This window comes from Oryctolagus cuniculus, chromosome 1 (assembly GCF_051225735.1).
Source record: "Oryctolagus cuniculus isolate XC-2025 breed Fujian yellow rabbit chromosome 1, ASM5122573v1, whole genome shotgun sequence".
Lineage (NCBI taxonomy): Eukaryota > Metazoa > Chordata > Mammalia > Lagomorpha > Leporidae > Oryctolagus > Oryctolagus cuniculus.
In genome coordinates, this window is record NC_142867.1 from 13,676,220 (window position 1) to 13,748,308 (window position 72,089).

General features: G+C 39.5%; 4 protein-coding genes and 2 pseudogenes across 4 annotated transcripts in view; 5 read left to right on the plus strand and 1 right to left on the minus strand.

Moving 5' to 3' along the window:
* Positions 1 to 1,350: 1,350 nt before the first annotated feature.
* Positions 1,351 to 7,423, minus strand: LOC100344040 (olfactory receptor 5B12). Its single transcript, XM_008271576.5, has one exon. The coding sequence runs from the start codon at positions 2,293 to 2,295 to the stop codon at positions 1,351 to 1,353; it is 945 nt and encodes a 314-aa protein (XP_008269798.3). The 5' UTR covers positions 2,296 to 7,423.
* Positions 7,424 to 19,749: 12,326 nt separating this feature from the next.
* LOC100343785 (olfactory receptor 5B2-like) lies at positions 19,750 to 21,360 on the plus strand. The gene has a single exon (XM_008273269.4). It carries the CDS (start codon positions 19,763 to 19,765, stop codon positions 20,708 to 20,710), a length of 948 nt encoding a protein of 315 aa, XP_008271491.3. The 5' UTR covers positions 19,750 to 19,762; the 3' UTR covers positions 20,711 to 21,360.
* A 4,759-nt stretch (positions 21,361 to 26,119) lies between these two features.
* On the plus strand, positions 26,120 to 27,073 carry LOC103352009 (olfactory receptor 5B2-like). The gene has a single exon (XM_008273266.4). The coding sequence runs from the start codon at positions 26,129 to 26,131 to the stop codon at positions 27,071 to 27,073; it is 945 nt and encodes a 314-aa protein (XP_008271488.3). The 5' UTR covers positions 26,120 to 26,128.
* Positions 27,074 to 41,100: 14,027 nt separating this feature from the next.
* Positions 41,101 to 42,041, plus strand: LOC100343538 (olfactory receptor 5B3-like; annotated as a pseudogene).
* Positions 42,042 to 46,730: 4,689 nt separating this feature from the next.
* Positions 46,731 to 63,002, plus strand: LOC100343278 (nuclear receptor corepressor 1 pseudogene; annotated as a pseudogene).
* An 8,877-nt stretch (positions 63,003 to 71,879) lies between these two features.
* LOC100342608 (olfactory receptor 5B17-like) overlaps positions 71,880 to 72,089 on the plus strand; it is a 963-nt gene continuing 753 nt past the window's right edge. The window contains exon 1 of the mRNA XM_008273262.4: positions 71,880 to 72,089. This exon is cut by the window's right edge and continues 753 nt beyond it. Within this exon, the coding sequence (XP_008271484.2) occupies positions 71,889 to 72,089 (201 nt within the window). The 5' untranslated portion in view covers positions 71,880 to 71,888.

The following is a 72,089-nucleotide window of genomic DNA, read 5'->3' on the forward strand; positions in this document are numbered from 1 at the left end:
CCCAGTGGAAAGAACGGGTCATCAAAGAAGGAGGTACCTTTCTCTGAAGGGAGGAGAGAACTTCAACTTTGACTATGACCTTGTCTAAATAAGATCGAAGTCAGCGAACTCAAAAGGCTTCCATAGCCTTGGAAACTCATGACTAGAGCCTAGGGAGATTTCTGACACCATAAACAAGAGTGTCAAATTGTTAAGTCAACAACAGGAGTCACTGTGTGCTCACTCTTTATGTGGGATCTCTGTCCGTAATGTGTTGTCCAATGTGAATTAATGCTATAACTATTATCAAACAGTATTTTACACTTTATGTTCTGTGTGGGTGCAAACTGTTGAAATCTTTACTTAATATATACTAAACTGATCTTCTGTGTATAATGATAATTGAAAATGAATCTTGACGTGAATGGAATGGGAGAGGGAGCGGGAGATGGGAGGGTTGCGGGTGGGAGAGAAGATATGGGGGGGAGAAGCCAATGTAATCCATAAACTGTACTTTGAAAAATTATATTTACTAAATAAAGTTAAAAAAGAATGTATATATACCTACATATACTATTTCTATTAAATGGCAACTTGTTTGTATTGAGTATGTTCTTACTCACTAAGATAGTTGTTTTAAATTCTGCTATAACAATGTATATATCCTGTGATGTCTTGAAGTAGGTGTGAATTGCAGGGTTTGTCATGACTGATGTATGTATTCATAGTGCTTATATATATAGGTGAGTGTACATGTACATGTGGGAGACTGAGTATGTTTTTTAAGAAGGATTTTAGCCGGCGCCATGGCTCAACAGGCTAATCCTTCGCCTAGCGGCGCTGGCACACCAGCTTCTAGTCCCAGTCGGGGCACTGGATTCTGTCCCGGTTGCCCCTCTTCCAGGCCAGCTCTCTGCTGTGGCCTGGGAGTGCAGTGGAGGATGGCCCAAGTGCTTGGGCCCTGCACCCCATGGGAGACCAGGAGAAGCACCTGGCTCTTGCCTTCGGATCAGCGCGGTGCGCCGGCTGCAGCGCGCTGTCCGCGGCAGTCATTGGAGGGTGAACCAACGGCAAAAGGAAGACCTTTCTCTCTGTCTCTCTCTCTCTGTCTCTCTCTCTCTCACTGTCCACTCTGTCTGTCAAAAAGAAAAAAAAAATAAGGATTTTAAAATAAAAATTTCCTGCTAATGGGTGATTCTTCCTAATTTATTATTCCTTGGTTTCATATTTTTTAAGAATTTTATTTTATAGACTTCATAAATAGCTCGGTAAATTCCTGCAAAGTAGTAGCAATTTGTAAGCTAGATAAGTAAGTATTTTCACTGTGTATTTACAACACAAATACAAATGTCTCACTGTATATTTATATAATTAATACATTAATCCTAAAGAAGATTTTGCCTTCCCCACAGATTTCTTAAATGCATTTTTGACCTCTTTGTTCCTCAGACTGTAGACCAGTGGATTCAGCATGGGAATCACCATAGTATAGAACACAGATGCCATTTTGTCAGTGCCCATGGAGTGGCTGGAGCTGGGCTGTAGGTACATGAAGATGACCGTCCCGTAGAAGATGGAGACTGCAGTGAGGTGGGACGCACAGGTGGAAAAGGCCTTCTGACGTCCTTCAGAGGAGTGCATCCTCAGGATGGTGATAAATATAAATAGATAGGAGATCAAGATGACCAGGATAGAAAAGAGGGCATTGAAACCCACCACAAAAAATATAACCATCTCACTGATGTGGCTGTCTGAACATGAGAGAGCCAGGAGAGGAGGGGCATCACAGAAAAAGTGATCAACTACATGGGATTGACAGAAGGATAGCCTGAAAATGTTCCCCGTGTGGATAGAGGCATTCAGGAAACCACAGACATAGCAACCTATGGCCAGACAAGCACACACACTTGTTGTCATGGTGGTGGTGTAATGCAGGGGTTTGCACACTGCAGCATGGCGGTCATAGGCCATTGAGGCCAAGAGGAAACTTTCGACAGTGATGAAGCCTGCAAAGAAGAAGAACTGGGTGGCACAAGCATTGTAGGATATGACTTTGTCTCTTAGGAGGAGTCCTGCCATCACCTTGGGAGTGACAGCAGAAGAGTAACCGAAGTCCACCAGGGAGAGGTTACTGAGGAAAAAGTACATGGGCGTGTGGAGACGAGAGTCCAACAGAATTAACTGCATCATCCCTACATTCCCAACCACAGTGATTATGTAGATGAGTAAAAAGACTGTGAAGAGTGGGATCTGCAGTTCTGGGTCATCAGTTAACCCCGCGAGAAGGAAGTCAGTCACCCCTGTACTATTCTCCATGGGGAGTACACGACCCTGCAGCAATGAGAAAACAGAATCAGCATGCTACTCTGTATTTTATTTCAACATTGCAATATTTGTTTTCAAGGATTTATGACCTAAAACATACCACAGCAATAAAATCCTACCACAAAAAATATAATCTAAATTATACGTAGTGTCTCAGATAAACGAATTTGCAAAGATAATACATCTCCAGTCTCCATTGTTGATAACTGAACTAAGGTTTGTGAAAAGTAAGGATATATGAAAGATCATCATATTATTTGCTAACTCAAAAAGGCGAAACTACTTGTTTAAATTAAGTTAAATATTTAATGCAGTCACACATTCAATTGAATAATTGTTATTGAATGGTTACAATGAATAAGACACTGCTGCATGTACTATAAAAAAGGAAAATAGCATTTTTTTAAAAGGAAGATGATATAGAATGAAATGAATAGGGAAAACACAGAAATATTTTGAAAACCTGAGGGTGGGCTAGGTAAGGTTAGAAATGATAGGTTTTAATTTGAAATATAGTGGTCTTGTTTTAGATCAAACAAGACTTTTAATCACATTAAAATAGTGAATCACGGGAGTTTTAGGTTAGAAAAGTACATGTTGGTGTTATAATGATTTATTATGGCATTTTACATTCTATAATGTTTCTTCTGAATAAGACTGGAAAGTATAATGGGATTTGGACATCTAGATGACATAATCTGACTGCTCTTTTCAAAGGATCACTTTGGCCGATTTGTTGATCTTGACAGGAAAAGACTGATTTTGACAAGAAAAGGATGAGAGGTGCTAAACAAATTAGGAGGTCGTTATAATATTTTAGATAAAAGATGCTGGCTTGCACCAATGTGGTAGTGAGATGGATAATGAGATTTTATTCAATTCTATGTATATTTCAAAAGTTGAGCTGACTGGATTTCTTGATGGATTGAATAAGGCCATGAGAAAAGAGAGGAGTCAGTCCATGTGATATACATAGACAATAGTAAGTCCATAAGAATAAACAAGACCACAGAAAGGAAGAGTGTAGACAGGCAATCAACAGAGTAGTGGAATATTATAAGATAAAAAGGTGAGGAAATCTATTGAATGAGTGATGTAGGGAAGCAAATTGCCACCATTAGAGATCGTGCAATGCAGCTTCATCTCCAGGACATAAACAAGTTTTAGCCAGGACAAGTGAGTAGACAAAGGAAACTTTCAAAGGAAAGATTACAAATATATTGTAATGTGTTGACGGCTGACTATGAGATGCAGAGCACACAGAGGGACAGTTTCAGGATTTGGGAAGAAGCTTGGATCAGCAAAGGGTATATACAGAGATATAAGGATACTTCAAAAAGTGCATAGAAATCAAACTAAAACATGTTTATTATGGTACATCATGTTGTTCACATTCATGCATATTTTTTCATAATATGTATTTTCCATGAACTTTGTGAAGACTTCTTGAATTTGGGCTTTATACTATATGGGGTAGATGACAGATAACAGTTTTCAGTCTCATAGTGAATGTTATAGAGATAAATAGAATGATATTGAGATGAATTCTGTGGGTGTCAATGTGAGGATGGAGACTGGGAAAGCAATTAGGCAGGGTCATGATAGAAGCAGGTGGAGTTCTTGACGGATCTCATTCCTGCTCTTGGGACCACTTCCCATTAATTGGAAAACTACTCACTTAAATCAATACCACAGATGCAGATTTCCTCAAACTCCAGGAAAAATGTGATAAGAATAATTGCAAAATTTGTTTACCAACCTTCTTCTCCACATGTGAAATGGTAGTTTTTAATCCAATGTCTTGGAGAAAAAAGAAAATTAAAACTTATTTTAGTTCATTGAAAAGAAATGAAAACTACAAATAAACTTTGAGACATTCTCTTATTCTTTGCCCCATAGATGGGAAACATATTATGATTGGATCACCATATAGTTGGTTCTCAGGATTACAAAAATTCAATCTCCCTGAAAAATAACATCTTCTAATACAAGTCTCATGCAGTGTTTCAAGACTAACACAAATTACGACTCTTCTCCAACTTCTTCCTCTTCAGATACCACCATGCCATTATAATCAATATGATTTGTCACTTTATTGCTCTAAAAACTTTTAAATTTCAACTTAGTTTATGAATCTGTATGTCATGATTAATAATCAACTAAGCTGTAATAGATAAAATGTATTAAGCTTTTTATATGTTCTTGTTATCAAGATAGAGTGTGTTTCTTTATCTCAGTTAATCCTCACACATCACGTAAAATATTATTCCCAACCTGCAGATATGAGAATTGGAGTTTACTCACAATTAGATACATGCTGAAGGCTGAAAAAATAGCAGAGGTGAGAAGATCTGAAGTTGTTACTTTGAATCTAAGTCTTAGAAACTGATTGACTGACTTAGCAAGTGAGTAAATGTTATTAGAAGTCAATGTTGGGGCTGGCGCTGCGGCTCACTAGGCTAATCCTCTGCCTCCAGCGCTGGCACCCTGGGTTCTAGTCCTGGTCAGGGTGCCGGATTCTGTCCTGGTTGCTCCTCTTCCAGTCCAGCTCTCTGCTGTGGCCCAGGAAGGCAGTGGAGGATGGCCCTAGTGCTTTGGCCCTGCACCCGCATGGGAGACCAGGAAAAAGCACCTGGCTCCTGGCTTCGGATCGGCACAGTGCGCTGGCTGCAACACACCGACCATAGCCATTTGGTGGGGTGAACCAATGGAAAAGGAAGACCTTTCTCTCTGTCTCTCTCTCTCTCACTGTCTAACTCAGCCTGGCCAAAAAAAAAAAAAAAAAAAATGTGGATAATTGAAAAGCATGAATTTGGAAGTAAAATATACTTAACAGTTTTTGTGACTTTGAGCCAAATACATATCTTTCTGTACCTCAGTTAAATGACTGCAAATGGATCAGCAAGTGTTTATAATACCCTATCCCCTTCTAAGAAAAATCCTCAAATTGTTAAAAGGAACGCACCTCTTTACTGATACCAACCAATTACTGACACAAAGTGCCAGACTCTGTTCACTCCTTCATTCTCCCAGCAGACACTAAGTCTCTATTGTGCACCAGGTTTTATGCTAACTTCCAGGTTTCCAGCAATGTTTAATACACATTTCTGGGCTGGTGATGTGGCACAGTGTGCTAAGCCACTGCCTGCAACCCCAGATCTCATATCGGAGCACCAGTTCAAGTCTGGAGATCCAGTTCCTGACTAATGCCTAGGAAAGCAGCAGAAGATAATTCAAGTACTTGGACCCTTGCCACACACCTGGGAAATCCAACTGAGGTTCCTGGCTCCTGGTTTCAGACTGATGCTGCCCTGGCCATCTTGGTCATTTGGGGAATGAATCAGTGGATGGAAGATTTCTCTTTCTCTCTCTCTCTCTCTCTCTCTCTCTCTCTCTCTTTCCCTCTCTCTGTGTAACTTCGCCTTCAAAATAAATAAAATAAGTAAATAAATAATAAAATAAATATTTTTTAAGGAAAAAGATGCATTTCTTGAACCCAGGGATGCTTTTTAAACCAGAACAACCTATTAACCAGTGAATAGTTTGTGTTTTTCTCCATTCTCAGGGCGAGTGTTGCTTTCTCATTTGCTAACAACTGTATGGTTAATGGTAATTCATCTTATTTATACTGCAGTATTTCAGTCACTCTGTGTAATAGTTAACAAACTGGGTTTCCACTGCCAGTTATGTCTTTTGTGAAAGAATAATCTGAAGTTGCCTTTAGAGCTCCCCAATCTCATAAATAGTCATGCCTTGTGCAATTTTATACTCCTCCATTTCAGCGCATCTTAAAATGTTTTCCTAAACCTTGTTTATCTATTTTAATGTCCATTTCTTCTCTCTTAAAAATATTAGCATGAGCTTCTAGATTACAATAATATTTTATGTTGATATCTCATTTTATCTGCAAGCCTCCACTTAGTTAAGATGAATCCTTCCTGAAAGAGAGACTAGAGATTAAATAATTCAAATGAACAATTTAATTATACAAATTAACACTTAACAAAGCCAGGACTCAGGACCTTCTTGCAGTTTTTCTCTATGTCACATGACATATTTACATCTTTGGGTAGAAACTACTTAGTGCTTAAACATATGCCTTCTGATCTCATGAAACATATATAAGAAAATATTCAAAAATTTCAAGTCTAATATAATGCAAGGGAGAAAGGGATGCCTTGATGACTTTTCTAGTTACTTTTTCCCCTGAATCTATGTAGACTGTTCACTTGATTGAGAGGCTCACCTTGATTCCCAAGCAATACAAAAGCAAGTCTAACATCCTCATACAGGATCACGTCTCAAATCAGAAATGCAGTCCAAGAAAAGAGAGCATCCCATTTGGAGATTCTCATGCAGTGCTTGGCTAAAAACTTGATAATTTTCCAGAGTCACAAAGAAATAGAATGAAAAAGTGCTATTGGCCTTCAAAATTTGCTAAGATGAGTTCTCATCCTGGATCTGCTGCTCTTTCTTCTTAATCTCTTTGAACTTCAATATCTTCATCCATAAAAGAGAAACATCAGAAAGGCCACCCCAACAGCATCTTCCCCTGAAGGGCTGCTGCCATGATGAGAAAATAAGAGCATCTCTACGGTGCCTTAGACTTTGTGAGTAGTGATCATCATAATCAAAAGCAGTGCCGTTTACTTGTGTTTTCTCCCTTTGGTGTAGGCTGTTAGTAATACGTTGGTTAGGGAAGGAAGCTCTTGTCAGTGCTAGACAACTATACATAATCAGATAATAATGAATAATCGAAGGGGCTCTCGGTCTTGGGCTTCTCTATCTACTATGAGGCCGAGTATAATCATGCAGAGAGTTAAAATGTGAAAAGCAGGAGCCAGGAGGGAGTTATACAGTCGTGGAATGCTCGTGGGACAAATACTCCCTGAGGATTACCACAGCTCATTGTTTCACATAACTAGAAAATAGCTTATTTAAGGTTCTAAGGGGACTCAATTCTGATTATCAAAGGAGGTGATTGGTTTCTTTACATTACATGTATTAATTCACTTTGATAATGTACAAATCAAGCCATTCTTTGAAATCCAGGTTGTACTTTGACACAAAAATTGAGAGATGGAGAATAGGTTCTGTCATTAAACAAGATGAGTGTACCCTAGGAATTAGAGAGTCTTTTAATTCACTGCAAATGTTTGAACCATGAAGAATAATTCAATTGTTGACTGATGCTTTACGGGACTCAGCTGCAGCGCTGAGCTGTGGGAGTACAAACTAATGCAAGACAAGTATTTTCATTGCACTAATGGTGCTTACATCTAATGGAGAAGATATATGGCATAGAATTAAACACACTAAGAAGCCACATAATCACATGCAAAATAAAGTATATATACACTATATATAAAACATGCATATAATTAAACATAGGAAAGTGAGATAGAGGAAAGATTCTACTTCCATGGGAGGTAAGAATATTTTCTCAGGAAAACAACATTTTGATTGGGCCTAAAAATAATGAGGAACCTGAGGGGAATGTTTGTTCTAAGCAAAGTGGTAAGTATGTGGTGAAGTCACCAAGTTTCAAGGAAGTTTCAGAATTGTAAAGAAGCTGGTGTGACTGTGGCACACATAACAAGTTATCTTCCTTAGCAATGTCCTCGGCAGCATCCTTCCAGAACCAAGAAACAAAACAAGAACATTCAACACCAACGCCAGGCTATTCTTAGGAGTACTGGTCTGGCTCACAGGACCAGAAGAAATAGCCACTAGGATTCACAATTAACTTCACATTGGGAACCATTTATACCCACTACCGTAAGAAACTGTCATTATGAGAAAAAAGTTATAATCATTTCTTTTTAAAAAGTCAATTGATTGATTGATTGATTGATTCAAGAGTCAGGGAGGTGAAGGTGAAGAGGAAGTACAGAAAGAGAGAGAGAGAGGAAAGGAGAGGGAGAGGGAGAGGGAAAGGGAGAGAGAGGGAAAGGGAGGAGAGAGAGAGAGAGAGAGAGTTTCCTTCATTGGTTTACTCCCTAGATGCCTACAGTGGCCAAGACTGTGCCGCAGCTGGAACCATGAGCTGGGAATGTATCTCAAGTTTTCCATATGGGTGGCAGTAACTCAGTTACTTGAGACATTACAGCTCCCTCCCAGGGAGCTGGATTTTGAATGTAGTTACTCCATTATGGAACACAGGCATCTTAACCAGCATCTTAACTCCTAGACTAAATGCCCACCCCATAATAATTTCTTTTATCACTATTATGATAATACAAGACGGAATGACAAGGAGAAGCAGAGGCAGAATGATAAGGGAAAAGCGAGAGAGTGAGAAAGAATCTTCCATCTGCCGATTCACTCCCCATATGGCTGCAATGGCTAGGGTTGGGCCAGGCCAAAACCAGTGGCTCAGAACTCCATTTGGACCTCCCACATGTGTGGCAGGGATTCAAGTACTTGGATCATCTTCTGCTGCTTTCCCAGGTGCATTAGCAGGGAACTGGATTGGAAACGAAGTGGCAGGGACTTGAACTAGTACTCAAATATGGGATGCCAGTGTTGCAAGCTGTAGCTTAACCTGCTATACCACAATGCCTGCAACTCTCATAATAATTTCTTAAGGATTATTTAGCATATCCATAAAGAATTACTTCAAGCCTCTGGGTTAAAAAAGCTCAGAATCATGATTATACTCAGAGATATTTGAATAACCTCTACTCTATTGAGGCATGACTGAGTATGAAATCCTACACCCAAGTATTCAGCCTGCTCATTTCTAATTCATTGTTCCACATGACTAATGTCTCTTTGTCTTATCCTGGGAGGAGTATCTGAAGATCTTACTGCTGTTAGTGAATTGAATGAAACCTTTTCTCTAAGTTCACAGTGTTGCCATAATCTGCAGTGTGGCGGTTGTAAGAATATACGGTACAGGGAGGCGTATCTGGATTTAAGTCTACCTATTCTTTTATATATTTATGAGAGGCAGACAGACAGAAACAGCCATCTTCCATCTGATGGTTCACTCAACAAGTACCTGTAACAGCCAGAGCTGGGATAGGCTAAAGTCAGGACCCAGAAGTCAATCGAAGTCTCCCATATAGATTGCAGTGGCCCAAATACTTGAGCCATTGGCTTCTGCCTCCAAGAGTGAGCATTAGCAGGAAACCAGAAGTGGAGCTATGACTCTAACCTAAGCACTCAAATATGGGGTACAAGTGTCTCAAACAGGTCTTAACTGGGGTCCAGGTACCCATAACCCCACATCTGGGTTTAAATGCCAAATTTCTTAATTTTCTTCTTTTGAGGCTTTTTGAAAATATCTGTGATAAAGGTGTAATTGCGCTATGTATATCACAGCATGACACAGTATAGTGTAACTGAGAAGATTATATTACATGACATGAGATTTATATATTTGTCTAGTGTTATGAGCCAATTACTTGGATTAACATTAGAAAATTTATATCTGCTAAATAAAAATATGAAGGTAATCTGGAACATGTAGTCATCCAGTGAGTTAATAACAAAAAAGTTATCCCGTTCTTCCTTCCTTTTTCATATATAAAAGAATTTTCAAATCAATTAATTTCAAAAGCTATTGGAAAGTCATTTAACTATCATCATGGAACTCTTTATTATCTAATTTAGGCCAATCAGTAAGAGAAATTACAAGTAAATAGAATTGTAATGTTGTTATTAAAAAGAGAACATGGATTGAGTTGTGATATGCACACACAGTGATTTTTTTATATGTAGAGAAAATGACATGGCTAAGAAATTTGTCACATGGTTTAGTAAAAAAAATGACTTAGGACTTATAACCATATTGATAGAAATGACTACCTAGAATTTCTAGTTGTATATTCATAACAGTTACTTGTCATCCTATGTTTTTTGTCTCAGTTAAGGAAATGTTTGGATTATGTGTTACCCTGTATATGCTATAATCTCTAAATATTTGGGATTTAACTTTAGTTTTCTGATAGATCCAAGAAAAGTAGCTAATTTTTGGTTGGTTTTAGAATTTTTCTTATTGTAAGTTTGGGAATACCATCTTTTTCAATTTTCTTTTTAAAATTTTTATTTATATAAAGGAAACAAATTCCATGTTTTTATATATACAGTTATAAGAGCATAATGATACTTCTCATCTTCTCCTCCTTCTGTCCCTCATACCCACCCTCCCTCTTTCTTCTTTTTCTTTTAGTTTTCACAATGACATACTTTCAATTTATTTTATGACCATAAGCTTAACCCCCCACTAAGTAAAGTTTTCTAAAAATCTGAACTGAAACAAGGCATTCAAATCACTTAGATGGCAAATCTGAATAATATTTTTTTCTCTTCTCATTTATCAAAATGGCATGTAGCTTCCTAGGGGAAATGTGTAAAGTCATTTAAATCACAGATGTTGGAGAATCCCAATCTTGCTTTTTCTGAAGCCAGTCAACTTCTGAATGCCTAACAATTTCATTTCTGTTAATCAATAAAGTACTTTTTATACTCATGCTTGCTTTTTGAAATAAATTTGTATTTAAGTAATATTGAACTAGGGAACCTCATAACAGTGAAATATACTTCATCTTCACGGATTTTTTAAAAAAGATTTAGTTATTTATTTGAAAAGCAGAGTTACACAGAAAGAGAAGGAGAGGTGGGGGGAGGGTCTTCCATTCGCTGGTTCACTCCCCAATTGGCCTCAATAGTTGGAGCTGCGCTGATCCGAAACCAGGAGCCAGGAGCTTCTTCTGGGTCTGCCATGTGGATGCAGAGGCCCAAGGACTTGGGCCATCTTCTACTGTTTTCCCAGGCCATAGCAGAGAGCTGGATCAGAAGTGGAGCATCTGGGACTCAAACTGGCTCCTACATGGGATGCCAGCACAGGTGGCAGCTTTACCCGCTATGCCACAGTGCCAACCCCATGTCTTCATGGATTTTTTAAAAATTTTTTTGACAGGCAGAGTGGACAGTGAGAGAGAGAGACAGAGACAAAGGTCTTCCTTTGCAGTTGGTTCGTCCTCCAATGGCCGTCGTGGCCAGCGCACCACGCTGATCCGAAGGCAGGAGCCAGGTACTTATCCTGGTCTCCCATTGGGTGCAGGGCCCAAGGACTTGGGCCATCCTCCACTGCACTCCCAGGCCACAGCAGAGAGCTTGCCTGGAAGAGGGGCAACCGGGACAGAATCCGGCGCCCCAACCGGGACTAGAACCCGGTGTGCCAGCGCCGCAAGGTGGAGGATTAGCCTAGTGAGCTGCGGTGCCGGCCTTCATGGATTTTTAAAAACATTCTTTCCAAGCTGAATTGAAATTCCTCCATTGAATGAAGTAGAGACATCCTTGGTTAATGAATTAGTAAGCCAAGATAATGTGAGTAAGTAGATTCAGAGAAGGACATATGTTTGCTCCTATAATTTAAGATTCTTGATGTTTGGCATGTGGTGTCAAGGACTCTATTCATGGTTTGTTAGGGGACTTAAGGAATGAGAGGAGAGAAGATCCAGTAGAAGTCACAGTGGAAACTTAGGAGTTTCCCTCCATCATTATCATCCCTGCCTTGAAAACAGATATAGGTGAAATGTAGGTAAGAGAAGTGATGATCTTGAATATATTCAACAGAAATCAAATGGCTAGTTAACAGAAAAGGTTCTTACTCCAGGAATAATGGTGTGCTCACAGAACCAAGGATAAGGTGATTCAATTTCTGGTGTAGATTGAATGGAACTTGGCTCCACAAACTCATACATAAAAATAACCCCCGAAGCCTTATGTCACACAAGTAATGGATTGATATTAGTTATTGATGGATTAAGGTGGAGACTTGATCTAATTATGGCCACTAGAAGGTAGGACCAGTGGGATATCTTTGGGTCACTGGGGGTTTGCCCTCAGAAGGTAATTCGTGTGGGAGGGTTGGTCATTTAAGCCAACTTTGACTGAGCTTCTCTGTCTCTGTTACCTGGCTCACCATGTAATTCTTCCTCCACACCCACACTCAACCGTTGTCAGCCTCCACCAGATGCCAGACTGAATGAGCTGTCTGTTGCTGAACTGGGAACCTGCAGACTGTGAGCTACATTAAACCTTTTCCTTTCCAAGAAGCTCCTCTTAAGTATTTTAGTTAAAGTAACAAAAAGACGAAAAGCTGACTAACAGAATTAGGTTAAGAAAAACTGGTGCTAAACAATGTGAGCCATAGAGTAGGAACCACAGGCAATGTTAAACCACTGCAACTGTTCTACCACTTCCATCCTTCAACACTAAGACCTTTGTCATCAGTGTCACAACTTTCAACTTCTCACTAATGCCACATGCCACAACAATCTAACATCATGACTTTTGGGTGTCTCTAATTGGATACTTCTGACTAAAACAAATTCCTTTGCAGGTAGTTGACCTGTGACCCTGGTAAGCAAGATTACATAACATCCACTCCCATTCCTATAGCTTTCTAGTATGTTGACATGGTTCTGCATACTTTATAAATCTTAACTCATTTAATCCTGACAACTCAATGAATAGAAATTATTATTATTCCCATTTTACTTATGAGGAAAGTAAGGCCTAATGATTTTAGGCTCTTGCTCCTGCTCTATGACAATGTGGGCACAACCAGGGTTTGAACTCATGCCTTCCTCTAGATCTCCTCTAGGTGTGCCCTTGAACTCTATTAGGTAGCCCTTTGCCAAGTTTCATGTAGTGGAGAACTATTAAAAAAATAGGCAGAGTTTGGGTAAAGGACAGTCAAAAAATTGTCATAACCTGCTCCTGGTAGCCACCTTATGATTTCTATATTAAAATATGTTTGGATAATTTTGGTGAATCCGAGTTGTTTGGCTTTGTCTCTCACCCAGTGAGTAAATCCAATGTGCTACAGATAAAGCAGTTTTCTATAATTTGCTTTGTAAGTTTAAATATTTTACATTTTGATCACCCTCGGTCATATTTTTTACTTTGGTCATTATTAACACATAGACAATTTCTCTTCTATGTGGTAGAGTCTTTGGAATTAATTCATAGTGGCTTCCAAGATCCCTAAGGCATAAATGATTTATTGGGGAGATTAAGGGTTCAATCTCACAAATGGATATAAGTGCTCACATAAAAAACAAAGACTTTGCAAAGCTTTTATAACTAGTGTTTGTTGAAAATTTACAATGTACCAGGCTCCATTCTGTCTTTATAAATATTAGCTTACATGCAGCTCTCCAAAATCATATGAAGCAGTTTCTATCATCAGCTCCATTTTATAAATAAGATAATTTAAGTGCAGTGAGGTTGAATCACCTTTAAGCTTTTCAGTATTAACTTTGGGAAATCATGCTGATGTGAGCCACACAGCTGATATAAATACAGTGCTCCAGCCTGGTTCCATTGCATGTCTCAGGAATCTCCTGAAGATGTTCTGTCTATCAAGAAGCAACAACTTCAAGTAATAGAAGTAATGGAGGTATTCTTCCTCAACATGCTGAGCTAGGTCTCCACAGACGGTTTAATTGCTGCTTTTCTAGGTATCTGGAGTGAGAGACTAGTTGGTCTCATGAGTACCTAGTAGCCTGGGAACTTCATTTAATATGTACAAATCCTTTTGTTTTCCAGTAATTGATCTTTTGCATCCCTATAAGACAGCATCTGACATCATTACAGAGGGACCAGCCTGGATACCAAAGCCTTTTTGACATTCATTTATTGAGCTTAAAATAAAAGGTCACCAATTTTATGAAATGAAATTATTTCACACTGGTTTTTCAATATGAGCCTGTAATAATGGCCCAGGATAAAATCTCCAACTAAAAATGATGTTTGCGGTGACAGTGAGTATGGTGATTCATTCTAACAGTTGTTCAATTTATAGATTGCATTCAAAGATTTTTTCCTAAATGTCCTCTAACTAACCCTGGGTGACAGGTTGGAGACTATTTTCATTACATCCAATAATTATCTTTCCTTACACTCTCAGCCTTTAGAAAATTAAATCCTCTCTTTCTTCTTTGAGTGAGACTTATAATTTTTAGATCCCCAAAGGTGTGTCATCTTCCAGGAAGAGCAAGGGGAGCTTCTAACTCAGTTCTGTGGTCTGTTCAGATTGTGGGAATAGAAGATGTGGTATGTCAAAGCACAGGGACAGCCATTTTCAGAGTTTAATGTCGTAGGCGTTAATATATTTATTTACTTATTTATTTAATTTATTTTGCAGGTAGAGTTATATACAGTGAGAGAGAGTGAGACAGAGAGTAAGGTCTTCCTTCCGTTGGTTCACTCTCCAAATGGCCGCTACTGCTGGCGCTGCGCCGATCCGAAGCAGGAGCCGGTGCTTCTTCCTGGTCTCCCATGCAGGTACAGGAGCCCAAGCACTTGGGCCATCCTCCACTGCCTTCCCAGGCCAGAGCAGAGAGCTGGACTGGAAGAGGAGCAACCGGTACTAGAACCCAGTGTCCATATGGGATGCTGGTGCTGCAGGCGGAGGATTTACCAAGTGAGCCATGGTGCTGGCCCCAATACTATCATGTTTTTAGGATGCTTGGCTCAAGATATTACAATGACCTACACCAGTTAGGAAAGTGGTGATTTTATTCAAATAATAGAAGGTGATATTTTTCTCATTGTTTAAAACCCCGTTTAAAAAATAATGGGCACTCAGCAAACTGTTCTTGATGCATGTGGTTCCAAAATATAGAGTACAAAATATTTAATGTGTATGAATGAGATTAACATCCTAGGATTTGATTATTGTTCATAGCCCTTGTCTATATTCCTGCTGAACAGTGGTCTTTCTCCTTTTTACTTGCTTTTTTAAGATTTATTTTATTTATTTGAAAGGCAGAATTGCAGAGAGAGAGAGAGAGAGACAGAGAGACAGATTCCATCCACTGGTTCACTCCCCAAATGGCTGCATGGCCAAGGCTGGCCCAGATTGAGCCCAGGAGTCAGGTCCTTCTTCCAGGTCTCTCACATGGCTGCAAGGGCCAAGGACTTGGACCATCCTCCACAGCTTTGCCAGGTGCATTAGCAGGGAGCTGGATCAGAAGTAGAGCAGCTGGGACTTGAATTGGCATCCATGTTGGATGCTGGCCTTGCAGGTAGTGGCTTTACCTGCTACATCATGATGTCAGCCCCTACATTTTACTTGCTGAACTCTTTATTTAGTGGATCACTAAGCCTATGACTATAAAGTTAATTAAGAAGATGTTATTGCAAAACTTTAAAAAGAAGGAAGGAAAGAGAGAAAGAGGGGAAGGAGAGAGTATGGGAGGGAAGTATCACTATGCTCTTATTATTGTATCTATGACCTGCATGAAATTTATTCTCTTTATATTAATTTTAAAAGTGTTTTAAAAGAAATGGAATGGAAACATAAAGTGAATCAATGAATAAACAGTGCTCTCTTTATTGATCACATTATGAAGCCCATTATCCTGTGTTGCTAATGCACGGTGTTGTGCACAGCTTTGCACGGGCTGTTCAGAGACTCTTGATCAAAGTTTTAGGCCATTTGAATACAATATGTAATTTACATTGTGGCTCAGCACACACATATACACATAAAATAATAACTTTCATGGAGCCCTAAGTACTCTCATTTTCAATGCACTTTGACAATGTATTCTTTCCTATCTTAAGAGTTAATATATGCAAAGCACTAAGGAAAGCACCTGCACAGAGTACATGCTGCATCTGCTATTTGACTTAATTTAATTCTTGAAGATAATATTGGTCCCAATCCACCACCTGATCCATCTCACCTTTCATTAGTGTGGGTCGTGGACTGCAGTTTGTACAATACTGCGTTAGGAAAGGCCTGTGGTAAGTTACTCCTCCAAAACTCATCTAAAACAATTTCATGGAAGGTTTATTTGCTAAAGATCTGATGAATATAATAATTTACATTAATTTTAGTATAATTAATGATCTGTAACTTAATAAATATAATTTATTTATGCCAACAAAAAGTGTTTTGTGGAACGTTCTTCTTGATTATTTTCTTTTTTTAAAAAGGTTTCTCTTTCCTTCTTTGAAAGGCAGAATGATAGAGAGGAAGAGATGGAAAAAGAGATTTTCCATCTCGTGGGTCACTCCCCAGAAGACCTCAACAGTCAGGGCTGGGTCAGGCCAAAGCCAGATCTGGAACTCCTTTCTGGTCTCCTCACGGATCCAAGATACTTGGGCCATCTGCTGCCTCCCCAGGTGCTTAGCAGAGAGCTGGATCAACGTGAGGCTTTGATATGGGAGATGCCATCATCATAAGTGGCAGTTTAACCCACTGCACCATAACATCAGCCCATTTTTTATTATTTTCAAATAAATATAAATATATTTTTCTTGAGATTTAAATAATTTCCACTGAGTGCATTATTTGGGGGATTTTAAGAATGCTACTGACAATAATTGTATTAAACCCAATGTTTATACTGAATAAAATTATATTAATGAGGAATGCATTCTTATGAAAATATAATTGAAATACACATCAATTCTATTCTGTTTTGATATATTATTAATTTAGAATCTCAGAGCAGTTGTCTTTGAAAGTGCTAAATCATTTCTCAGTGGGAATTATTCTTTACAGAGATGCTTTTGTGTATCAGTGACAACTATTTCTTCATTATTCCATTCATCCAACAAAAATTTATTGACTTTGTGATTTGTGCCATGCTCTGTGGTAGGAACTAAGTAGAAAGATAAACCAGTTAAGGCTTTCCTAAGTTTCAAACTAATGGCAGTGAATAAACAAGCATATAAGTATACTAAATTTCCCCAATAACTGTGATGTAGCTAGTATCTTAATTTTATGGAGGAAAAATGACCTTCAGAGAATTTAGAAATCATGTCCAAACTTAAAGTGAAGAAACTGAAATTCAAATCCAACTTTTCTGGTGCTAGACTTCAGGTGCATTTTTCTGTCACAGATTGACTTAGAATTACAGAATTATTTAATTATTTTGTCTCATTTTTCTCTATTATATGCTCAGCTATATACTAAGCACATCAGGCCATATAGAAGCAACATTTATGGTGGCACAAAGTATTGGTTAGGCTTTCAGGCTCACATTCAGACTGACTGGGGTTTCGTTCTATATAACCTCACAACAGCACCTGGCATGAAGGCAGTATGGCTCTCCACTCTATTGCAGGTATTACTGTTGGAATTAAAAAGACAAAAAAGACTCTAATATGCATTTACTGTACAGTTGACAAGACAAAACTTCAGTATTGCTCAATAGCTATACCTTAGCCCCCACTGCTTCTCAACTCTCAGTGCCTCATTTTAGACTTCCATTATTATCAGGCATGACCTGAATTACAATATGGCCTGGAGTGGTTATACTGGAAATGATGGATTGTGAATGGATTCAGGGTATATTTTAAAGGTTTGAAAGTTGAGGAGAGGCTGTTTCATATCAAGATTAAATAGATGAGTGATATAGTTGGTACAACCATCAATAGACTCCCTTGCAGAAGTCATGTGATAAAAGGCAGCATCTCAAAATTTGATTCTGCTGTTATTCCTAAAGCTCAGCCCCAAATTTTATGTTAATGTTTGTAAAAATGGTGTGTTTGTTTAAACAAGTTTGAATTAGGATGTAATTCACATAAACTTCTGTAATGTGGTTCCAATAATTTTACTGTGCTTTTTGTCCCATTCCACAGCAATTGAACATACTACTGCTGCTATTAATAATGATATTTATCTAATAATAGTAATGATCATGTTTATTGTGTACTAACAGATGTATTAGGCACTATTCTGAGTAATTTGAACTTATCCCCTCATTGCATTATCCAAACAGCCTTGTGAGCACCATTGTTGTCATCCCTACTTTTAATCTCAGGACAGAAATGTTATGTGGCCAAGGTTCCCAGCCAGTAAGAGCAATGACCAGGATTTTAATGTAGACAGTTTGGTCAGCCCCAGAGACCTGAACTTTTGTATCATAATATGCAGCCTCTATAAATATTTGAATTGTTCTGAAAGACTTTCAGAAATTGCTTTAATTATCCCATCACATTGTAAAGGGAGGAAAAGTAATGTTCACTCTGTATTTTTTTCAGAGAAGAAATTAAATCTGGTGGATGTCTATGTTGTTTCTCCAAGGGTATAAAACAAGGATGAGCTTCAAGAGGGTAAAGCAAGACACAGGCTTCACAATGCAGTGTTTGTTTCAATGGTCATTATTTTTGAGTTTTTATACTTTTTTGGCATGTCTTTCTTGTTTATTTCATTTTTAATTTTAATTAATTTTTAATAGATTCAACATGATTTGTAAATACAACTCTAAGAACATAATGATAGTTTCTTCCTCCCTCCCATCCTTCTTCCTTCTACCTTTGTTTCTGTATTTTTTAATAAGTTTTTGAGATAGCATATTTTAAATTTCCATTACAGTAAAAAGGCTTAATATTTTATCAAATAAGAAGCTTAACAAGTAAGAAACAAAAAGACCCTAGTTACTGGGATAATAGATAACAACTAAAAACAATAAGTGAATGTAAAAATGACCATTTCATTCACACACAGTTTTTTCTTCAATTAGTCATTCATAATCTCTTTCAATGAAATAGGACCAATGCTAACAGTTTTCTCTGAGGAGGGAAAGAGCAACTACCCTTTCTTAGACCTGTGATGGAAAACCACTACATGAGCAATAATGATAATCCCATAACTCACAGTATTTTACTTCCAGAAAGGCAATGACATATCATTATTTTCAGGCAATAATCTAATAGGAGAGTTGGGAAAATTAAAATAATATTTATGCTTCTCAGAATATCGGGCATATGATAAGTCCAGGGTTAACATAAGCCTAAGTGTTATCTGAATTAGAAATTACTGTAATAAAAGACTAATTTTCAGGAACTGGCATTGTGATGCAGTGGGTTAAGCTGCTGTCTCCAACGCCAGTATCCCACAAGAGTGTTGGTTCATGTCCTAGCTGCTCCAGCTTGGATTCAGCTTCCCGTTGCTGTACCTTGGAAAGCAGTGGAATACGGTCCAAGTAATTGGAACTCTGCCAGCCATGTGAGAGACCAAGTGGAGTTCTTGGTTTCTGGCTTTAGTCTGGCCCAGCCCCAACCATTGAGGCCTTTTGAGGGAGTAAATCAGGATGGAAGATATCTTTCTCTCTCTGTCTTTCCCCTCTCTCTATATATATAGCTTTGCCTTTCAAATAAAATAAATAGATCTTAAAAAAGTAGTTTTCAGAGGAAGTTAAAACTTTCAATTCAAATTAAAATAAGCAGTAAATATTTTAAGGATAACTGAGTGGTCACTTAGAAAATTTGAGTGTATTTAGAACTAGCTAGTTTATCACACATTCTTACAGGTTGAAATACAGAGGTTATAAATGCCAGTCTCGGGGTTGTTGAGAACCCTGCAATAGCAGTGGCATCATGGTATGTTCATGCTGTTGGGTGGCACAAGAATACTTTCCCAGATGTAGGTAATTAATCCAATTTTCTTCTTTTGTTTTGACAGGTGAAATAAAATTTCAAAATGAAATCCATGGTGAACAGCACAGAAGTGCATGAGTTTAGACTCCTGGGGTTGACTGACATCCCAGAGCTGCAAGTCCCTCTCTTTATAACATTCACCTTCATTTATCTCATCACTCTAATTGGGAACCTGGGAATGGTTGTGTTGATTCTGCTAGACTCTCGTCTCCACACTCCCATGTATTTTTTCCTCAGCAACTTGTCTCTGGTGGACTGTGTTTACTCTTCAGCTGTGACTCCTAAAGTGATGGCTGGACTTCTCACAGGGGATAAAGTTATGTCCTTTGTAGGGTGTGTTACTCAAATGTTCTTCTTTGTGGCTTTTGCCAGTGTTGACTGCTTCCTGCTTGCTGTCATGGCCTATGACCGTCATGTGGCAGTGTGTAAACCCTTACATTACACCACCACCATGACGACCAGTGCATGTGCTCAGATGGTGGTAGGCTGCTATCTCTGGGGCTTGGTTGAATCTGCCATCCACACTGGGTTCACCTTCAGTCTTTCCTTCTGCCATTCTAATGTGATCCATCACTTTTTCTGTGACATCCCCCCAATCCTGGCTCTTTCCTGCTCTGATATCTACATGAACGAGATTGTGCTGTTTATCTTAGCAGCTTTCAATGTCTTTTTTGCAATTTTAGTTATCTTGACCTCTTATTTGTTCATTTTCATTGCCATCTTGAGGATGCATTCTGCAGAAGGGCGGAAGAAAGCCTTCTCCACCTGTGCTTCTCACCTTACTGCTGTAACCATATTCTACGGAACTGTGATCTTCATGTACTTACAGCCCAGTTCTGGTCATTCTATGGACAATGACCAAATGGCATCTGTGTTCTACACAATAGTAATTCCCATGTTGAATCCAATTGTCTACAGTCTAAGGAATAAAGAGGTTAATAACGGTTTCAGGAAAGCCATTGAGAAGATGAAGACTCGGCTCAGCATATAATTTTAATTAGAAGGAGTATTTAATCTATGTAGTTAATCAGTTATCTATCATGATTAGCCTAGCACAATTGTAACTTAGGCTAAACTGCTATAACAAAGAAAGATAAATATAGAGGCACAAATAAGAAATTTATTTCTCAAATAGCAGTAACTAATGTAGCAATGAAAATGAATTCTCTAGACTGCTTTGGTAGCTCACTCTAACATGGAGATTCCTTTCACAGTGCCTCTTTCTACCATCTCTTAGTCTTGAAGACTTTCCTCATCATAACTGTTCTATCTGGAGAAAAGGAAAAGGACAGAGATAAGGCAAACAATTTTCAATTTAGCAAGTGAAGTGGTAGCCACACACATTACTTCTGAACACATTTCATTGCCAAGAATTCAGTCACATGGCCACAGCCTGCTGTAAAGCCAATTTTGAAATTTATTCTCTAGCTGAGTGACAATGTGTTTACCTGAAATCTCAGTGATCTAGAAGAAAAACAAAGCAAGATTGCAGGGAAAACCAGTAGTCAACACACAATTTTTACTTCAATCTGAACTGCTATATTTATCTCTAGCTTATTTTTTTTCCTTCATGGGACCTCTCTTACTAGACATTGCAGTGATTCTATTAAAACTCTGGGCTATCCAATTTAAATAGCTATCCCAAGTAATCCTTCTATGTCCTATATCTTTTTCTTGGAATTTAAATAAATCTCTGAAATTATATCTTCATTAAACTGTTTATTTTCTTTTTCCTCAAAGTCATTATTAATATATTTAACATCACAGAAATAGCATAGCCTCCAAATTATTTACATTATTTCAAGGTGTTTGAAAGGTAGAGAATATGGTATACTGATGCACTGAATGTGTGAGAAAAATGATAACCTAGTCACCCAGGAGACTACAAGGATAACATGACTACCATGAGGAGTTACAGAGAGGCAGAGGCAGAAAGAGATCTTCCATCTGCTGATTCACTCCCAAAATGGCCATAATGGCGGGAGCTGGACCTATCCCAAGCCAAGAGCCAGGAGCTCCCTCCAGGTCCCCATGCAGGCACAGGGGCAAGCACTTGGGCATCTTCCATTCTTTTCCCAGGCCATAGCAGAAAGCTGGATCGGAAGTAGAGCAGTGGATTCTCAAACCAGCGCCCATGTGGGATACCAGAATTGCAGGCGGTGGCCTTACTCTCTTCGCCACAGTGCTGGCCTCCTCCTCCCAGATTTTAAAAATTAGATTCGTTAAATAATCTCCTATTCCTGAACAGTGTTTCTGTTTCCTCAAATAGAAACTGATTAATTTATCTACCTTCTTAATCACTTACATTGAAAATATTTTCCGCTGTTACTTTCCACCACAACTCCCTGATCATTTTCAGAGCACTAGTAACATTAGTAGATGAACAATAGGAATGTCCATAAATGGAATAGTACTCCACAAAAGATTCCACTGCTAATAAGGATGAGAACATTAATGAATCTCCAATGCATTAAATTTAAAAAGTAAGACAAGAAGCGCATATATGCTAGGATTCCAGTTAGAAAAAATCTTGCAAACATAAAATTACATGGACAAAAGTATTTTAGTCATTTCCAGAGAAACTGGATGGGTAAAGGAGCTGACTAAAAGGAATCTTGGAGTGTTGTTTAGATGATTAACAAAAAATATCTTAGCCGGCGCCACGGCTCACTAGGCTAATCCTCCGCCTAGTGGTGCCGGCACACCGGGTTCTAGTCCCGGTTGGGGCGCCGGATTCTGTCCCGGTTGCCCCTCTTCCAGGCCAGCCCTCTGCTGTGGCCAGGGAGTGCAGTGGAGGATGGCCCAGGTGCTTGGGCCCTGCACCCCATGGGAGACCAGGAAAAGCACCTGGCTTCTGGCTCCTGCCATCGGATCAGCACGGTGCGCCGGCCGCAGCGCACCAGCCGCGGCGGCCATTGGAGGGTGAACCAACGGCAAAGGAAGACCTTTCTCTCTGTCTCTCTCTCTCACTGTCCACTCTGCCTGTCAAAAATAAATAAATAAATAAAAAAAATAAAATAAAATAAATATCTTGATTGTGGTAGTGATTATATAATCACAAGCATCAGGCAATTCTTGAAAGCATATGCTAAAAGTGTGGACATTATTGCTTTTAAATTCTGCATTAATTAGAAGATAATATAACAACAAGCAGTATAAAATCATGTGCATAAATTTGATGTATCTAGCTAGGTCTCCATAGACAATTTAATTGGTTCTTTCATGGAAAAGTGGGATGAGGAACAACAAAAGATGCCCTCATGTGGGTTGTCCTCTGAGAACTCCATACTCCTACAATTCCCTCATGGTTCCCTTGCATTGGCTTCTAAAAATTCCAACCAGAACACATGACATCATTTTAAGCAGTAAGAATGAATCTTGCTCCCCTTTATTTTTCTGAATGTTGCTTGGCAGTACCTCCAGGCCTTTCCCAGAGCTGAGGATTTGCTATGAGTTTGCAACCATGGCCACAAGATAAATATTATATCGAATGACTTAAAAATTATAACCCTTTAGAGATGTTTTGCAGATTTCCTATTATTTGCTCTGTACAGATGCAATTCTATGAATGATGCAAGAGAGGTAATTTTATTATGGTTGTTTTACAATGAAGGAGGAGATAAGTGACCCTAGTAAATGCCCCGTTAGAATTAATGGTGCACTCAAGACTTGAACTCAGGTGCCTGGATCCATGTTAGTGTTTTTGTTTCCGTCTTTGCTTGCCTTAGATAACTTGCAACTTGTTCACATGTATCTGTGAAAGAACCTCTCTAACAGCCTTTATGCATTTTTTTCATGCCGAATTCATGAAGTCAGGCTGCCTAATCAATATTGACTTCTTTTCCAGCAGCAAGGTAAGCTTCTGTATTCCATATACACAATTGGAGAAAGGTACAGTTCATGCAGAAGCAGTGGGGACGGCTATACATACACAATTTGATCACAGAAGTAGCTGTTTTCTTCTAAAATAGTATGTTGAGGCAGGGGTATAAATGTCAATACTTCCATTGGTATGGAGTTTGTTGACAATTGTGAAATGTCTTGCTAGAGTATACGGACAATAAGAACAGGTGGATGATGCTATGATGAGTAGTTGGTAATTTCAGCATGCTCATCTAGTTCACCCAGTTAGCCTTCCATTAGAGATAGAACAAGCAAATATTTAAAGTGTAAACTGAAGGCTCCTTAAACATATAAAGGGAAATAAGTGAAATAGCAATGTCTGAACATCTTAACCTTCTTGCTATATTCGCATGCTTATTATTATTGGTGCATGTAAACACATGGTAGCAAGGTGGAAATTTAAATTAAGTTGGAACTGGATTTTAATTTTGAATTGTGAATACTCATCATTCTAATTGTGAGGCTACAGAATATCACAAAACCAAATTTCTAATTCCAGTAATAATAAAATTAAAATAATAATACCTACCACACACAGAACACACAAATACAAACCTATAAACATTTAAATGAAAAATTTTAACATTATTTGTAGAACATAGTATATTCTGAAAGTGGATATGTGTGTTAAAGTTAACAAATAAAATGCTTATAAACTTTAATGTAGGCCGGCGCCACGGCTCACTAGACTAATCCTCCGCCTAGCGGCGCCGGCACACCGGGTTCTAGTCCCGGTCGGGGCGCCGGATTCTGTCCCGGTTGCCCCTCTTCCAGGCCAGCTCTCTGCTGTGGCCCGGGAGTGCAGTGGAGGATGGCCCAGGTGCTTGGGCCCTGCACCCCATGGGAGACCAGGAAAAGCACCTGGCTCCTGGCTCCTGCCATCGGATCAGCGCGGTGCGCTGGCCGCAGCGCGCCGGCCGCGGCGGCCATTGGAGGGTGAACCAACGGCAAAGGAAGACCTTTCTCTCTGTCTCTCTCTCTCACTGTCCACTCTGCCTGTCAAAAAAAAAAAAAAAAAAAAAAAAAAACTTTAATGTAGAACAATGGTAAGGAAAGTAGTTGGCAGTAGATGGATATCCTTCCTATTTTAAAACTCTGTTTCTACACAAGAGCTGATTTAAATAATAATTTTACAATATGAAGTTTTTAACCAAAATAAATCTGCAGGCAAAAGGTAACTCGCAAAGTATGCACTTTTAACCTTAATTATCTGATTTCAACCAAGGGATAATAATAATGAAAGAATGAGTTTAAGGAGAGGAAACTCTTTCAAATCAAGCTAAAATATGTATTTTGCAGAAAAGATTAAACAAAACAATGGCCCATACAGAATAGCAGAGCAGCCAATTATATGGATGGGGAAAAGACAGAGTGAGAATTACTGGGGAGCACAGAAAATCTCAGTGACCCTAGTGTGTAAGAAAAGGCAAAATGAAGAGGAAGGTGATAACGCCCCCAAATTTACTCACACATGAAACCTGTGTATCACCATCTACCTTTATCAAACAACCACGGGGACCATGAATTCTTCCTGATAATATTATCTCTGCCTCTCAGCATGTCATGCTAAACACCTAGCATTTTTAGCCCTAGTTTTAAAAATGTATTATTTCATTTAATTGTTAAGATAATACATCAAGTTACTTCCTATTAATATTTTCAGCTTTCAGGTGGAATAAGTGAGGTCCAGAGGTTGTATTGGGACAAACGTTATCTAGATAATAAATGATAGGGCTAATATGCAGCTCCTGCTTGAGGTCAGCCCCATGTCAGATGCTATGTTTTCCTTTCATAGTTATTTCAGCTGGCTGTGCATGCCCTACTGCCCCAGTGAGTCTAAGATATCTACTGCGCATTTATTTTGGTTACTTTACTGTGAAATGCCAAACACTGAGTTTGAACCAATGAAGATGATGCATATTTGTAAATTGCTTAAATTCAGTTTAATGCAGTATTAAATAAGCCCACGAACTTGAGAACCACTTTCCTGGATCCAAAGGTTTGTTTAGTAGTTAATACCCATGTAAATGTGAATATAATACTTTACCTTATGTGCCATAAGGAGTCAATAAATATACATAAAGATTGTCTAAAGTGGTTCCTGCATGTGAGTAACACAGAAGTGTAAGCTTTAACTAAACTAGGGAAATCTGAATTGGCAAATAAATTTAGTTATTCCAGATGAGTCCTCTTGGACAAGTCAGTAAACATTCTACACATCAGTTTAGAAATTTGTAAAATTTTAAAATTGAAACATATAAAATTAAAAAATTGTGAGATGATCCATAAGGATCTTTTGGATTCAACAGATTGTAATTCTATTAATAATGGATATATAAAATATTATTGTAAGTGTGTTTTAGATCTATAGAATTTTGAAAGATAAATTTTTATAATACATAATACTCATGCTATTTATACATTTCAATTTCACTAAATCCTTTTTAATCACTGTATTCCTTTAGTTCTCATTACTACAGGCCCTCTTGTGATTCCTATGTAATTGATGGAAAACTGTTCAGAAGTGACACAGTTCATTTTGCTGGGACTAACCAATGCCCCAGAACTACAGGTCTCCCTCTTCGTCATTTTCACTCTCATTTACCTCATCAATGTGGTTGGGAACCTAGGAATGATTGTGTTGATTCTCTTGGACTCTCAACTCCACACACCCATGTATTTTTTTCTCAGTAACCTGTCTCTGGTGGATTTTGGATACTCCTCAGCTGTCACTCCCAAAGTGATGACTGGGCTCCTCATAGGAGACAAGGTCATTTCCTACAACGCTTGTGCCACACAGATGTTCTTTTTCGTAGCCTTTGCCACAGTGGAAAATTACCTCTTGGCATCAATGGCCTTTGACCGCTATGCAGCAGTGTGTAAACCCCTACATTACACTGCCACCATGACAACAAATGTGTGTGCTCATCTGGCCATAGGCTCCTACATTTGTGGTTTCATGAATTCTGTTTTCCACATTGGAGATATATTCAGTCTCTCCTTCGGTACATCCAATGTGGTGCATCACTTTTTCTGTGATGTGCCAGCAGTCATGGCTCTTTCTTGCTCTGATAAATATATTAGTGAAGTGATTCTGGTTTTTATGTCAAGCTTCAATGTATTTTGTGCTCTTCTGGTTATCCTGATATCTTACATGTTCATATTTATCACAATCTTGAAGATGCGCTCAACTAAGGGACACCAAAAGGCTTTGTCCACCTGTGCTTCCCACCTCACTGCAGTCTCCATCTTCTATGGAACTGTCATCTTCATGTACTTACAGCCCAGCTCCAGTCACTCCATGGACACAGACAAAATGGCATCTGTGTTCTATGCTATGGTCATCCCCATGCTGAACCCTGTGGTCTACACTCTGAGGAACAAGGAAGTGAAGAGTGCATTCAAGAAAATGGTTAAGAAGGCAAAATTTTCCTTAAGAATGGGATTTTAGAATTGTAGTATATACAATAATTGTGTTTGAAACATTCTGAGCTTCTTCATGCAATGAGTTACATTTAAAGTCTATAAGCATTTAAATTTCAGAGGGAATACCCTCAAATTTTCAGATGTCTTTTGTGTAGTTAAAAAAAAGGTACACTCAGAAATATAATACCTGAAAGGAAAACAAAGAGGAATGGTTGCACTTCCTGGAACTTGTTTGTCAAATGTTAGTAATGACATTTTATTTAATCACTGCTCCACTTCTGTTTTCTCTACTACATTTCAATGCAAGCATGTGTGTTAAGTAGGGGGACAAGTCCGTGAACAAGGCATTTGTGGTGCCCCTGTTACTAGACATTTGAAGTGAGATGTTTATCAAGAGTAAATGAGTATGGATAATTTGTTTTATATTTTTAATGTTATTTATTTATTTGAAAGTCAGAGTTACAGAGAGAGAAGAAGAGCCCGCTAGAGAGAGAGAAAAGAGGGAGAGAGAGACTTCTATGCGCATGTTCACACTCCAAATGGTCGCAATGGCCAGGGCTGGGCCAGGCTGAAGCCAGGAGCTTCTTCAAGATCCCCCACATGGGTGCAGGGGCCCAGTGACTTGGATCATCTTCCATTGCTTTATCAGGCACATTATCAGGGAGCTGGATTGGAAATAGAACAGATGAAAATTGACCTGGCGCCCTTATGTGATGCAGATGCTACAGGTGGCAATTTAAGCTGCTATGCCACAGCGCCTGCCCTATGGCTAGTTTTTGATAAAATAATTTAAATAATTAATTGAGTAGTAGAAAAAGTTACTTTTATTTTTAAATAGACTATTTTTGTGTTTTTAAATTTTATCTATTTTAAATGACATAATATTTCTACTTATTTTGGGACTATAGTGTGATAATTTGATATGTATGTTCAATTTGTAATAATAAAATGATAATTAGCATTTCCACCTCCTCAAATATTATCATTTAGATGTGTTTATAAACTTCCAAGTCTTCTCTAGGTATTTTAAAATATATAACAATAAAGTATTGTAGACTATAGCTACTCTATTTTGCTACAGAACTTCTACTGTGTATATACACTGCATTTTTCCCATTCATCTGTTATGATGGACACCTAGGTTGATTCCCTCTCTTGGTTATTCTTAGTACAGCAATACTTCTTGGATGTGAACCAATTTGTCTCAAATCACTCCAAAAACTCTACTCAAATTACTCTGCCAAAGTCGCTCTATGTGTGGGAAGTTACAACTAGCTAGCTAGCATAACAGTTAGGTTACATGCACCCAGAAAATTCTTAGGTAAATAGGATATTAGGAGTGGCCAATGGAGCTGAAGCAAATGCCAAGAATATTATAACCCCATAGTACTCACCCAAAGAGAAACTGGGGGAGGGACAGGCATGCTAGGGAATAAATTGTTTGATGAAACCATACTGGTGTACCTGCCTACCTTCCCATAAACCTTAAAAATTCTTTTTATTTTTCTAATCTCTTCTTTTTTTGGTTTCATTGAGATATTTACAAAGATTTGTCTCCTTGCTCAGATATTATTTCTTCTCCCTCACAGTCTGTTGCTAAGGCTTTCCACTGTATTTTTTATTTGACATATTGAATCACCATTTCTAACATTTCAGCCTGATTTCTTTTCAAAACCTCATCTTCATAGGAAAATTTTTCATCCGTGTCATGTATGGAATTCTTTAGCTCATGAATTTAATTCTCATTGTCTCTGGTTAATACTATGATCACTCGTTTGAATTCCTTTTTAGGTATTTCATCAGTCTCTTCACCTTCACATTCTAATATTGAAGTGTTGTTGTGTTCCTTTGGGGAGTCATTTCTTCCTTATTCTTGTTTCTTGAATTTGTTTATTTTTAGGCATTTGTGGAAATACTTGTTGTTTTCTCCTCTAATGGATTTTTTTGAGCCACACCTCTATGGCTAGGTGGAGTGTTTGTTCCTTCAGTGAATACTCAGAGGCATAAGCTGAGTGTGGTCATGGAGCTCTGGCTAGTGCTCCAGGATCGGGTGAGAATTCAGGGTGACACCCAAGTTGGCCATTGTAGATCTCCTCTATTGTCAGTGAGGGAGAGGATATGATCACACCTGTTGGTGTAATCACAACTTCACCTCCTATGTTCCAACATGATCAATGGCTGGGGTTAGCCTACAGTGGGCACAACCCACATGGATTATGGTGCATGAATTACACAAAGGATCTGTGTAGTCCTCAGTATGATCAAGGAACCCTATGGAATGACCCATCCCTGGCCATCTGGGAATTCTGAGCCTCTGATGTGAGGTATATTTATTGCTCAGAGACACAGTTCCAGTCATAGTGTTCCCACAAACAGGGCATGCAAAGCTCCCACTCTCACAGGGTGCAAAAGTCCGCTCAGTCTTGCTCCCTGTCCCCCCCCCCCAAGGAGAGAGCAAAGACTCTCAGAGTCAGCTGCTTATGGCTACTATACCTTGGCAGTTTGAGCCCTGGAACCTGTGATATGTTTAGAGAATGGGGACACTTCACACTGCCCAGCCCCCTGTCAATCCTCCCAGTCAGACTCAATGTTAGTGGGGAGCACAGATCTTTCCATCTGGTAAAATCCCCTGATTTCACATGTGCACAAGATTGACCTCAGTCTCTACTGGTGTCAAAATTACGCCTTCTCTCCACCAGTTTCCAAGAGCATCTGTAGAGGGTAAAGGGAGAAAAAACATGCCTCTCTTTCACTGTATTAGGCAGTTACCTGCCCCCCAACCTCACCCCCAGGGCTCTAGGCTGGATTCAAAGACAGTGTGGTCCACAAGGCTCTCAGGCAACATCACCAATGACATGGGCTGTTGCAATTTGCTCTGAACTCCCTCTCTAAAGTTGGAATCTACTCTAGCTCCTGGCTTCGGAGGTCATGTGCGATTTCCCCGCTTGTTGCTGCATATCCACACCTTGCATGCTGATCCACAATGTCCTTCTCCCTTCTGTAGAATTTCTACTGCAAGCTTATCCCCTGGGAATGCACTTCACCACTTCTGCTATTTTCCCAATGCCAGAAGCAGCTTATCTTTTCCCTATCCAGCCATCTTGGAATCTCTTCTTTTTTTTTAATTTTTATGATGGTTAAAAACCTTAAGTAAATCAGGTATAGGAGGAATATTCCTTAACACAATCAAGGCAGTATATGACAAACCCAGACCCACCATTATATTGAATGGGGTAAAGCTGGAGGTATTTCTTCTAAGATCCAGAACCAGACTAGGATGCCCACTTTCACCATTACTACTCAATATAGTTCTGAAAGTTTTAGCCAGAGCCATTAGGCAAGACAAGATACAAGTTGGAAAGAAGGAAGTCAAATTATCCCTGTTTGCAGATTGCAGGATTCTTTATAGAGAAACCAAAAGACTCCACTAAGAGACTACTGGAACTTCTAAGACATTTTGATAAAGTTGAAGGATATAAAATTAACACAAAAAATCAATAGCCTTTATATGTACAGACAATGTCATGGCTGAGAAAGAACTTGGAAAACCAGTACCATTCCCAACAAAATTTAATACCTTAGAATAAATTTGACCAAGAAAGTGAAAAGTCTCTATAGCGAAAATTACAAAACATTAAAGAAAGTAATAAAAGACAAAAAACATTAGAATCTTCCATGTTTGTGAATTGAAGAATTAATATCATTAAAATGTCCATACTACCCAAAGCAATTTCCAGATTCAATGTTGTCCCAATCAAAATACCAATGACATTCTTCTGAGACCTAGAACAAATGATGCTAAAATTCATATGGAAACACAAGACACCACCAATATCTAAATCAATCATAAATAACAAACACAAAGCCAGAGGCATCACAATACCAGATTTCAAGATATACTACAGGATAGTTCTCATCAAAACAGCCTGGTTATGGCACAAAAATAGACATGTAGACCAGTGGAACAGAATAGAAAGCCCAGAAATCAATACACACTTCTACAACCAACTAGTCTTTGACAAAGGAGTTGAAATCAATCACTAGAGGAAGGACAGTCTCTTCAACAAATAGTACTGGGAAAATTGGATCTCCACATGAAAAAGCATGAAATAAAATCCTTACCGAACACCTTATACAAAAGTCAACTCAAAATGGATCAAGGATCTGATACCATCAAATTAATAGAGCAGAATATTGGAGAAATTCTGCAAGACATTGTTATAGGCAAAACTGCTTGGAAAAGACCCCAGAAGTACAGACAGTAAAAAGCAAAAATAGGCAAATGGGATTACATCAAGCTAAGAAGCTTCTGCATTGCAAAGGAAACTCTCAACAAAATGTCAGCCTACAAAATGGGAGAAAATATTTGCATACTCTGCAACTGATAAGAGATTGATAGCCAAAATCTATAAAGAGTTCAAGAAACTTATCAACAAAAGTAAAAATCTTGTTAAGAACTGGGCAAAGAACTCAAAGGACTTGAACAGGCATTTCTCGGTAGAGGAATTTAAAATAGCTAACAGACACATGAAAAAATGCTCAGAATCACTAACCATCAGGGAAATGCAAATCAAAACCAAATTGAGGCCGGTGCCACGGCTCAGTAGGCTAATCCTCTGCCTGTGGCGCCAGCACACCGGGTTCTAGTCCCGGTCGGGGCACCAGATTCTGTCCTGGTCACTCCTCTTCCAGTCCAACTCTCTGCTGTGGCCCGGGAGGTGCAGTGGAAGATGGCCCAAGTGCTTGGGCCCTGCACCCACATGGGAGACCAGGAGAAGCACCTGGCTTCTGGCTTCGGATCAGCGCAGTGCGCTGGCCACAGCGTGCTGGCCGCAGTGGCCATTGAGGGGTGAACCAACGGCAAAGGAAGACCTTTCTCTCTGTCTCTCTCTCTCTCTCACTGTCCACTCTGCCTGTCAAAAAATAAATAAATAAAATAAATAAAAAGTAAAATAAAACCAAATTGAATTTTCATCTCACCCCAGTTAGAATGTCTATCATACAGAAATTGAAAAACAATAAATACTGCTAAAATGTGGGGGAAAATGTACCCTAATCCATTGTTGGTAGAGTGTGAACTAGGATAGCCATTATGGAAGACAGTATGGAGATTCCTCAGAAATCTGAAAATAAATTTACCATTTGATCCAGCCATCCAACTTCTGGTCATTTACCTAAAGGAAATGAAACCTACATATGAAAGAGTTAACTGCATCCCCATGTTTATTGCAGCTCAAATCATTAGCTCAAGTGTGGAATCAACCTAGATGTCCATCAACTGATTACTGGATAAAGAAAATGTTGTATATGTACACTATGGAATATTTTGCATCCATAAAAAAGAACAAAATACTGTCTTTTGCAACAAATTGGATGCTATAGGAACCATTATAACTAGTTAAATAAGTTAGTCCCCAAAAGACAGATACCATATAGTTTTCCTTATCTGTGGGAACTAATAGATGACCAAAAAATGTAATGCATAGGAGTGAAATTGCAATTTTGAGATTTGATGATTGTTTACAACCCTTGTCTGGACTTTTGAGCAACAGTGTTTTTTCCTTGTTATTATTTGCTTAATTCTTTACTTAGTGGGGGTTTAAACTTATGATTATAAAATAAACTGAAAATAGGTCCCAACTTTTAATATAATTACATTTGGTCTTAAGCTTCAGCATATAAATTTTCAGAGGATACATACATTGATAGCAAAGTAACCACTTAGATCCTTGTTTTTTTTTTTAAATAAATATCATAATAGGAGCATTCCAATGGTGATATTTTGCATATCTCTACTGCCATATCATGCAATGGGGTGCCATTGTTCCCTACAAGAAACTGACTAGTGCTTTTAAGTCTAATCAGACTGGAAGGTTAATTCCAGGAACTCTAGAGCTAAATTTGAAAAATCATCCTTAAGATTCTGTTTCTCTAAACAATCTTGGTACCATAAATCTGTCTTAGTTAGGACTCTCCAGAAATCAGAACTAATTATATATATGATTTATTGATTGATTGTAATGTTTTTCTCATGTGAATATAGAGGGTGAGAAGTCCAGTTCCCCCATTTGGGACACCATGCTCAAGATGTGGGAGAGTCAATGGTACAATTATGGTCCAAAGGCTGACAGGAATAACCAAAACTCTACTCCTTTATAGCTATATCTTCCCACTTTCTGTTGTTTCCATAACACAAATTTTTATATATTTTGTAGTCATTAACATACATTTATAATTATTATTTTGTTAATTTTTAAAACCAAGAAGAAAAATAAAGCAGTTATAAACAAAAATGCAAAAGACTTTTATATTTATTCAAATAAATACCTTTATATATTTTACTTCTTTTTGAATTTTATTTTTTTAATTCTTTCTTTGAATTTGAACAGCTGAATTTTAATGTGTGTGGAGATCTCTTTGTGTTTATCCTTAAGTTTTGTATTCTTTTTGCAAAGAGAAGTTAGCGTCTTTTATCAAATTTGATTTTTTTAACATAATACTTCCAATATTCTTCATGTCCTTTCCTTCATCTCATTTTGCCTTCTGGCACTACAATTATACATATGTTGGTACACTTGATAACATGCAACAAGTCTGTTTTCAATTTTTCTTCATTAACTTTTCCTTTCTTCTTATACAGTTACTCTAATTGACTTACCTTTAAATTTGCTGATTCAAATTCTATTAATTCCCTTTAGTAATCTCTCTTACTGAGTTTTTTGCCTTTATATTCTATACTGGTTTTTTTCATCTTTTTATTTATGTTCACTATTTGTGAAAACATGAATCTCTCAGATTTATTTAGTTTCTTTTCCAGTATTTTATTAGCATCTTTTAGCATCTTTAAGGCAGTTGATAAAATCTTTGCCTTCTAAGTAAATGTCCAGGCTTTCTTGATCCAATTTCTATTAATTTTTTTTCCTGTAAGTTGACATATGTTTGGTTCTTTGTAAATCTATTTTTTGGTGTTGCTGACCACTGGACATTTTTAATATTGAGGTTTGAGAACTCTAGAAGTTAGATTCTCTCCTTTCCTTGAGGTTTTCACTTGTCATATCTTGCTGTGACCATGTCTGTTAATTTATGAACATTGTGAAATATTTTCAAAAAGTCCTTTTTTTGGAAGCGGTCATGTGTGATCTTTTGTCTGTTTCTTTACTTGTGGTCAGATGTTATTTAGACCACTAGTTCTTCAAATATATTAGTCACCATTTTCTTGATTCAACATTAATTTAGTTTCTATAAATCTTTGACTGTTTTCCAAAGATCATATCTGATTAATTCTGAGGTTTTTGTTTGCTTTTTTGGTGTTTCTATGGACCCATGGAGCATCCTAATCTTTTTCCTGCTTCTGTCATAAAAGGAACTAGAGGCTGCATTTAGGGCCTGCCATACAGTCCAGATTAACATCTCATCTCACCACCTTTAATTTAATCACAACCACAATGCCGTTGTCCTAAAGGTAATATTTAAAGATCTAAGGTATTAGAATATGATATTGGAGGACATTATTCATCCTCCTACAGATTTGCTTCTCAATTATGCTACTACATGTCCATCACATGGGCTTCTGGCTAAGTGGAAAACTCCCTCTATTTGGTCACTCAGAGAGATCTGCTGGTAAAGTTACCATCTGTTGCTACACCTGTTGGAACACTAAGCCTGGAGACTACCATGGTAGGTGAGAAGACAATTGTGGAGTAGCGTATAGGCCTCAACCAACACAACTATTCTTCCCACTGGCCAGTATCTAGAACTGTTACAAGTCATATTTAGCTGACATGGGGCAGGCACATAGGGGAAAGCAGGTGGATTATTTCTATTCCACTATTTTTGTTTTTATTATCATATAAAATTTTATGATAGATAATATATAATCCATTGAAGACATATATAGTAGAAATTCTTATATATATTAATTCATATATTACATATATATATAAAATGTGACAATCCCTGAAAATCTTATGAAGATGACAAGATATCATTTCCTCTTTATAAAAGAGAAGCTGAACTTGGAAGAGGCTAAATCCCTTATCAGAATTTGAGTTGGAGTGACCTAGGTTCCCAGAATAAATGTTGAACCATGACATTTGCATGTACTGAGAAAGGTGTGATAAGTCGGCTTTGGAGTGTGGACTCAGAGGTAATTGTGCAAATGAAAGAAGGATTTATTTCCTTTGCTTAAAAAAAAAACTAACTTTCAGGCCAAAACTGTGATGGTAAGAAAGGTGAGTATTGACAAAAAAATGATTTGCCAAGGGGCTGATGCCGTGGCACACTAGTTTAATCCTCCGCCTGCGGCACCAGCATTCCATATGGGCACTGGTTCTAGTCCCGGCTGCTCCTCTTCCAGTCCAGCTCTCTGCTCTGGCCCGGGAGAGCAGTGGAGGATGGCCCAAGTGCTTGAGCCCCTGCACCCGCATGGGAGGCCAGGAGGGAACTCCTGGCTCCTGGCTTCGGGTTGGCACAGCTCTGGCTGTTGCGGCCATTTGGGGAGTGAACCAATGGAGGGAAGACCTTTCTCTCTGTCTCTCTCTCACTGTAACTCTACCTGTCAAATAAATAAATAAAAAACCTAGAAAATAAGAAATAAAAAAAAATGATTTGCTAAGGAGGCTTCTGAAGATGTCATAGAGAAAAAGCAAAAATGAAAAAAAAATTAAAAATTTAAGTATCAAATGCTGAAAAAACATGAAGTAATTCACGTGGATTTCTGGAGAGAGTCAAAATTTTGGAGCCTTTTCAGAAAAGAATTTGGGGGTTTCTTATCCAAATAAATATACCCTAACCATATGACCATCAATCCGATTCCTAGGTGTTTACTTAAATGACATGAAAACCTATGTTCACAAAGAAAACTTCACATGTTTAGATCTGCATCATTTATAACCACTCAATACTAAACCCAATACAAACTATCTTTAACTGCAGAATGGAAAATAATCTGTAATGTCCCTTCAATGCAATACCACTCTACATGAAAAAAGATTCCACTGACACAGATAACAATAGAGACGGGCCTCAAGTACTAAGTGTAAGATGCCAGTCTCAAATGTCTCATGCTCTAACATTTTACTTAAGTGTATTCTAACAAACACAAAAATTATGTGAACAAAAACATCTTATTTGTTAACAGGTTGGCAGGTGGGAAAAGAGGTCATCAAAAACTCAGAAGAATTTCTGTGGTAGTGGTTATGTGACCACATATTCGACAAAATTCCTAGAAAAATACACTAAAAAGTTTGACTGTTTCTATATGTAAGTTATACATTAATTAGAAAAGTTGTGACTGGCAAGTAATACAAAAGCGTGTGGTACATTAAAAGTAACCAGCTTGATCCCCACGGGAAGTTTAATTGCTTCTTTTCTAGGAAAGTAGGGTGGGGAGCTGTAGATCCTCTCACTGGGAGATCTCCAGAGATTTCCACGTCTCTGTAACTCTCTCCATATCTCCATGTATTAGAGTCTGAAGGCTCACTGGGACTCAGCATGACATTGTTTCAAAGACTGTTCTGCACGCACAGGCCACTGCTCATCACCTATTCATTCATTCACCTGGATGATAATCATTGTTGGCACACACAGGCTTTCTTCTGACCTGAAGATTTGCTATGAACCCTCCATCATGGTCAGGGTGAATACCCAAAGAAAGAAATTACATTCATTGACTTATAAATAACAATCTCTGTGAGATGTCTCGTAGACTTCTCTGTTGTTTACAGATACAATGTGTGAATTATGTGACACAGGTAATATGATATTTGACAAACAAGGAGGAGGTAAGTGACTCTTCCAAGAACATAGACATAATGAATAATGGTTTTAGGACTTGATTTATGTTAATATGCTTCCCTCTCTTTTTCCTTGCTCCAGGGAGCTTGAAAACTTCAGAATACTACCTGAGAGAGAACTTCTCTCCTGGCATTTATGGCTGATTTTCTGACTTGGGTTCCACTATTCTAGATTAACTGTTCTTTCTCTTCCAGCAAGCTGGTAAGCCTCTATATTCCACACATACTTTCAGTGAGAATGTGTCGTGCAAAAGCAATAGGACAGATAGTAGAGACCTACTATGAATTATTATAAAAATGAAAATAGAGGTTTTGAAAATTTTTCTAAAAATAATGAGGTGAGTCTGGGCTTTATGTGAAAACTTCCATCACAGGGCAGTTAGCAGCTCTGATGAAGCATCCTGCTTCGTCTCCCTGAAATAGGAACAGAAAAATAGATGTAAAATCCAATTAAGTTAACTATTTATTTATATCTCATCGGGGAGCCCAAAAAGAGCAAAGAACAAGAGCAGTGAAATGATCGTTCTTTAAATGACAAATCAATAAGAACTGACCTGCGTTTGAAACTTTCCTCCATAATCTAATGCATGTTTTACTATACATTTACAGCTGACAATGATATGGCTAAAAGTGTAGAATTTCTTCTTTCATTTTTGTTTTATTTATATATGATTTATAGAGCAGAATTCACATTTTGAAAATATTTCTGTAATTTATAAAAATTTAATAGCATGGACGTTTCTTGGGTTGCAAATGAGCTTAACTCTTGAATCTTGACTCTTTTTTCTATTAGCTGCATAATTTTAGAACATCACATATCTTCTCAAATCCTCAATTTCCTGATACACAAAATTACAATAACACTACTACCAGGCCAGCGCTGCAGCTCAATAGGCTAATCCTCTGCCTTGCGGCACCAGCACACGGGGTTCTAGTCCCGGTTGGGGCGCTGGATTCTGTCCCGGTTGCCCCTCTTCCAGGCCAGCTCTCCGCTGTGGCCAGGGAGTGCAGTGGAGGATGGCCCAAGTCCTTGGGCCCGGCACCCCATGGGAGACCAGGAGAAGCACTTGGCTCCTGCCTTCGGATCAGCGTGGTGAGCTGGCTGCAGCGCGCAGGCCACGGTGGCCATTGGAGGGTGAACCAACTGCAAAAGGAAGACCTTTCTCTCTGTCTCTCTGTCTCTCTCTCTCTCACTGCCCACTCTGCCTGTCAAAAAAAAAAAAAAATAACACTACTACCAACTTTTATATATGTATGAAATTTTAAATAAAATTTTATTTTTTAATGTTTTAATAGATTCAATATGATTTGTAGATACAATTTTAAGAACATAATGCTATTCTCTTTCTCCCCCAACCCTCTTTCCCTCTCTCCTCCCACTCTCCTTCCTTCTCCCTTTCTTTTTTTTAGTTTTTGAAATAACATATTTTAAATTTACATTGCAGTAAAAAGGCTTAATACTTCACCAAATAAGTTTAATGAGTAAAAAGCAAAAACACCCTAGTTTAGTGAGAATGTAGACCATGGCTGTAAACAATAACTGAATGGAAAAATGATCATTTCACCCATATACAGTAAATTACCATTAGTTGTAGAACATAGTACATGCTACAGGAAGTCACAGGCGTTAAGGCTGGCAAACAGAATCTTCGTGGGGCAAGCTCATGAAGTGAAGTTGTTAAAGGCTTTGGATAAAGAACAGTAGTTAGTATTGGATAGATACACTTAAAAGGCCTCAGTTCAAATAGAGTTTTAAAATATTATTGCTACAGAAGAGTAGATTTAAATAAAATATTTTACATCTTAGAAAATAGTGTCAATGTGCTAATGACAGGCCATAAATCAGGGACTTTAAAACTTTGCTATCTATAATTTGGCTATTGGATAACAATAATAGGAGAAAGAATAAATTTAAGAAACCAAATAACTTTTTTTCTTCTTCACTTACTTTTAAAAATCCTTAAAATATTTTGATTAATAACAATTATAGATATTTGTAAAGTACAAACTGTAACATTTCAACACATTCATTTAATGTGTTCTGTAACAAATCAGGGTAACTAACATTCCCCCATCTTTATGATCACTTTATTATTGGAGCCTTTCAGCTCCTCTCAATTTGCTTAGAAAATATATAAGTAAAAAAGGATATATAAGGAGTTATTGTGAACTACAGTCACTCCACCATGCTGCATAACACCAGGAACTCACTTCTTCAACAGATGAACAGGTAGAGAAAATGTGGTTGGCTGGCGCCACGGCTCACTAGGCTAATCCTCCACCTGCAGTGCAGGAACCCCAATTGGGGTGCCAGGTACTAATCCCGGTTGCTCCTCTTCCAGTCCAGCTCTCTGCTGTGGCCCGGGAGGGCAGCAGAGGACGGCCCAAGTGCTTGGGTCCCTGCATCCGCATGGGAGACCGGGAGGAAGCACCCGGCTCCTGGCTTCGGATCGGTGTAGTGCCAGCCATAGCGGCCATTAGGGGAGTGAACTAACAGAAGGAAGACCTTTCTCTCTGTCTCTCTCACTATCTATAATTCTACCTGTCAATTAAAAAGTAAATAAATAAAATTTAAAACAGAAAATGTGTATACATATATATACATACAAAGGAATAATATTCAGTCATAGAAAACAATGAAATTCTGTCTTTTGCAACAAAATGGATGGTACTGTAAGTAATTGTGTTAACTGGAATAAGCCAGACACAGGAAAGTATTTATCACAGGTTCTACCTCTTAAGTGGAAGCTAAAAAAGCTAAATCTGCACAAAGAATAACAACAATTAGGTGCTGGGGAGATCATGGTGGATGGGTGGAGGCTGGATAACAGGTGTATCAGGATTAGAAAGAAGGAAACAAGACTTTTAGACACATGATAAAGTATGAGTTTCAAGGAAGAAATTTTCCAAGTGAAAACAGGCTGAGAATACCCAAGAGCATAGAATACGTCAGTGCAGAAGCAAAGACAAATTAAAGAAGGTAAAGACTTTAAAACACCACACCTGACCTCCAACATGTCACCTCCTACCTTTATCAAACCAACAAAAACACCATCACCCCATCCTAAGAATGTTACAGCTCTCATCAAACTGTGCTTAACACCCAGAATTTTTTGCCTCACCTAATTTAATTCTCACATAATATCTCAAAGTAGGTCTTATTACCCTGTTTATTTTGTACATGGAAATAAGATGCTTAGAAGAATTAGTTTAGGAACAATCACTCCTAGGTAATAAATGCTGTCAGTAATACGCATTTCCTTTAAGCACCCAATCTCTCTATCCGCTCTATCTGATGATATTCCTTCTCCCAGAATTGCCTCTGCTTATTAGACATGCTCCTACTTTCTCAGTTATCCCATCACATCTACAAAAAGATATGCTGCTACTATTCAAGAGTGAAACCTATCTTCAGCATAATCAGAAATCCCAGCTTTTAACTACATCATTGTCAATATGTGTACCTGTGCCTAGCAAGAGTGCTATTACAGGAAAGAGACTAAGATGTACTTCAGGACTATCTGTTAATTTATCACCCTTTTAAAATTTAAGGAAGTGTTATTTAACTATTCTAATGTGTGTAGTTGTTTGTTTTACCTCATCCTAGAAAACACCGTCACCATCTAATTATTCACTTAATTCATTATGAAATCACAAACACCAAATTTGAACCACAGGAGACCATGAGTAATTGTAAATTGAGAAGTCAATTTTACTTAAGTTGAATTTATACTAGTAGATACAGGGATCACTCAGAATGGGTTTAAAAGTTGGCATGGACTCAAAGCATAACTGGCAACTAAAATTTATGTAAATATGGATGTTATTCAGTCTCTTGAGTTTGACAAGTTTAATTAATATAACTAATCAAACATAATTTTAGAAGCACTCAGAATAAATCTATAAGTTTCAAGAATTGTATTTGGCAGTTGTGGAATGTTAAGTGTCAGTTTTTACTATGCTTATGAAAAGCCAATTGGCAGAAAATATTTGGCTTACAAATTCATACAATTTAAACACTGGGTAGATGCTCCATTAAGCTTCTTCAGACTCAACAATACATGTAACCGAGTTTATAATTAAGGACTAAACTTGGTTGCGAAAGGCTTGCTTTTTCTGAAGAATCTTAAAGTATACATGATTGGTACAATGAAAGAATATATATTTTATCTATATATTTCTATTTAATTCAATTTTTGTCACTCTGTTCCCTTTATCTTCTTCCTGTGGAGCATCTTGGGATATTCAGCCGACACTGATGGAGAACAGGACAGAAGTGGCACAGTTCATCCTTCTAGGACTAACCAATGACCCAATACTGCAGGTTCCCCTCTTTGTTATGTTCTTCCTAATCTATACCATCACTCTGGTTGGAAACCTGGGAATAATTGTGTTAATTCTCTGGGACTGTCGTCTCCACACTCCCATGTACTTTTTCCTTGGTCACCTGTCTCTGGTGGACTTTTGCTACTCTTCAGCTGTCACTCCCACTGTCATGGCTGAATTCCTTATGAGCTGAACAATGTCATCTCCTACGGTTCCTGTGTTGTTCAGATGTTCTTTTTTGCAGCCTTTGCTACTGTAGAAAATTTCCTTTTGGCGTCTATGGCTTATGACCGCTATGTAGCAGTATGCAAACCCCTACATTACACTGCCACCATGACAACAAGTGTGTGTGCTCGTCTCATCACAGGTTCCTATATCTATAGTTTCCTGAATTCTTCCATACATGTTAGGAATACATTCAGCCTCTCTTTCTGTAAATCCATTGTGGTCCACCACTTTTTCTGTGACCTTCCAGCAGTTATGGCTCTTTCTTGTTCCAATAGGCGTGTTAGTGAACTGATTCTTCTTTATGTTGTGAGCTTCAATGTCTTTTTTGCCCTCCTGGTTATCTTGATTTCATACATTTTCATTTTTATCACCATTCTTAAGATGCACTCCTCTGAAGGACGTCAGAAGGCCTTTTCCACCTGTGCTTCCCACCTCACTGCAGTCTCCATCTTCTATGGGACGGTCATCTTTATGTACCTACAGCCCAGCTCCAGCCACTCCATGGACATCGACAAAATAGCATCTGTGTTCTACACTATTATTATTCCCACGCTGAACCCGATAGTGTATAGCTTGAGGAACAAGGAAGTCAAGAGAGCATTTATAAAGGTTATTTTAGGGGCAAAGTTGTCGTTAGGATTGTGATTTTAATGTAGGATGCACAATGCCTGGATTCATTCTTCTCAGATCTTCTCTGTGTACTGTAGAATTATGTTTTAAGGCCCAATACTGACATTCAGTTACTGAGATGACATCCTTACCTCTGCGCAAGTCTGTTGTCTATAAACAAAGGAAATATTTTGTTCATAAATGTCATATGTCAATGTGAATGGCTGATATTTTGAGATCTGCTTGTCACAGTCCTTAATAATGATAATGATATGTCTTCCTGGTTCAATTTAGGTAGGTTGCATGTGTCCAGGAATCTATCCATTTCTGATAGATTTCCCTGTTTGCTGGCATACAACTCCTTGTAGTAATTTCTGATGATTCTTTTTATTTCTGTGGTGTCTGTTGTTACGTTTCCTTTTTCATCTCTGATTTTATTGATTTGGGTCTCTTCTTTTTTTTGTTAGTTGGGCCAGTAGGGTGTCAATTTTGTTTATTTTTTCAAAAAACCAGCTCCTCGTTTTGCTGATTTTTTGTAATTTTTTTTGATTCAATCTTGTTGATTTCTTCTTTGATTTTAATTATTTCTCTTTTTCTACTAGTTTTGGGTCTAGTTTGCTGAAGTTTTTCTAGATCCTTGAGATGCATTGAAAGCTCATTTATTTGGTGCCTTTCCAATGTCTTAATGCAGGCACCTATTGCTATAAACTTTCCTCTTAACCCTGCTTTTTCTGTATTCCAAAAAATGGAAAAATCTTCCATGCTCATGGATTGGAAGAATCAATATCATCAAAACGTCCATTCTCCCAAAAGCAATTTATACATTCAATGCGATACCAATCAAAATGCCAGACATTCTTCACAGATCTGGAGAAAATGATGCTGAAATTCGTGTGGAGACACAGGAGACCTCGAATGGCTAAAGCAATTCTGTACACAGCCCCTCCTTGCTATTTCTTCACAACTGTAAGGGCCTTTGCACTTGCTGCTCCTTGTATGGAATGTTCTCTCACTGTATTCAGGTCTTTGCTTAAATGCTACCACTTCAAAAAGTCCTTTGCCTGACCACCTTTATAAAAAATCACTCTCTGCTCATCCATTAAACTGTCCCTATACTCTATGTGCTGGTGATCTTCATGGTCCTTACTAATCCCTTTGTTTACTTATTTTCAACTCCTCAACAAGGATGTACACGCTATGATAAGAGTGACTTTGTCTTATCCATAATTCAGCATTATTACGCAACAAGATGTCTGTTTCACAGTGTATTATCAGTAAATACTTGTTAAATTAATTGAACCATTATATCAAACCTTTGAACCATTAATGGTTCTAGGAAGTAATCCATAATACAAAACTGCTTGGTAGGCATATTGTGCGTTTCAAGAGACTCAGTGAATTTTCTGCTTTTCTGAAACATTTTTACCCACATTCTCACGCCGTAACCACACTCTTCATTTTCAGACAAAATAATTTCATGCAAATTCCGTTATTAAGTAGATACCTGCAATGATTTCATGATTTTTACATAGAACTCATGCCTCATTAACTGGCAAGTAATACAACAAGTAAACACTGTTTATTAAATCATAAAAATCTAAAATGAGATTATTTTAGGGTTTAATATAAAAACAGTATAAATATATGTGAAAATTATTTCATACACACAAATTATACAGTTAACTGAAATAATCCTAAAGATCCATGAAGAATATTTAAAATGACAATATTTTCCAGTAGTAAATATAAGGAACATTCAATATGCTACTAAAATACACAATCTTTATGTTTTTAATTCTAATCCTCCAAGAGCTCAATAGTATGCAAAATCAGTCCACATTTATGTGCTTCTATGTTTAATTTATTATCTGTATATAATAAGAGGTTTTAACATCTCAATTTTTAATGATAGACATGAAACTTATTTATTTATTTATTTATTTATTTATTTATATATATACATATTTGGACAGGCAGAGTGGACAGTGAGAGAGAGAGTAAGGTCTTCCTTTGCTGTTGGTTCACCCTCCAATGGCCGCTGCAGCTGGCGCGCTGCGGCCGGCGCACTGCGCTGATCCGACGGCAGGAGCCAGGTGCTTCTCCTGGTCTCCCAGGTGGTGCAGGGCCCAAACACTTGGACCATCCTCCACTGCACTCCCTGGCCACAGCAGAGAGCTGGATCAGAAGAGGAGAAGCCAGGACTAGAACTGGTGCCCATATGGGATGCCAGCACTTCAGACTTGGGCTTTAACCTGCTGTGCCACAGCACCTGCCCCAAAGCTTATTTATTTTTTAACTTAAATTTTTATTTATTTTTAAAGATAACATTCTTCACTTACATTATTTTCAGAAGCTTAATGGCTCTAGTAAAAAAAGAGTTCAACAAATAAAAATCTAGAAGACCGGGCCTGGCTTTGTGGAGCAGCAGGTTAGGCTGCTGCTTGTAATGCCAGCATCCCATATGGGACTGTCTGTTGAGTGCTGGCTGCCCCACCTCCAGTCAAGCTCCCTGCTAATTTTACTGAGAAGGGAGTGGAAGATGGCACAAGTGCTTGGGTCTCTGCCACCCACAGGGGTGACCCAAATGGAGTTCCAGGCTCCTGACTCCAGCCTGGCCCAGCTCCAACCACTCAGGCCATTTAGAGTGAATCAATGCATGGAACATTTCTCTCTTTGTGTGTTCCTCCCTGTCACACTGTCTTTCAAATAAATAAATAAATATATATTTAAAATAAAATAAAATTAAAAATTAGAAAGATCATAGTCCAGGAGGAAAATATGCAAGGATATAAACAATAATCAAATGAAAGCTTGTTCAACCTTACTCATATAAAGTTAATCAATATTTCTAAGATTGGGTTTGAATACACTGGGTGATCCTGCCAGTATTTTTGGAGCGGTATAGTATAATACAAATATTCACTTTTGTCCTTATGTTAGTGTTTTTCCTGCTAGAAGGTATATTTCTAATTATTTTACATACTTTTTAAATTTTAAAATTATTTTGTATTTTAGATTTAAAAAATCTTTTCAAGAATAGTACAGAATTTTTTCTTTAACTTTAATTTAATGAATATAAATTTCCAAAGTACAGCTTATGGATTTCAATGGCTTCCCCCCCATAACGTCCCTCCCACCCGCAACCCTTCCCTTTCCCACTCCCTCTCCCCTTCCATTCACATCATGATTCATTTTCGATTCTCTTCATATACAGAAGATCAGTTTAACATACATTAAGTAAATAATTCAACAGTTTGCTCCCACACAGAAACATAAAGTGAAAAATACTGTTTGAGTACTAGTTATAGCATTAAATCTCAATGTACAGCACACTAAGGACAAAGATCCTACATGAGGATGCACAGTGACTCCTGTTGTTGACTTAACAAATTGACACTCTTGTTTATGGCATCAGTAATCACCCCAGGCTCTTGTCATGAGCTGCCAAGGCTATGGAAGCCCCCTGAGTTCACTTACTCTGATCATATTTAGACAAGGCCATGGTCAAAGTGGAAGTTCTCTCCTCCCTTCAGAGAAAGGTACCTGCTTCTTTGATGACCCATTGTTTCCACTGGGATCTCACTCGTGGAGATCTTTCATTTAGGTTTTTTTTTTTCTTTCCCCAGAGTGTCTTGGCTTTCCATACCTGAAATACTCTCATGGGCTTTTCAGCCAGATCCGCATGCCTTAAGGGCTGATTCTGAGGCCAGAGTGCTGTTTAGGACATCTGCCATTCTATGAGTCTGCTGTGTATCTCACTTCCCATGTTGGATCGTTCTCTCCCTTTTTTATTCTATCAGCTAGTATTTGCAAACACTATTCTTGTTTATGTGATCCCTTTGGTTCTTAGTCCTATCATTATGATCAATTGTAAACAGAAATTGATCACTGAGACTAGTGAGATGGCATTGGTACATGCCACCTTGATGGGATTGTATTGGAATCCCCTGGTATGTTTCTAACTCTACCGTTTGAGGTAAGTCAGCTTGAGCATTTCCCGAATTGCACATCTCTTCCCTTTCTTATTCCCACTCTTACATTTAACAGCGATCACTTTTCAGTTAAGTTTCAACACTTAAGAAGAATTGTGTATTGGTTACAGTATTCAACCAAAAGTATTAAGTAGAACAAACAAAAAAAAATACTAAGAGGGATAACATATCAAGTTGCTCATCAACAGTCAGGGTGAGGGCTGATTAAGTCACCATTTCTCATAGTGTTCATTTCACTTTAACAGGTTTCCTTTTTGGTGCTCAGTTAGTTGTCACCTATCAGGGAGAACAAGTGGTATTTGTCCCTTTGGCATTGGCTTATTTCACTCAGCATAATGTTTTCCAAATTCCTAACAGGGATCACTTTTCAGTTAAAATTTAAACACCTAAGAATAATTGTGTGTTAATTACAGAGTTCAACCAATGGTACTAGAACAAAAAAATACTAAAAATTACATTGTACATCAACCGTCAGGACAAGAGCTGATCAAGTCACTGTTTCTCATAGTACAGAATTTTTAATGTAACAGGTTGAATAATGACCTACTGAAAGACCCGTGTCCTGATCCTTCTACCATTTAATGGTCTAAAAGGACTATGCTGATGTGATTATGTTAAAATATTTAACATTGAGAGGCTTCAGGGATCTTTCCTGTGAGCCCTTAAGTTGATCTCTTGTATCATTGTTGGAGGAAGTCTGAGAGATTTGGCCACAGACAGAGGATGAATCAGCATGTCTGTTATGGAAGCAGATTGGAATGATGTGACCACAAACCATGGAATGCATGCAGATGATGAAGGAGGCAAGAAATGGATTGTCCACTCGAATCTACAGAGGGACCACAACCTTGCCAACACTGATTTCAGCTCCATGACGCTTCTGGCTTCCAGACTGTGAAGAATAATCATTTGTGGTTTAAGATTTCCAAGTTTCTAATTTGTTGCAACAGCCACAGGGAGTGAACACAAACCCTTGTCTGGCTTCAGCTCTGTTATAATCTTATATTATTGTAAAAAATTTTCAAAACTATGAAACCAGTATTAACACAGTGTTGCTTTCTAATCTTCAGACTTTTTTCAGATTTCATTTGCTTTTCCCACTCATATGTTTCCTCTAGCACTAGATTTTATGTCTCCTTAATCTTTTCTGGTCTATGACAGTTTCACTATCTTTTTTCATGTTTGATGACTTTTATGGTTTTGAGGAACATTGGTCAACTGGTTTTTTTGTTTGTTTGTTTTTAAAGATTCATTTATTTATTTGAAAGTCAGAGTTACACAGAGAGAGAAGGAGAGATAAGAGAAAGAAAGGTCCTCTGCCCACTGGCTCACCACCAAGATGGAGGCAACAGGCAGAACTACACCGATCCGAAGCCAGGAGCCAGGGGCCTCCTCTGGGTCTCCTAAGTGAGTGCAGGGGCCCAAGGTCTTGGTCCATCCTCTACTGACTTACTGGCCATAGCAGAAAGCAGGATTGATGGAAGTGGAGCAGCCGGGACCCAAACCAGTGCCCACATGGGATACTGGCACTGTAGGCAGTGGCCCCACCTGCTACGCCACAATACCAGACCATCAGCTGTTTTATAAAACATATTTAAGTTCAGATTTTCAGTTGGTATTTTCTTGTGATTATTGTGGGGTTATGGATTTTTGGGGGCAATACTACTAGAGGAATTGTTCTTCTTATATCATATCAAGGACACATATTATCAAGATGATGTGGTCCTAATTTTGTTACATTTATCTTTCTTTGTGTTGCTTTTTCTTCTCCCTTTCATCCATTTTTTAAAGAAGAGTTATTTATTATTTGAAAGCCAGAGGGGCCAGCACTGTGGTGTAGTGGGTAAAGCTGCCGCCTGCAGTGCCAGAATCCCATATGGGCACCAGTTCATGTCCTGGCTGCTCCACTTCTGATCCAGCTCTCTTCTATGGTCTGGTAAAACAGTAGAATATGGCCCAAGTCTTTGGGCCCCTGCACCAGTGTGGGAGACCCAGGAGAAGCTCCTAGCTCCTGGCTTCGGATTTGCGCAGTTCCAGCTGTTGCGGCTAATTGGGGAGTGAACCAGCAGATGGAAGACCTTTTTCTCTCTCTCTGCCTCTCCTCTCTCTGTGTAACTCTGACTTTCAAATAAATAAATAAATCTTTAGAAAGAAAGAAAAGAAAAAGAAAGCCAGAGATACAGAGGGAGAGAGAGAGCTTCCATTCTTTGGTTTACTTCCCAAATGATTTCAACGGCAAGGACTGAGCCCAGCCACAGCCAGGAGCCAGGAGTTTCATTTGGGTCTCCCACATGAGCGCAAGGGCCATCTTTTGCTGTTTTCCCAGGTCCATTAGTAGGGAGCTGGATTGGCAGTGGAGCAACCAGGACTCAAACTGGCACACATATGGGATGTTGGCATCGCATGTGGTGGCTTAACTTGCTATGCCACAATGCCAGCCCTTCTTCCCCCTATCGGTATTCTTCAGAGACAGAAGTTCAGATCACACTTCAGGTGCTGTGGAACTAAGCCCCACCTCCAGGTGAGGTAAGTATTTGAATAACTTGTTAGGAGTTTGTCTGCTAGCAAGATGGGTCTCCTCTTAGTTACTTCCACAGTCAATTATTTATATTTGTGTTATCACTAAATTCTTTATCTGTTGGATGACACTCCAATATGCCAATACTGTTAATACTAATTAAAAGACTATTCTTGGGGGGCGAAGCCAAGATGGCGGAATAGTGAGGTCGCACACTGATAGTCCAGGAAATGATAGTTTAATAAAAGTGGAGTTACTGTAGTCTCAGGGAAAGCTCAGGAAAAAAATTGCAGAGGAAACTCTTCCAGGTCTAGTGGATGTGACATGGAGGACCTACGGGGAGAGCAAGGATGCCCATGGCTCGGAAGCCCAGGTGGAGTCTGTGCACCAGCGCTGGAGGGGAGGTGAGACAAAAACCTTGGTAGCCCAAGACATTGGTGGGCAAACGGCAGAAAGAGCCTAGAGGGAACGAGGCTGCAAGCCCTCCTGGGGAAAATTCACCAGGCTGACTGGAGGAGAGAAAAAAATGAATAAATAAGGGGAACCGGCATGGACACGAGCCTCTCTCTCCACTCACCTTACAAAGCCGAGCAAGACAAAGAGCAGGCACCATTTTGGACTTACGTAAAGTGGCACCTGCCAAGAGCCAAGCAGAAAAACCTGATTCTGGTGGGGAGAAATAACAGGAGGTTAGGACCTAGTGAAGGTGTGGAGCTAATGAATTGAAACTGTGAAAATCTGAGGGTGGGCGAGAGAACTCACAGAGTACACAAACTTGGTAACCTTGGCAACCCAGTGGGAGATCGCAGAGAAATTTGAAACCACACTGAGGGCTGCATAGACCCTTTGTGTGGTCCTTGGGGTACAGCAGACGAATATTATACCCACAGAGGTCAGATTTCATACATTGACTACCCTCAATTCCACTCAGCTGAGTCAAAAAAAAAAAAAAAAAGAGAGAGAGAGAGAGAGCAAGCGAGCTAGAGAGAGAGAGAGAATAACCTGGGTGAGTCACCTTTGGCGCACCCTTAACCCTGAAGAACCAAACAGAGCTCTCTGGCAACACCCATCACAGCCTCTAAGGATCCATCAAAAGCAGACAGTCCACTTAATCTAGAGTCACAGTATAACGAGAAAAAACACCACACAAAAGAAACCAAAGAATATTGCCTAAGTGCCAAGCAACAAATGCAGAAACTGAGGAAACAAAACAAGGAAGACACTATGACGCCCCCAAATGAACAAGACACACCAATTCAAGATTACAAAGATGATGAGATAGAAGAAATGCAAGAAACAGATCTCAAAAAATTGATAAGAACATTAAGAAGTTCTCAAAAACAAATTCTTATTTATTTATTTATTTATTTATTTTTTGACAGGCAGAGTGGACAGTGAGAGAGAGAGACAGAGAGAAAGGTCTTCCTTTGCCGTTGGTTCACCCTCCAATGGCCACCACGGCCAGTGCACTGCGGCCGGCACACCGCACTGATCCGAAAGCAGGAGCCAGGTACTTATCCTGGTCTCCCATGGGGTGCAGGGCCCAAGCACTTGGGCCATCCTCCACTGCATTCCCTGGCCACAGCAGAGAGCTGGCCTGGAAGAGGGGGAACCGGGACAGAATCTGGCACCCCAACCGGAACTAGAACCCGGTGTGCCAGTGCCGCAAGGTGGAGGATTAGCCTATTGAGCCGTGGCGCTGGCCAAAAACAAATTCTTGAACTACAGAAACCCTTACTGGACAGGATAGAAAATCTCTCTTGTGAAAATGAAATATTAAGGAGGGATCAAAATGAAATGAAGCAACTAGTAGAACATGAAACTGATAGTGATGAGAAATCATAATGAAATGAAGAATTCAATAGATCAAATGACAAACACATTAGAGAGCCTTAAAAACAGAATGAGTGAAGCAGAAGAGAGAATATCGGACTTAGAAGACAGAGAACAGGAAAGGATACAGTCAGACCAAAGAAAAGAAGAGGAAATTAGAAATCTAAAAAATATTGTCGGGAATCTTCAGGATACTATTAAAAAACCCACCATTTGGGTTCTAGGAGTTCCTGAAGGCATGGAGAGAGAGAAAGGATTAGAAGGCCTTTTTAGTGAGATACTAGCAGAAAATTTCCCGGGTTTGGAGAAAGACAGAGACATCCTAGTACAGGAAGCTCATAGAACCCCTAATAAACATGACTAAAAAGATCCTCACCACGACACATTGTAATCAAACTCACCACAGTGAAACATAAAGAAAAGATCCTAAAATGTGCAAGAGAGAAACGTTAGATTACTCTCAGAGGATCCCCAATTAGACTCACAGCTGACTTCTCATCAGAAACATTATAGGCTAGGAGGGAATGGTGATATATAGCCCAGGTACTAAGAGAGAAAAATTGCCAGCCCAGAATATTATATCCTGCAAAGCTCTCATTTGTGAATGAAGGTGAAATAAAGACCTTTCACTTAATACACAGTTATTCTGAAGTGTTGAAACTTAACTGAAAAGTGATCCCTGTTAAATATAAGAGTGGGAATAAGAGAGGGAGGAGATGTACAATTTGGGACATGCTCAATTGGACTTGCCACAAATGGTGGAGTTAGAAACGTGCCAGGGGATTCCAATACAATCCCATCAAGGTGGCATGTACCAATGCCATCTCACTAGTCCAAGTGATCAACTTCAGTTCACAATTGATCACACTGATAGGTTTAAGAGTCAAAGGGATCACACAAACAAGACTAGTGTCTGCTAATACTAACTGATAGAATCAAAAAGGGAGAGAATGATCCAACATGGGAAGCGGGATACACAGCAGACTCATAGAATGGCAGATGTCCTAAATAGCACTCTGGCCTCAGAATCAGCCCTTAAGTCATTCGGATCTGGCTGAAGAGCCCATGAGAGTATTTTAGGCATGGAAAGCCAAGACACTCTGGGGAAAAAAAAAAAAAAGAAGACTTAAATGAAAGGTCTCTGTGAGACCCCAGTGGAAAGAATAGGGCCATCAAAGGAGGTACCTTTCTCTGAATGGAGGAGAGAATTTCCACTTTGACTATGACCCTGTCTAAATAAGATCGAAATCGGCTAACCCAAAAGGCTTCCATAGCCTTGGCAACTCATGACTAGAGCCTAGGGAGATTACTGATGCCATAAACAAGAGTGTCAAATTGTTAAGTCAACAACAGTGGTCACTGTGTACTTACTTCTCATGTGGGATCTGTCCTTAATGTGTTGTCTAATGTGAAGTAATGCTATAACTAGTACTGAAACAGTATTTTTCACTTTGTGTTTCTGTGTGGGTGCAAACTGATGAAATCTTTACTTAATATATACTGAATCGATCTTCTGTATATAAAGATAATTGAAAATGAATCTTGATGTGAATGGAATGGGAGAGGGAGCGGGAGATGGGAGGGGTGCTAGTGGGAGGGAAATTATTGGGGGGGAAGCCAACGTAATCCATAAACTGTACTTTGGAAATTTATATTTACTAAATTAAAAAAAGGAAATATAAAGCAAGGAATGTCAATGAGGGAGTTTCCTGTATCAGCACCATTAGAGGGGCTGATATGCCGAGCATTACCCAGAGGGAGCCCTCATTCTGACCTCAGAGAGAGGACTGTGCTGTCTGGCTCCATAATGCAAGGCACACCAAGAGCAACAACTGAAAGCTTTGAAGATGGCCTTAAATATCCCAAACAAATTAAAAGGGAAAGTCCTCCCATAAGAGCATTTGAAGGAGCCATTACCAAAGCCAAACCATATGATGGCATCACCACCATCAAGGAGATGGGACGTTCCATTCACGAGATCCCATGGTAAGATATTTTAACTCAGGAGAGCCAGAAGACTCCAGAAGTAGTCCAGAGCACGAAGCCCATAATTGAAGGTTCCATTTCCCAGGGCACACCCATAAAGTTTGACAGCAACTCAGGTCAATCTGCCATCAAACACAATGTCAAATCTTTGATCACGGGGCCTAGTAAACTACCCTGCGGAATGCCTCCTCTGGAGATTGTGCCAGAGAATATAAAAGTGGTTGAACGGGCAAAATATGAAGACGTAAAGACAGGTGAGCCAGTGCGTTCCCGGCACACATCCGTGGTGAGCTCGGGCCCCTCCATTCTCAGGTCCACACTTCATGAAGCTCCCAAAGCACAGCTGAGCCCGGGCATTTATGACAACACCAGTGCTCGGAGGACTCCCGTGAGTTACCAGAACACCATGTCCAGAGGTTCACCCATGATGAGCAGAGCTTCCCATGTTACAATTTCTTCTAGCAAGTCTACCAATCATGAAAGGAAATCCACACTGATTCCTACCCAAAGGGAAAGTATACCAGCGAAGTCTCCAGTGCCTGGGGTGGACCTGTCGTGAGCCACAGCCCATTTGATTCCCATCACAGGGGCAGCACCGCAGGAGAGGTCTACCGGAGCCATCTGCCCACACATTTGGATCCAGCCATGCAGTTTCACAGGGCTCTGGACCCTGCAGCTGCTGTTTACCTGTTTCAGAGACAGCTTTCACCAACGCCAGGCTACCCAAGTCAGTATCAGCTGTATGCAATGGAGAATACAAGACAATCTTAAATGATTACATTACCTCACAGCAGATGCAGGTGAACTTGCGCCCTGATGTGGCCAGAAGACTCTCCCCAAGAGAACAGCCACTGGGTCTCCCATACCCACCGACAAGAGGAATCATTGACCTGACCAATATGCCTCCAGCAATTTTAGTGCCTCACCCTGGGGGAACAAGCACTCCTCACAATGGACAGAATCACATATATTCCTGGTACACAGATTACTTTCCCTCCCAGGCCGTACAACCCTGCGTCTATGTCTCCTGGACACCCAACACACCTTGCTGCAGCCGCAAGTGCTGAGCGGGAGCGGGAGCGAGAGCGAGAGAGGGAGAGAGGGAGGGAGAGGGAGAAAGAGCGAGAATTGGAATGGGAGCGAGAGCGGGAGTGCATCGCCACAGCCTCCTCTGACCTCTACCTGTGTCCAGGCTCAGAGCAGCCTGACCAGCCTGGAAGTCACGGATATGTTCGCTCCCCGTCCCCGTCAGTAAAAGCTCGGGAGACCATGTTGCAGCAGAGACCCAGTGTTTTCCAGGGAACCAATGGAACCAGCGTAATCACACCTTTGGACCCAACTGCTCAGCTCTGAATCATGCCACTGCCCGCTGGGGGCCCTTCCGTAAGCCAAGGCCTGCCAGCCTCCCGCTGCAACACTGCTGCGGACGCCCTGGCTGCTCTTGTGGACGCTGCAGCTTCTGCACCCCAGATGGATGTGTCCAAAACAAAGGAGAGCAAGCATGAAGCTGTCGGGTTAGAAGACAGTTTGAGAAGAGGTCAGCAGCAGTTAGCGAGCAGCAGCAGCAGCTGGAGCAGAAAAGCCTGGAGGTGGGGAAGAGACCTGTTCAGTGTCTGTACACTTCTTCAGCCTTTCCAAGTGGCAAGCCCCAGCCTCACTCTTCAGTCGTTTATTCTGAGGCTGGGAAAGACAAAGGGCCTCCTCCAAAGTCCAGATATGAGGAAGAGCTCAGGACCAGAGGGAAGACCACCATGACTGCAGCTAACGTCATAGACGTGATCATCACCCTGCAAATTGCCTGGGACAAGGATGCAAGGGAACATGGCTCTCAAGGTTCAGACTCTTCCAGTAGCTTGTCTTCTCACAGGTATGAAACGACTAGCGATGCTATCGAGGTCATAAGTCCTGCCAGCTCAGCTGCACCTCCCCAGGAAAAACTGCAGGCCTATCAGCCAGAGATTGTTTTTTTTTTATTTTTATTTTTTTTTTAATTTATTTAATAAGCATAAATTTCCAAAGTACAGCTTATGGACCACAATAGCCTCCTCCCCCCACCCCGTGTCTTCCCTCCCATCCACAACGCTCCCCTCTCCCACTCCCTCTTCCCTTCCCCTTCACATCACAATTAATTTTCAATTATCTTTATATACAGAAGATCAATTTAGCGTATGTTAAGTAAAGATTACCACATTTTGCTCCCACACAGAAACATAAAGTGTAAAATACTATTTGAGTACTAGTTATAGCATTAATTAAACACCTAAGAGTAATTGTGTATTAATTACAGAGCTCAACCAATAGTTTTAAGTAGAATATAAAACGCATCTTTTGCATTGTTGTGACTTCCCCCTGACCTCCCTCCCTCCCGTGGCCCTCCCCTCACCCACTTCCTCTCCCCTCTCCCCCCTTCATCACGTTTCATTTTCAGTTACCTTCATATACCGAAGATCAATTTAGTATATACTAAGCAGGGATTTCAACAGGTTGCACTCACACAACCGAACCAGGTATAGGGTATTGTTCGACTAGTAGTGTTGTTTTTGAGTTTCATACATAAACATATTAAGGACAGAGATCCTGCGAAGGGAGCATGAACCCAGTGACTCCCATTGTTGATTTAACAATTGGCACTCTTATTTATGACGTCAGCAATCACCCGAGACTCTTGCTATGAGCTGTCTAGGCTATGGAGGCCCCTTGATTTCACCAACTCTGAATTTGTTTAGTCAAGGCCATATCACAGTGGAGGTTCCTTCCTCCCTTCAGAGAAAGGCGCCTCTCTCCTTGATGGCCTGATCCTTCTGCTGGAGTGTTGTTCGCCAAGATCCTTCATTTAGATTGTTTTTGGCCACCGTGTCATGGCTTTCCATGCCTGCGAGACTCTCATGGACCTTTTAGTCAGATCCGAATGTCCCAAGGGTTGATTCTGAGGCAGGAGTGCTGTTTTGGGCATTTGCCATTCTATGAGTCTGCTGTGTGACCTGCTTCCCCCGCAGGATCATTCTCAACCCTTTTGATTCTACCTTTCATTATTTGCTTACACTGGTCTTATTTGTGTACTCTCTTCGACACTTACCCTATCTTTTGGATCAGTTGTGTATTTATATTTGTCTCTTTACCAAGTGTGCTGGCATTGGAACCTGCCTCCTTGGTAAGATTGAGTTGAAATCCCCTGGCACATTTCCAGTTCCACCATTGGAGGTAGGTCTGATTGAGTATGTGCCGTCCTATATATCCCCTCCCTCTCTTATTCCCACTCCCATGTTCCACAGAGATCAATTTCCTATTAATTTTTAAACGCTTAAGAATGGTTGTGCATTGATTGCAGAGTTCAACCAGTGGTCTTGTGTAGAGCATACCGAGCAACAACAACAACAACAAAAATACTAAAGGAACAAAATAGTAAGTTTTTCCTCAACAGTCTAGACAAGGGCTGCTCATGTCATTGTCTCTCATAGTGTCCATTTCACTTCAATGGGTATCATTTTAGGTGCTCATTTAGTTGCCATCAATCAGGGAGAACATGTGATATTTATCCCTTTTGGACTGGCTTATTTCACTCAGCATGATGTTTTCCATCTTCCTCCATTTTGTTGTGAATGCCCGGATTTCGTTGTTTTTTACTGCTGTATAGTGTTCCATAGAGTACATATCCCATAGTTTCTTTATCCAGTCATCCGTTGATGGACATTTAGGTTGATTCCATGTCTTAGCTATTGTGAATTGAGCTACAACAAATATTGAGGTGCAAATGGCTTTTTTCACCCCTTTAATTCCATTTGGGTATATTCCAAGGAGTGGGATGGCTGGGTCCTGTGGTAGTGCTATGTTCAGGTTTCTGAGGACTCTCCAGACTGTCTTCCATAGTGGCTTTACCAGCTTGCATTCCCACCAACAGTGGATTAGTGTCCCCTTTTCTCCACATCCTCGCCAGCATCTGTTGTTGGTTGATTTCTGTATGTAAGCCAATCTAACCGGAGTGAGGTGGTATCTCATTGTGGTTTTGATCTGCATTTCCCTGATGGCTAGGGATCCTGAGCATTTTTTCATGTGCCTGTTGGCCATTTGGATTTCCTCTTTTGAAAAATGCCTGTTAAGGTCCTTGGCCCATTTTTTTATTGGGTTGTTTGTTTTGATTCTGTGGTGTTTTTTGATCATTGTGTAGATTCTAGTTGTTAATCCTTTATCTGTTGTGTAGTTTGCGAATAACGTCTCCCATTCTGTTGGTTGCCTCTTCGCTTTCCTGACTGTTTCCTTTGCTGTTAAGAAACTCTTCAATTTTAGGTAATCTCATTTGTTTATTTTGTCTTTGATTACCCGTGCCTGTGGAGTCTTCTCCAGGAATTCTTCGCCTATTCCGATATCTTGAAGGGTTTCCCCTATGCTCTCAATTAGTTTCATGGTGTCGTGGCGCAACTCTAGTTCTTTGATCCATGTTGAGTGGATTTTTGTATAAGGTGTAAGGTAGGGGTCTTGCTTCATACTGCGGCATGTGGACATCCAGTTTTCCCAGCACCATTTGTTGAAGAGGCTGTCCTTGTTCCAGGGGTTGGTTTTAGGTCCTTTGTCAAATATGAGTTGGTTATAGATGTTTGGATTGATCTCCGGTGATTCTATTCTGTTCCATTGGTCTATCCATCTGTTTTTGTACCAGTACCAGGCTGTTTTGATTATAACTGCCCTGTAGTATGCTTTGAAGTCTGGAATTGTGATGCCTCCGGCCTTGTTTTTATTGTAAAGGATTGCTTTAGCTATTCTGGGTCTCCTGTTTCTCCATATGAATTTCAGCATCGTTTTTTCTAGGTCTTTGAAGAATGACTTTGGTATTTTGATTGGTATTGCATTGAACTTGTAAATTGCTTTTGGGAGAATGGACATTTTGATGATATTGATTCTTCCAATCCATGAGCATGGCAGGTTTTTCCATTTTTTTGTGTCATCTTCTATTTCTTTCTTTAGTGTTTTGTAATTTTCATCATAGAGGTCTTTGACCTCCTTGGTTAAATTTATTCCAAGGTACTTTATTGTTTTTGTGGCTATTGTGAATGGGATTGATCTTAGTAGTTCTTCCTCGGCCCTGGCATTGTCTGTGTATACAAAGGCTGTTGATTTCTGAGCGTTGACTTTGTATCCTGCTACTTTACCAAACTCTTCTATGAGTTTCAGTAGCCTCTTATAGGAGTTTATTGGGTCCTCTATATATAGTATCATGTCATCTGCAAACAGGGATAGTTTGACTTCCTCCTTTCCCATTTGTATCCCTTTAATTTCTTTTTCTTGCCTGATGGCTCTGGCTAAGACTTCTAGGACTATATTGAATAGCAATGGTGAGAGTGGGCATCCCTGTCTGGTGCCAGTTCTCAATGGAAATGCCTCCAACTTTTCCCCATTCAATATGATGCTGGCCTTTGGTTTATCATAGATTGCCTTAATTGTGTTGAGGAATGTTCCTTCTAACCCCAATTTGCTTAGGGTTTTCATCATGAAGGGGTGTTGTATTTTGTCAAATGCTTTCTCTGCATCTATTGAGATAACCATATGATTTTTGTTTCTCAATTTGTTAATGTGCTGGATTACGTTGATTGACTTTCGAATATTGAACCATCCCTGCATACCAGGGATAAATCCCACTTGGTCCAGGTGAATGATCTTCCTGATGTGTAGTTGGATTCGGTTTGCCAGAATTTTATTGAGTATTTTTGCATCTATGTTCATCAGGGAGATAGGTCTGTAGTTTTCTTTCTCTGCTGTGTCTTTTCCGGGCTTAGGAATTAAGGTGATATTGGCTTCGTAGAAGGAATTTGGGAGGATTCCCTCTCTTTCAATCGTTTGGAATAATTTGAGAAGAACTGGGGTTAGTTGTTCTCTAAATGCCTGGTAAAATTCGGCAGTGAAGCCATCCGGTCCTGGGCTCTTCTTTTTCGGTAGTGCGTTTATTACTGATTCAATTTCTTCCATGGTTATGGGTCTGTTTAGATTTTCTATATCTTCACGGCTCAGTTTAGGAAGGTTGCATTTGTCCAGGAATCTATCCATTTCTTCCAGGTTCCCCAATTTGTTAGCATACATCTCTTTGTAGTAGTTTCTGATGATGCTTTTTATTTCTATTGTGTCAGTTGTTACATTTCCATTACTATCTTTGATTTTACAGATTTGGGTCTTCTCTCTCCTTTTTTTGGTTAGTTGGGCCAATGGTGTGTCAATTTTGTTTATTTTTTCAAAGAACCAGCTCCTGGTTTTGTTGATCTTTTGTATTGTTTTTTGGTTTCAATTCTGTTTATTTCTTCTCTGATCTTTAGTATTTCTTTCCTCCTTTTGGATTTGGGCTTGATTTGCTGCTGTTTTTCTAGTTCCTTGAGGTGCATAGAGAGTTCATTTGTTTGGTTCCTTTCCAGCTTCTTGATGTAGGCACTAATTGCTATAAACTTTCCTCTTAGCACTGCTTTTGCTGTGTCCCACAGGTTTTGATAGGTTGTGTTATCATTTTCATTTGTTTCTAGAAATCTTTTCTCTTTTAATTTCTTCAATGACCCACTGTTCATTTAGGATCATGTTGTCCATTCTCCATATATTTGCATATGGTGTAGAGATTCTTGGGTTGTTGATTTCAAGTTTCACTGCACTATGGTCTGAGAAGCTGCATGGTATAGTTTCAATTTTTTTGAACTTGTTGAGGCTCCCTTTATGGCCTAGTATATGGTCAATCCTAGAGAATGTTCCATGTACTGGGGAGAAATACGTGAACTCTGTGTCTGTGGGGTGGAGGGTTCTGAAGATATCTATTAGGTCTATTTGGTCTATGGCGTCAATTAGCTCAGTTGTTTCCTTGTTGAATTTCTGTCTGGTTGATCTGTCCATTGGTGAGAGTGGGGTGTTGAAGTCCCCTGTTACTATTGTATTTGAGTCTATATCTCCCTTTAAATCCTTTAGTAATTCTTTCAGGTAGCCAGGCGCCCTGTAATTAGGTGCGTATACATTTATAATAGTAATGTCTTCCTGTTGGATAGATCCTTTAATCATTATATAGTGCCCTTCTCTGTCTCTTTTAATAGATTTTATGTTAAAGTCTATTTTGTCTGATATTAGGATGGCCACACCAGCTCTTTTTTGATTTCCATTAGCTTGGAGTATCTTTTTCCATCCTTTCACTTTCAGTCTGCGTGCATCTTTGCTGATGAGGTGTGTCTCCTGAAGGCAGCATATAGTTGGATCCTCTTGTTTTATCCAATCCGCTAGTCTGTGCCTTTTTGTCGTGGAATTAAGACCATTCACATTCAGTGTGATTACTGTTAAGTACTGTCTTTTTCCCTTCATGTTTCCTGAAACGAGCTGTTTATGTATTTTGAACTTTGTTTGTGGGTTACTCTACATTCGCTTTTTTTTTGCAGTGAAGTTCTTGTTTTTGTATTTCTGTGTGCAGCACGTCTTTGAGCAAGTGTTGTAGGGTTGGACGCGTGGATACAAATTCTTTCAGTTTCTGTTTGTCGTGGAAGATCTTTATTTCCCCTTCATTCACAAATGATAGCTTTGCAGGATATAGTATTCTAGGTTGGCATTGTTTGTCTTTTAAAACTTGGAATATATCATGCCATTGTCTCCTTGCCTGTAGTGTTTGCGATGAGAAGTCTGGGGTGAGTCTGATTGACTTACCCCTGAATGTGATTTGTCGCTTTTCTCTGGCACATTTTAGGATTTGTTCTTTGTGTGTCACTGAACTGAGTGTTGCCACAATGTGTCGTGGTGAATTTCTCTTCTGGTCTACTCTGTTCGGGGTCCTGGTTATCTGCTGTATTTGTGTGTTGTTATCCAGCTGTCTTTGTTTAAAGTTTTCTGATATTATTTCATTGAAGACACCGTCTAATCCATTCTCTCTTTCCACCCCCTCAGGGACTCCTATTATCCGAACATTACACCGTTTGATTGAATCTTGCAGGTCTCCGACTGTGTTTTTTAATTTTTTAATTTCTTCTTCCTGCGATTGAACTGACTGTATTATTTCTGGAAGTTTGTCTTCGAATTCTGAGATTCGGTCTTCTATTTCATCTGTTCGATTTCCGAGGGATTCCACGGTGTTTTTTATATGGTCAATTGAGTTTTTCAGTTCTAGTATCTCATTCTGGCTTCTCTTTAAGATCTCTAATCCTTGGGCTTGTTTTTCATTCAGCTCTTGACACTGTTTCTCATTATTTCTAAGTATTCTGATTATTAATTTTCTGAATTCTTTTTCTGGCATGTTTTCAACTTCTTCTTCTTCTGCCTCTGTTGGTTTAGCCTGCTCCATTGGCAAATTTATATTATCTTCTATGTTTTTTTGGTTTTTGGTTTTGTTTTTTGGCATTCCGTCTGGTCGATTTTTTGGGTTGATTTCCCTCTACTATAGGCTGCTGTGAGTCTCTACCAATATCCTGTGTAACCAGGCTGCTCTACACAGCCCACAGGTAAACAGACAGGATGGCTGCTCTCTGCCCACTGCAGCTCTGGATCCTGTGCTTTTTCCCCACCAGGAGGCGCTATTCAGTAACTTGAGTAGTCGGGTCTCAGGGCTTCTGGCTGCCCTCCCTCGAGCACCCTCAGCTCCACCTTTGGGCTCCGCCTCCGAAGGTTAGTGTGGAGGCAAAGATAGTTCTCCTTTAAGCCCGAATGTAAACAAACAAAATGGCTGCTTCCCGCCCGCTGGAGCTCCGGGGAGGCGCCAAGAGACACTGGCTTACTCAGTCTCTCAATTAGTGTCCCTGAATCGTGCACTCTCTCCGCCGGCGCCACTCACTCTGTTCCCGTTCTCTATTTGCTCTCCCACTCAGTCGTGCACGTCCCAGTGTCCGTCCCAGGATGTGTTGGGGGAGGGGCGGCGGCAGCTGTGCCGCGGTGCTGGGCGAGTGCCCCGTCTCACCTCGGCCTCCAGCGCTGGTGCGTACACGCTCCTGCTGGTGTCCTGGGTCCCAGGCGTCCGCGTCCTCCCCGCGTGTCCACCCCAACACCTCAGTTTGAGGAAGGGCTTAAAAACTACAAATTTTCATCCCTCTTTGAACCTTCCCTTAGTGGAGCTTCGCTGTGCTCCCTCCCTCTCTATTCCGCCATCTCGGCCGCTCCCGCCTATCAGCCAGAGATTGTTAAGGCAAATCAAGCCGAAAACGATGCAGGCAGACAGTATGAAGGACCATTACATCAACTATCGACCACAGCTGGAGTCACCATCGCCACAGCAGCAGCTGCCCCCTTCCTCACAGGCAGAGGGGATGGGGCAAGTGCCCAGGACCCATCGGCTCATCACACTTGCCGATCACATCTGTCAAATTATCACACAGGATTTTGCTAGAAATCAAGTTCCCTTGCAGACTCCCCCGCAACCTCCCACTTCTACATTCCAAAATTCACTCTCTGCTTTGGTGTCAATGCCTGTGAGGACTAAAACATCAAGTCGTTACATCCCTGAGTCCCAGTCTCAGTCTGTTCACCATCAGAGACCAGGTTCCAGAGTTTCTCCAGAAAATCTTGTGGACAAATCCCGGGGAAGCAGGCCTGGAAAATCCCCAGAGAGGAGTCACGTCTCTTCCGAGCCCTAGGAGCCCATCTCCCCACCCCAGGTTCCAGTTGTGCGTGAGAAGCAGGAAAACATGCTGCTCTTGTTTCAGCGGGGAGCCGAGCCTTCGGAGCAGAGGAGTGATTCCCGCTCACCAGGCAGTATTAGCTACTTGCCTTCATTCTTCGCCAAGCCTGAAAACACATCACCCATGGTTAAGTCAAAGAAGCAGAAGATTTTTCGTAAGTTGAACTCCTCTGGTGGAGGTGACTTTGATATGGCAGCAGCTCAGCCAGGAACTGAGATCTTTAATCTGCCAGCGGTTACCACATCAGGCTCAGTTAGCTCTCGAGGCCATTCTTTTGCTGATCCTGCCAGTAATCTTGGTCTAGAAGACATTATCAGGAAGGCTCTCATGGGAAGCTTTGATGACAAAGTAGAGGAGCACGGAGTGGTCCTGTTGCAAACTGTGGGAGTAATGCTGGTGGCGCCAGCACATCAGTTGTGACCAGTAGTGAGACACGGAGAGAGGAAGGGGACCCATCACCTCATTCAGGAGGCATTTGCAAACCAAAGCTGATTAGCAAGTCAAACAGTAGGAGATCAAAATCTCCCATCCCTGGGCAAGCCTACCTGGGAAGTGAACGGCCCTCTTCGGCCCTCTTCGGTATCCTCTGTGCATTCTGAGGGGGACTACCACAGGCAGACGCCAGGGTGGGCCTGGGAAGACAGGCCATCTTCAACAGGCTCAACACAGTTCCCTTATAACCCCCAGACACTGCGGATACTCAGCAGCACGCCACCAACACCGATCTCATGTGCCCCCTCTGCTGTGAACCAGGCAGCTCCTCACCAACAGAACAGGATCTGGGAGCGAGAGCCCGCCCCGCTGCTCTCAGCACAGTGTGAGACACTGTCGGACAGTCATGACTGAGCCGCACAGAGGGGCGGACGGACACGGCATGGGGAGGGGCTCGTTCTCGGGTATTTTAATTGCAGGTCACAAACCTGCCCATATGATTTGTGCCCAGAGACTTTTCAGGAGAGCCAGGGCCATAGATGATGGAGAAATGATGGAAATTCATTTGGAGCATCAAACGGGAAGAAACAGAAAATAGCCTTTGATACGCCGGAATTCAGTGGATTCTTTTTTTTTTTTTTTTGACAGGCAGAGTGGACAGTGAGAGAGCGAGACAGAGAGAAAGGTCTTCCTTTGCCATTGGTTCACCCTCCAATGGCCGCCGCGGCCGGCACGCCGCGCTGATCCGATGGCAGGAGCCAGGAGCCAGGTGCTTTTCCTGGTCTCCCATGGGGTGCAGGGCCCAAGCACCTGGGCCATCCTCCACTGCACTCCCTGGCCACAGCAGAGAGCTGGCCTGGAAGAGGGGCAACCGGGACAGAATCCGGCGCCCCAACCGGGACTAGAACCCGGTGTGCCGGCGCCGCTAGGCAGAGGATTAGCCTAGTGAGCTGCGGCGCCGGCCTCAGTGGATTCTAATAGTGGAGGGCTGAAATGTAGAGTTTTTAAAAGTGGACAATTCCTGTTCCTACATCTGTTTGTAAAGAAAACCGTAATGTCTTTAAATCACTCATGAAAAAAAAAAAAAAGAAGAAGAAACCAGGTTTTCACAGAATATGAAACCAGAATTCCAAGAATGGCAGTAATGTTCCCAAGGCTGTATCCATCTAAACTGTTAATCATTTAAATTACTGGATAAGCATATTCTTGTAATACATTTGGAGTAAATGGCCCCCAAGGAGTCTTCTTTTAAATGATTTCATTATGTCTACAATCACACATTTGCCTTTTAATTCTTCTCTTAAATGTGAATCTCTCTGACTTGTTCTCACTCTCAGAATCCTACATCAACCTCTTAAATTAGTTTTTAGTGTGCCTTATATTCTACTTGTTAATATTATATTTTGCATCTATGCCATTTTGTTTGTCACTTCATGTATTTATCAATATGAAATAACTGAAGTAGGTATTTTAGTAGTACTAGTAGTAATAGATTTGAGTACCTGCCATGAAACAAATATTAGACTAATTCTATATAACCTAATTTATTACATTCACCTACTTAAATGGAAAAAATATTATATCAGTTGTACAGATGAGGAAAGTTCATTCAACCTGCAGTTTCTGGAAGTATGGTTGGGATTATGTGTGGTTTAGTATTTGACCATTCTTTATGTGTTTCTAATCTCATTTCAGAGCAAGAAAAAGTACTGCCTTAAATATGAGAGTGCCAATCTGCTTTTGACAGATTTGATCTTTTTTCCTTTGGGATTATACTCGATAGTAGAATTACTGGGTCATATTTATAGTTTTCTGAGCACCTCCATATTGTTTCCCTTAGTGGTATATTAATTTCTATTCCTACCAACAGTATATAAGTGTTCTATTTGTCCACATCCTCACCAGCACTTAAGATATTTAGTCTTTTTGATATTAAATATTTTAACTAGAGTGAGGATATATGTAGTTTTGATTGTTTCTTCCCGATTATTAGTGATACTGAACACTCTTTATGTAGCTATTGGCTATTTGTATGACTTCTTTTTTTATAGCTAAATTTCTTTTTTTGTTGTTGACTTTTTTATTTCTTTATCCACCTAAAAATATTTTATGTAAGGTACACAAACTTCATGCATTTCATATATACAAATTTAGGAACATAGTGGTTATTCCCATCCTACTCTCCCTCCCATCCACATTCTCACTCTTCTTCCTCCTCTCTCTCCTACTTCCATTCTTATTTTTTTTTAAAAAAAAGATCAATTAACTTCATACTCATAAGATAACCCTACACTGAATAAAGAATTCAATAAATGGTATTAAAAAAAAAAAAAACGTTCCTCAACAGTCAAGACAAGGGCTGTTCAAAATCATTGCATCTTTGCATATTCCTCATTTTAAACCTTTCTCAGACATATAGTTGGCAAATGTTTTTTTCCCAGTTGCCAGCATTGTGGTGTAGTGAATAAAAGACCCCACCCACAATGCTGGCATTGGTTCATGATCTGATTGCTCCAGTCCTGATCTGGTTCCCTGATGGTGGCTTGGGAAGAGAAGTGAGGAATTGTTTGGGCCCCTGCCACCCACACAGAAGACCTACAGGAAGCTCCTGGCTCCTTGCTTCAGCTTGACCCTGTACTGACAGCTGCAGCCATCTGGGGAGTGGACAGGGGATAGAAAATCTCTCTCTGTCTCTCCCTCTCTCTTTGTAACTCACTTTCAACATAAATAAATAATCTTTAAAATATTTTCTCCCATTGTGTATGATATCTTTGAAAATGTTTTTAATTTTTATTAATATTGAGAGCAAATTTCATGTTTTTCATAGGTATAGTATCTTTTCATAAAACTTATCCAACTATCCATCAGCAAATGCACAGATAAAGAAAATACATACATCTATGTGCTGCTTAATGATAGAAATATTTTCTGAATAATGTATCTTTAGGTAATATTATCATTGTGCTGACATCAGATTGTGCTTAAACAAACCTAGATAGGATGTGTCAATCACTTTATGTGGCTTCTTGATGCAACCAAGAGATTTAGCAAACATGAGCCTTGTGAGAGTGCTACTACCACAACATGGCATACTGTTTTACAGTAAGAGGAGTACAATCTAAAAACTAAGGTATAGTAAATTCATAAGTCTATAACAGTCATTTGTTATCAAGCATTAAGCATTGTACATGACTGTATATGCTATAATTTTATGCATCCATAGTACGGTGGGTTTGTTCACACCAGTATCAATACAAACACATAATACCATTATATTTGCTTTGATGTCACTGTATGTTAAGTGTTTTTCTGGTTCATCATGATCTAACGGCACCATTATCACCTTTGTGGTGTATCATTGACTCAAATGTTATTATGCAGTACACAGCTGTATATACACAGTGAAATAACATTCAGAAATATAAAATCCTGTCATTTTGTGACAATGTGGATGAGCCTATAATGGATTATGCTAAAAGAAATAAGGCAAGCACTGAAAAGCAAATAGTAAAACATCTCATTTTGTGTGGCTTCTAAAAAAATCAAACTCAGAGGTAGAGAGTAGCATGGTGGATACCAGAGTCTGGGTGAGGAGGATGGAGAAGATAAGGGGAAATGTTGATTAAAAGGTAAAAAGTTTCAACAGGAACAGGAAGCTTTAGTGATTGTTACATAAAATGGTGATAATATATAGTACTTCATATATTTCAAAATTGCTTCAACATTGGTCTTCAAATGTTTTCATCACAAAAGTTAATAAATATGTGAAATAGTGGATGTGTTATTTATTTTTTTTATTCTAGAATGTAAACATATATTAAAACATTCAAGAGGCTTCCATCATGGTATAGTGGGTAGAGCCATCGCTGTGACACCAGCATCCCATATGGGTGCTGGTTTATGTCCTGCCTGCTCCACTTCCAATCAAACTCAATGCTAATGGCCTGGGAAAAGCATCAGAAGGTGACCAAAGGCTTGGGTCCCTGCCAACCACGTGGGAGATCTGGATGAGTCTTCTGGTTCCTGGTTTCAGCCTAGCAGAGCCCTGGCCATTCCAGCCACTTGGGGAGTGAATCAGTGTATGGAAGACCTCTGTTTCTGTTTGTCTCTCCATTTCTGCAACTTTGACTTAACAAAGTTACGGCCCACAGCACACAGGGCAGTAAAAGTGCTTCAGCAAGGGGAAATACATGCAGTTAACTACACTGGAGATGTGCTACTTCACATTTACTGATCAGCGTGTATTGAAATATCCTAGCTGCTCTCGTGTGGTGAGGATAATAAGACAGGCTCTGCCTAGGTAAAAGAGAGATGTATACTCTTGGGACGTATATTTAATAATGTTTTCCAGAAGCAGACCCAGAACCAATGATTTGAATTCAAGGAGTTTTTTGAGAGTTAACACCAGAAAGTAGTGATAAGATAGTAGGAAAATGAGTCAGAGAAGGAAAGGACATTAATATAAGGTTTCATTGGTGAGTAAGTAACATCTACTGTCACTTGAAGCCCAATTGTACTGGAAACACATATAAATGATCCTCAGGTGACACTTGACATGTGAGGAGTTTGGAGGATTTGACGATCTACTAGTGAATTACATGGTTCACACGTGGGCTGATCATATTCTTATAGCAAAATAAGGCTTAGGTTCAAGACTTGCAAACTATTAACATTAGGTATTTTTTTTTTTCACAAAATACACTGGCCAGGAAAAGAACAGTTGGTGCCAAATATCTGTCCATAAACCATGAATAATGTCTTCTGTTCATGAGAAAAGAAGCCCATCTTCCTAGAAATATGAACAAATTTTCAAATTAACTTATCAGGATTAAGGTGGATTTTAATTTTTTTTAAACTTTTATTTAGTAAATATAATTTTCTAAAGTACAGTTTATGGATTACAATCACTTTCCCCCCAATAACTTCCCTCCCATCCGCACCCCTCCTATCTCCCGCTCCCTCTCCCATTCCATTCACATCAAGATTCATTTTCAATTATCTATATACAGAAGATCAATTTAGTATATATTAAGTAAAGATTTCATCAGTTTGCACCCACACAGAACATAAAATGTAAAATACTGTTTGAGTATTAGTTATAGCGTTAATTCACATTGGACAACACATTACGGACAGAGATCCCACATGAGGAGCAAGTATACAGTGACTCCTGTTGTTGACTTAACAATTTGACACTCTTGTTTATGGCGTCAGTAATCTCCCTAGGCTCTAGTCATGAGTTTCCATGGCTATGGAAGCCTCTTGAGTTCACTGACTTCGATCTTATTTAGACAGTGTCATAGTCAAAGTGGAAGTTCTCTCCTCCCTTCAAGGAAAGGTACCTCCTTCTTTGATGTCCCGTTCTTTCTACTGGGATCTTGCTCCCAGAGACCTTTCATTTAGGTGTGTGGTGTTTTTTTTTTTTTTTTCTAGAGTGTCTTGGCTTTCCATGCCTAAAATACTCTCATGGGCTCTTCAGCCAGATCCGAGTGCCTTAAGGGCTGATTCTGAGGCCAGAGTGCTGTTTAAGACATCTGCCATTCCACGAGTCTGCTCTTTATCTCTCTAGCAATGGTGTTGAATTTATATCTGTTCATTGTATACTCAAAAGAAAAAAATAGGGCAATTATTTATCAATTTCCTAAAAGTTCTAGTAAACTAATATTTACTTATAGTACTTACAAGAATGAAAAGGGGAAAATTAAATAAAATCATGATAGGTAGAAAGCAAAATATATTTTCAGAAATATATTTCAAATGTCAATAATTATAAAAAATTAGTAAATGAAACAACCCACTCTTGATGTATGCAGATGGTGCTATACTGAAAAATGAAAGGTGAAAAGGAATGACAAGAGATGCAATGGCTGAGTGTGCCAGTCAACACAGGACACTGTGTCCCTGCACACAGCTAATTGCTTCTTCCTTGGATCTGAGGGATGAGAAGTCATGGACCTCACAGGGGCCCTTTCCCCCGAGAGCTACATACTTGCACAGTTTTAACCTCGCTCATCTCCATCAGGTTCTGAAATCCCACGAGGATGCCACATGACATTATTTTGGAGATACAGACTGAGCAGAAACCCTGGTCATCATTTCTTGAAATGCATGTTAATACAGCAAGCTCTAAACAAACTGAGTATTTGCCATGAATCTGAAAACATAGGCAGGGGAAACACCCTATGATGGAAATCACATTGGCTTGTATTGAAAGGGTAACCTCCTACTTACACACTCATCTTCATTTGCTATACACAATTCTGCAATGTATGTGGCAGAGCTAATTTTGTTATTTCTAAGTCACAAATAAGGAAAGTGAGCTCAGCAGAAGATAAATAACCCTTAAAAGCACAAAGTAAAATCCATGATCTAAGACAGAGACAGGATTCCTGTATATTTATGATCTTGTCTCTATTTCCTTATGCCTCAGGGACTTTGGAATCTTTTAACTAGTTGAGAAAGGAGCAGGGAGAGGGGGAAGGGTATGACTTTCTGACATCAGACTCACAATTCAGCATTGCATCTCCTTTACAAGGGACAAGGTAAGCTTCTACACTCTATAAATCCCGTTAGTGAAAAATGTAATTGATACAGGAGCAGTGGAGCAGCTCCATCTTCTATCAGTTTTTGAGTTCAGATCTTGCTGGACACTTTTTCTTCAAATCTTGCCATGGGTCCTGGATTCAAACAGAAAAACTATTTTATTTAGCAAGTGGAACAGTGACCAAGTATTTACAAAATGACGTTCTGGTTTCCTTAACAGAAAGAACAACGATGATGCTTTCATTGAGTAGGTGGTAAACTCATTCTGTTTAAAAGTAGTGGCCTGTCAATCAGTGGGTAGCTCACCAAAACTGGGTAAAATTGCACGTCATTAGACTCCAGAATATTCAGCATGAAACTATCAATGAACTAACTGCTTTTCACTTTAATCGCCCAAATGTCATCCAATCATGACATTTTCATGTAGAAAATCTGATATGTAGTAATTAAAAGCACAGTCAATGGAATTATTTAAGCGTATATTTGTATTTTGAACATCTTGTGCTAAGTGTGGAATTTTAGAGAGTTATATAATCTCTTAAGTCCTTGATTTATCTTAATTATAAATGAACTTTATGCATATGTGTCTATGAATGCATGCTCACTCTAACTCTTCTCCCTCTGCTGTTAGTCTACATTTTTCTACTGCCCATGTATTGATCTGCCTGAGACATACTAAACAGAAGTGCTATGTTACTATTAACCTCTGGAAATATTCCAGGTATTTGAATTTGGGCAAGTTTATATCTTTCTGAACATATTTTACGGACACATATTAGGAAAATTAGCATGTGATCTGTGAAGACTCCTTAGCTTCAACAGTCTCTAATGATATAGAGAAGTTACATATGATATATTATTTTCATACCAACAAAGTGGCTTGAAGAATGGCCACTGCCAAAGAATCTATACTGTAATTCCTAGAACCTATGAATATGCTGCCTTGCTAAAAGGGACTTATTAAATTAAGAGTTTTAGAATGGCAAGAGTCCTGGATTATACAGGTGAGCCCACTGGGAAAGTGTTAACAATCATAGGCACAGGGAATGCCATATGTATGTGTTTGTGTTTTTTTAAAAAGAAGATTTATTTATTTATTTGAAAGGCAGAGTTAGAGAGAGAGAGAGAGAGAGAGAGAGAGAGAGAGGTGACATGAGAAAGAGAGAGGGATGACAAAGATTGACCTTCCATCTGCTGGTTCACTCCACAAACGTCAGCAGCCAGAGCTGAGGCAGGGAGAAGCTGGGAGCCAGGAGTTTCCCAAGTGGGTGCAGAGGCCCAGGCACCTTCCACTGCTTTCCCAGGCACATTAACAGTGAGCTGGACTGAAAGTGGAGCAGCTTGGTGCTCAAACTGGAGCCTTTATGGGATTCTGGTGTTGCAGGTGGTAGCTTTCCCTGCTGTGCTGCAGTGCCAGCTCCAACACATTTTTGACTTACTGTAATTTCAATTTAGGATGAGTTTATAGGGATACAACCATATGATAAATCGAGGAGTGTCTGTAGTGTATTTAGAGATCAGGGGAAAGAGGTAAATAAATAGTGGCTATTAAAGAATGGATGTTCTTCCCAAGGCCCTAAAACAAATACGAAGATTTGAAATACTATAGTCACTCATGAAATGATCTACAGGTAAGTGTTAATAAGCAGGCCATGGATTTTCACTGTTGAAAATTTTCACTGTCACGATTCAGCCGAGTGTTGATAGTAATAGGAAGGAGGAATCAGAGATAGAAGGGGAGTCTTTTAGCACAAACTGAAATGTGAATCTCAGGGAAGTTATTAAGCAAAAGGGGTCTTAAGTTCCTGAGTACTCAGAAAAATAATGTTTGACACAGCCATTCGTATGGGAGAAGGATAGAATGTGAAGTATTGGCCATAGTGTATATGAAAGGACAAATGAAATAATAAGTTTATCAGACAAATCAAAACCTACCTTCTTGTATGTTGCCACCTCCCTCTCTTAATCCAACATATAATGTCATTTTATACTAATACTAATACGGCTTATAAGCATTAGGATTGTGCATAGCAGCCACACTGTATTTTTACGCATTATTTCATTTAACTCGCAAAAATCCTTTGAGCAATTCCCCACACCACATTCATTTTGTTGATGAATAAAATGAGGCTCAAAAAACTTAGTTTAGGACAAATGGGTCCCCAATAGTAAAGAGTACAGAGTATAAGTGGATGCAAATTTCTATTTTACCAGATACCTAGATTTTATAATCAATGCTGTGCTTTCATTTCATAATTGATTTTGTTGGCTGTGCAAGTCTCTCATATTGCAGCTATCCCCCACTGCATCTACTCTACACTTATTTGTAAATGGCTCTAATATGCAACTCTATGCTATACACCTGGTACAACTAAAACAGTGATTAAATGTAGACTGGGTAAAATTAAAATAAATTCTGATTTATTGACATTGGTAACCATCCTACTTGGGTCTAAAGCTTGGATCTCTCCATTAAACTTGTGTAATCTTTAATAAATTGCTAAACCTCTTTATTACCAAGTAATTTCCCCTATAAATGGGCATAAAAACTAATTAATCTACTTGAATTGATGAGAAGATTAAATGAACATACACATAAACAGTGTCTTACATGTGAGAACTAGAAGAGTGTAGGTTGTTACACTCAAAAGATCTTATTTGGGAGATAGATTAATTCTGAGTGTGTGGCTTGGGCAGCACGTTAGACTTTTCAGCAATTTGGTTGACTCATCTACAAAATTACGAGTTGGGAAGATGACCCATAGAGACCCTTCCTCTTCAAAAGTTTATTACTGCGTCTATAAGTTATTCACTAAATTGCTTTAGATATGGAGAATATTGAAGGATAAATTACTGCTATTGTAGAATAATGCTTATACACTTCAATTTATGTGAATCTGGGTTTTGTTCATCAGTGTGTTCCTTCACCTGTCTTTGCTACACAGCAACCTGTGCCTCTGAAATCACATCTATGGAGAATAACACAGAAGTGAACGAGTTCATCCTGCTGGGACTAACCAGTGCCCCAGAACTGCAGATCCCACTCTTCGTAATGTTCCTCCTCATCTACCTCATCACTCTGATTGGGAATCTGGGAATGATTCTTCTGATCCTGCTGGACTCTCGTCTCCACACCCCCATGTACTTTTTCCTCAGTAACCTGTCCCTTGTG

Coding starts and splice junctions, on each gene's coding strand:
- LOC100344040 (XM_008271576.5), bottom strand. CDS start 2,295: ATGGAGAATAGTACAGGGGTGACTGACTTCCTTCTCGCGGGGTTAACT.
- LOC100343785 (XM_008273269.4), top strand. CDS start 19,763: ATGAAATCCATGGTGAACAGCACAGAAGTGCATGAGTTTAGACTCCTG.
- LOC103352009 (XM_008273266.4), top strand. CDS start 26,129: ATGGAAAACTGTTCAGAAGTGACACAGTTCATTTTGCTGGGACTAACC.